General features: G+C 48.7%; 3 protein-coding genes and 1 non-coding gene across 8 annotated transcripts; 2 read left to right on the top strand and 2 right to left on the bottom strand.

Annotated features, from left to right (window-relative positions):
- Window positions 1-4,385: 4,385 nt before the first annotated feature.
- On the bottom strand, window positions 4,386-24,435 carry SNUPN (snurportin 1). 4 transcript variants are annotated; one of them, XM_060095150.1, is made up of 10 exons: window positions 24,292-24,435; window positions 22,594-22,719; window positions 20,623-20,785; window positions 18,537-18,684; window positions 13,378-13,482; window positions 13,043-13,139; window positions 11,836-11,933; window positions 8,678-8,755; window positions 6,841-6,921; window positions 4,386-5,367 (listed from the first exon to the last, which is right to left on the bottom strand). In XM_060095150.1, exons 3-10 carry the CDS (start codon window positions 20,778-20,780, stop codon window positions 5,044-5,046), a joined length of 1,089 nt encoding a protein of 362 aa, XP_059951133.1. In that variant the 5' UTR covers window positions 20,781-20,785; window positions 22,594-22,719; window positions 24,292-24,435; the 3' UTR covers window positions 4,386-5,043. The 4 variants fall into 4 exon arrangements, with proteins under 4 accessions (XP_059951133.1, XP_059951131.1, XP_059951132.1 ...); XM_060095148.1 differs by lacking the exon at window positions 22,594-22,719 and having other exon boundaries at window positions 24,292-24,432; XM_060095149.1 differs by lacking the exons at window positions 22,594-22,719; window positions 24,292-24,435 and adding an exon at window positions 23,709-23,792.
- On the top strand, window positions 19,291-19,363 carry TRNAE-UUC (transfer RNA glutamic acid (anticodon UUC)). The gene has a single exon. It is a non-coding gene; the product is annotated as a tRNA-Glu (tRNA).
- A 20,270-nt stretch (window positions 24,436-44,705) lies between the features above and the next one.
- Window positions 44,706-45,934, bottom strand: IMP3 (IMP U3 small nucleolar ribonucleoprotein 3). The gene has a single exon (XM_060095146.1). The coding sequence runs from the start codon at window positions 45,792-45,794 to the stop codon at window positions 45,240-45,242; it is 555 nt and encodes a 184-aa protein (XP_059951129.1). The 5' UTR covers window positions 45,795-45,934; the 3' UTR covers window positions 44,706-45,239.
- Window positions 45,935-53,400: 7,466 nt separating this feature from the next.
- On the top strand, window positions 53,401-64,517 carry SNX33 (sorting nexin 33). Of its 2 annotated transcripts, XM_060096970.1 has the most exons (3): window positions 53,401-53,848; window positions 54,438-56,283; window positions 62,400-64,517. In XM_060096970.1, exons 2-3 carry the CDS (start codon window positions 54,816-54,818, stop codon window positions 62,651-62,653), a joined length of 1,722 nt encoding a protein of 573 aa, XP_059952953.1. In that variant the 5' UTR covers window positions 53,401-53,848; window positions 54,438-54,815; the 3' UTR covers window positions 62,654-64,517. The 2 variants fall into 2 exon arrangements, with proteins under 2 accessions (XP_059952953.1, XP_059952952.1); XM_060096969.1 differs by having other exon boundaries at window positions 53,401-56,283.
- Window positions 64,518-65,465: the final 948 nt, after the last annotated feature.

The raw sequence follows: 65,465 nt of genomic DNA, 5'->3' as shown, positions 1-65,465 counted from the left end.
CATGGGAAAACATTCAATACAGGAGAAAGGTACCAACTGAGTTACTTTACTCTCACTCTCCTTGACTTACCTGTGTTAATGGGGAGGCCAGAGCAGAATGGATAAATTAAGTCCACAGATTAATCTGGTTCTTCTTTGATGTAAATATTGGGTATAATAATAGAATCCTAACATAACATGGGACTCAAAAATCAGCTCATTTTACCAAAGCAACCAGTCATACTCTGGCTAAAACCTCAAGGCTTTTGTCAACTTTTCCTGCCCTACATATCTGAAGGTGTAAAACAAAAGACCGCATTTGCTTAAAAAATACATACTATGTGTTTTTTACTCATTTCTTTATTAGAAAGGAAGTCTATAGCTAGGAAGATCATTTCTTTCCCTCTTCCAATATATGTAGTGAGAAGGTTTTTGGCTATCCTTTTAATCACATTCACAGAATTAAATATAGTTCTTGTTCTTAGAAGTCTGAAACGTATCCAAACAACTTTTAGCAGCATGCCACACACCTCCACTCACTCTTCTCTCCAGGGTCACTAACCTGGGCAGCAGAGAGTGGAGGGGCTCCCCTCCAGACTGCATTCTCATTCCAGTTCATTATTTCATTCACTCAGCAAACATTTATTGGTACAACAAGTAGCAGGCATGATGCCAGGCACCAGCGACCTAAAGATAAATAAGACAAGGTCCCTGACCTCAAAGTGCTTACAATCTAATAGAGGAAGTGTACAATAAAGAATTTAACCTTGGGGCTTCCCTGGTGGCGCAGTGGTTGAGAGTCCGCCTGCCGATGCAGGGGACACGGGTTCGTGCCGGGGTCCGGGAAGATCCCACATGCCGCGGAGCGGCAAGGCCCATGAGCCATGACCGCTGAGCTTGCGCGTCCAGAGCCTGTGCTCCGCAACAGGAGAGGCCACAACAGTCAGAGGCCTGCGTACCGCAAAAAAAAAAAAAAAAAAAAAAAAAAGAATTTAACCTTGCCCAAAGAGAGGCTGACCTTTGCCCTTGGTTCCTGGTAAGGAACCTCTAAGCCCTTGGAATGTCCTGCCTAGTAAAGGTGTCTTTGTTTGCATGGGGGTCTTTTGCCACACTAGATAATCCAGTAATGTGACTAGGGGGGAGGGGGACTTTGGGCCACATGTTATCAGCTAGACCCCAGGAAGGGCTGGAGATTGAGGTTGGCCAACCAGGTCTGTGTGACCAAGTCCAATAAAAAACTTTGGACACCAAGACTCAGGTGAGATTCTCTGGTTGGCAATACTCCATGAGTTTTGTCACACAGTTAGTAGGAAGTTTAAAGCTGTCCATGACTCCACTGGGAGAAGACAACTGGAAGATCCATGTTTGAAACTTTCCTGGACTCTGCTCCATGCATTTCTTCCCTTGGCTGACTTAAATCTGTTTCATTTCACTGTGATAAACTGTAACTATGAGTAAAACAGCTTTCAGTGAATGTGTGAGTCCTTCTGGTGAATTATCAAACCAAAGAGCAGTCTTGGGGACTCTACATAACTTTGGGAAACAGATGTGTAGTGGGATGGGGAGGGCACAAAGATGAGAATGGCTAATTCTACCTGCAGAGGTAAAGTTTCAAACAGGTATCTGTTTATTCAACAGATGGGTAGGTATATTAACCAGGTGGATGAAATCAGAGTGAGAAGGGATGGTTTTGGGGGGAAAAAATATGAAACACGTGTGTTTGTACTGCAAACTATAAAGCAGCATCACTAGAAAGGAGGCAGAAAAGGAAGCAAGGTATTTTATGAGACTAGACAGATACACTAAGGCCAGGTCATGAAGAAACTTGCATAGCAGGCCAAGAAGCTTCACATGTACCCTGTAGGCGAAGGGAAGTCCTTGAAGTAACATGATCAGATGTGCATTTTTAGAAAGGATCACTCTGCCAATTGTGACAGGGATGGATTTGAGCTGTGGGGGAGGGGGGAAGACTGGTGGCAGGGAAACTGGTGGCAGAGTAAGAGACTGGCAGTGCCGCAGAAAAGAAATGATGAAGACTTGAATTAAGGCCTAACTACTTACCAGTCAGCCTCCCAGTCACTTCAAACTCAGCATGTCCCAAACTGAACTCATCTTTTCCCCCAGTCCCCCTCAATTATGTTCTTCCTGGGATTCTTGTCCTTGTTAATAGCATTTAGTCACCCAAGTTAGGAACCTAGGAATCATTCTGATGATTCCTGTCCATTTCTTACCTTTCACAGCTAGTGAGTCACCATGTCCTTACGTCCCACCTCTTTCTTCTCCATTTCCTCTACAATCTAAGTTATGAGTTAACATTAAAATAACCAATATCCGGGCTTCCCTGGTGGCGCAGTGGTTGAGAGTCCACCTGCCGATGCAAGGGACATGGGTTCGTGCCCCAGTCCGGGAAGATCCCACATGCCGTGGAGCGGCTGGGCCCGTGAGCCATGGCCACTGAGCCTGCGTGTCCGGAGCCTGTGCTCCGCAATGGGAGAGGCCACAACGGTGAGAGGCCCACGTGCCGCAAAAAACAAAACAAAAAACCAATATCCAATCCCAGAAACCTATAACGCAACCATCTTTGAAACAGGTGGCAGGAGGTGATTTTATAATTTGCAGAGAAATATGACCAAGAGACATATTCTATTCAGTGATGATAAATAATACTGGCTCCTCAGTTAAAAATATAAGGGCACTCCCCTGAGATACATCCTTCAAGCTACCACTCAGCAGTATCAAGTTGTGCGTGGTGATAAGTTTGGCTAATATGTTCTTTGGTTCATGCATCTGTCCCCAGAGAGCATTCTTTGGGTAAGTAGTCCTTCCAGACCGATTATTTCTGGGCAGAGCCCGGACAAGTTTCTACTGATACTAGCATGCACAGCTCCTGAAATGATACAGTTGGCTGCTGAGAGAAGACTAGAGCATTCAGAAGAGACTAAACCTCTAAGCAGCCTACAACAAGCTTTTTGGCAAGAGGAACACAATGTTCCTATTGCAGAGTTGACCTAAATTCAGGAAAGAGCTTATTGGTATAGGCACGCTTAAATCTGCAGCCAGCTGGGTCATCATTGGGTAGGGGAGGAAGGGGTTTCTTCCTTCACCAATTTTACGGAGTCAGCCCGAGCAGCTTTTTAAGAGCCCAACACTGAGGCTAGTTCCAATGGTGTTCTGATTTGTGTAATGAGGCTCTGCTTAACCACAACTTCTGCCCGGATCTGTTCCCAGAACTAATCAACACAAAGAAACAACGGCGTGTCAGACAAGATCTGACCTGGATCCCTCTGAAATTTTGTCCACAGGATACTAGTACTGCTGGAGTGGAACAGTGAAGTCCTTTTGTCTTGTAAGAGAAGTCCTAGAAAAGTGGAAAGTAGTATGGGGAGCAGATTGAGGCCACGGGAAATGGGACATTTCCTGAACACAGAGCAGAAACTGGTTGGTGTTAGATGCCATCTTCCACTCCCACAGCTGCCAAAGAGCTCTAGTTCACACATCTGAATGGATCCTGCCTGCTCAAAGCACTTCATCAGCTCCCTTTCATCCACACATAAAACCCCAAACCTCTGCATAACACACAGGCCATTTATGATCAGCCCCATCTCTTTCCAGCCTCCTTTCCCATAGCTTTCCAGCCCTACTTGACAACTGAGCCATGCTGAACCGACTTCAGGTCCCAGAGCAAGTCCTGCCCAGCTCTGGAGGGGTGCATCTGCATACCCTCCTGCCTCATTGAGAAACTCCTGCCCTCCTTGTCTGCAGAGCACATTTCTGTCCCTCCTCTGAGCCTCAGCCCAGCTCTGACCTCCTCTGTGAAACCTCCCTCTGCTCTTCCCGGCATCCCCCCACACCCCATGCTCTATGCACCTTTCTGCACTAAAGCAATCATCCCACCATCTGGACCCACTCTAGATGCTGGTGGGTTTATTTTCTCACTGGATCGTGAGCTCCTCAAGGGCAGCTCCTCAAGGGCAGGGATGAAGTATGGTCCCTCACCATAACCCACTCTACATAAGCACAAGGCTTATCTTCTGGAAGGTGCTCAAATGTTGGCAGAAGTAGTGAATGAACTCCATTTGCATTTTATCTCTGGCTGTGTCTAAACCAAAGAAGATCACACTTGTCTTCTCAGAAGAGGGAACATATTCAAATACCAAGAACTGCAGTTCCTGGTAAGACCTTTGAGAAAATGACGTTATCCACAGCAGCAACTGGAAACTCAGCAGAATGCTTAAGTGCTAAAAACAGAGTGAAATGGGCCAAGACTTGAACAGTCACGGTTTAGGGGGCCTGAAGGGGTAGAGGTGGGTGAGGTTCCTGACTGTCTAAAGTTTAAGAATCACACACGCACAAAAATAAAATAAATAAAGTTTAAGAATCACAAACAACTTCTTTCGTAAGAATTACATACATTTGTAAGGTCGGATCTTAACAAACGGCATCGCGAAACAGAGGAAAGCTTCAAGTGAGCTTTATTAGGGGGCGCTCCCCGGCGAGGTTCACTGGTCCAAGAGAAAGCAGACAGAGAAGTCACACCCGGGCGAGGGGTGGGCAAGATTTTATAGGGGAAGAAGGGAAAGGGGTGTGGTGAATCTGGGAGGGCGCAGGGTACTCCTTATTTGGTGGTCTCTTCAGGTGGCAATATACATCAGTCTTGGGACTGCTAGTCCCACCCCTCGAAAGGCGGGAAGGCTGGGCCGGGTGGAAGGTCCCCAGGTCAGTTCCTGGAACTGGGTGGTCCGGAAAGTTTCGGTCTGATGCAACCTGTGAATCTGACTGCGTTCCCCTGCCTTGGGCCAGTTGGCCTTACAATATTTACATTGTGGATCTCAAATACATTTTCACAGGAGTTGCTGCTCAAATCCAAAGACTACCCAATCTGGAAACCTCCCCCAACTGTTAAAGCCAGCACACTTCAGATAGGAGATAAGCTGTTTCCAGCTGGAGTGGCTTTGGAAAGTCTGCTGTAAAATGAAGTCATCTTGTTCTCGTCACTGTCCTCCTCCCCAGCCTTCCTTCTGGGACCAACCCCCATCCTGTGACTCCCAAAGGAGGCTGCCCTCTCTAGTTATCCATGAGGCTCTCTGGGTGCTTGGGGCTATGGGAAGGGCTCTTCAGCTTGGGGGTAGACAGGTGCTCCAACTCATAGTATCCACTCTCAGAGGGCTTGTGTGTGAGCATCTTCTTTATTACCTCCTCCTGGCTCCTCTTGTACTCAATAATCTGCTGGAGCTGGTACCCAGCATATTCTGGCTTGGCAGTCAGCGGGCCAGCTGGCACAGCTATGCCAAGAACATCTGACACCATGTAGGGGCGCAGCCAGCCCACCAGAGGAGTGCTTCCAGGGCTATAGTGTGTCTGCTTGTGGTAGAAGAGAAGCCCATCTACCTACAAGAAAGAAAACCAGGGATCAGAATGACTTCTGGGGCCACATGTTTGTAGGAGACCTATATGCACTGGGGTAGCTCTTGTGGTCCAGCTCTTTTTTTCTGGGTCATTGCCAGAAGAAAAAGAGTCTTTGTTTCTCACACATGAATTTCTCTAAATGAAGAAATGGCCTAGAAAACTAAATTTTAGAAAATAAAAACATAAAAAGTACTTTCCCATTTACAGGATGCTTTCCTACCTACTATTTCACCCTCTTACCCACCATGGAAGTGTCTGGGAGATGGGGCTGCTCAGACTCAGGGAGTTCTGGAGCCTCCCTCAAACACACAGTGAGTACGAAGCAGAAATTCAGCTTGAACCCAGGTCTTCTCTCCTCATATCCCATGCACTTTCTACCACCCGGAGGTCTCTGTAGTGGGGGATGTGCTCCACACAGGGAACAAAGCAGGGGGACTGGACAAGCCCCTCCAAGATGCTGGACTGCTGAGTGCAGGGGAAACAGCCTGTCAAGAAGCTCTGCTCCCCAGCCATCGCTGGCTGCCGAAACCTCCCCCTAAATTGTCTGTGAGCTATGTTCTGGGAAACTCAGTTTTTCTCAACGGGAAGACCTCCCACAGTCCCATATGTTCTTTTCTGTGATTCAGTGACTCATCTCTAAAAAGCATTTATTGTCACTGGGGCATAAGGGTTATAAACAAAGATGGTGTTCTTACCACCTTCTGAACTGACTCCCAGAAATGAAGGCAACTCAGCCTTTGCCATTTCATCATTTGGGAAGCTGTGATCCTTTTAGCAAAATTATATCCAGTTCAAGCAAATACTTGCAGGTGACCAGGCAGAATTTTAAAGGGTATCATGGGCAAAGGAAGTCTGCTTGTAGGGTAACTGCAGGTTCTGAGGATGACAAAAGACTGCCCAGGACTGAGGAGATTCTGGGGACATGAGACTTTCAGCACTAAAACCAGGGAAGTCCTGGGCAACCTTGGACAAGTTGGTCGCCCCACTGCCATGCCACTGCTCAGCAAGCACTGCCATCCCTGGGGACCATTTGCTCTTCGGAGGAAGGAAGGATTAGGAATTCACAGTCCTGCAGTCTGTCAGTCACAGAAGCCCCAGCTGTGGCAGTCAAACAAGGGGCCTCGTTCTCTGGCTTGTAGCAGAAAGAGGCACACAAGAAGGACCTAGGAATGGAAGCCTCACCCCTCTCTGGGCCTCAGTTTCTCCATCTGTAAAATGAGGGAGTTAGATGAGCTGTCCTTTCAAGGGCTCTTCCAGCTGTGGCATTCTGACTTATCTGGCAGGGTGGCACGGAGGCTATGAAGGGCCACGAGCACATCCTTTCCCAAGAGTCAGCTTTTAGCCCTTTTCTGATGCTTTGACACAGCAAAGTCAGAGGCTCTCTTAAGACTGTATAACCAAGTTTCCTTGTGTCTTACAATCAGATTAGAGCGATAAAGACAATGGTTTTGTTACCTCAAAAGGGAAGTCCATAGACAGCACCTTACACAGGCTCTCAGCAGTACAAGGGAAATTCTTTAGCCCCACAAATTTAAACTAAAACATAAATTAGAACAAAGAATTAGTACATGTTACAAACAATATTGGTTCCAGCAACTGAAGAGCTATATCAAAGAAGTTTTTTTTTTTTTTTTTGCAGTATGCGAGCCTCTCGCGGGTGTGGCCTCTCCCGTTGCGGAGCACAGGCTCCGGACACGCAGGCTCAGTGGCCATGGCTCATGGGCCCAGCCGCTCCGTGGCATGTGGGATCCTCCCGGACCGGGGCACGGACCCGTGTCCCCCACATCGGCAGGTGGACTCTCAACCACTGCGCCACCAGGGAAGCCCAGAAGAAAAGTTTTCAGTCTCATCCTCCCCTACCCACTCCCCTCTACTTATCCTCTGAATTACTAGGTCAGGAGTTCTCAACCTTGCTTTATACAGGAGAACCATCTGGGAAACTCTTAAAAATTACTCATGCCCAAGCACCACCCCGAGATTCTGACTGAACTGCTCTGGGGTGGGATCCAGTCTTTTTTTTTTTAAGCTCTCCAGTTGATTCATGTAGTCAGGACTGAGAACCACTGCCCTGTGCTAGGTTTAGGGATTCTATGTTATTCTCCCAGCTCTATGACAGTTGCCCCTAATGAAGGACTTGTGAAGCCCGTTTCACACCAGCAAAAGTTTTTACACTGAAGCAGTATACCAAAGTGATTAGGACTATGACAACCTCTGAGTCAGATTGCCTAGGTTTGAATCCCAGCTCTGTCAATCATTTAATCTCCATATGCCTCCATTTTCCCATCTGTAAAAAGGGATAATAAAATATCTACTTCATAGGATTGTTATGCAGATACAATGAGATAGTACATGTAGCGCACATAGAACAGCATCTCAGAGAAAGTAGCACCCATGTTCCCTCTCCTCAGTGCATGTTCTTCTAGGACCTTATTGATAACATCACTGGAAGTACTGGTCCCATTTATTGTCCTGTAACTGGTTATCCAGTTGCTTTTAAAAATGCTGTAAGCAACCCAAGCAAATGCCAGTCTACAGGGCTTAACTAATAAAATGCAATGAAAATAACTGTCCCATATTTAATCATTGAGCAAATAGCGAAGACATTTGGGCTATCATCCTGGACTGTGGGAGCTTGGGGAAGGCAGTCCCTTCTCTGAGCCTATATACTCATCTATAAAAAGAGGGGACTGACTAGATGAGGTCACTCTTAGCTCAGATACAAAGGCAGAGGTTCTCAAAGTGTGGTCCATGGACCAGCAGTATCAGTTTCACTGGAGAACTTGTTAGAAATGCAAATTCTCAGGCTTTACCCCAGACCTACTGAATCAGAAATTCTGGGGGTGAGGCCCAGGAGCCTACATTTTACCAAGCCTCCAGAGGCTGCTGATGCATGCTACAGTTGGATAATTCTAAATAGTGTTATTAATAAAAGCAGTTATTAGCATTTTATATCAACCACTGTTTACTGAGTGCTCACCATAAGTATTATGATAGAAAGACTTGTATATTTATATAATTTGGTTCTTAGAACAACCCTGTAAAGTAGGTATTATTAACCCTATTAAACAGATGAAGAAATTAAGGCCAAGTAAAGATATTAACTTAAGCTGGTAATTGTTAAAGCGAAAACTGGAATCTGGATAACTGTTAAGTCCATACTTTTCCCACTACGCCATGCTGCCTCAAAAAGAAAAAAAAAAGATAATTTCATTCATAATGATTATATTTAGATAACAGACCAATCCAAACCAATCCCCATAAAGAACTCTGCAATCCTAACACCAGGCCTTACGGGATTGAGCTTGGTTTTCTCTCCCAGTCCTTCTTCTTCTGGTAACTTTGAATGCATCCAGTAGAATCGGAAATCAGTCTGCCAGAGAAGAGAAAGAGAAAGATTAAAAACTGCTCACCTCAAACTCTAATACGAACAAAAACACCCCATTCTAAAAAGCTACCTGATGGTCAAAAGGTACAAACTTCCAGTTATAAGATAAATAAGTACTAGGGGTGGAAAGTACAACACAATGACAATAGTTAACTCTGTTGTCTGGTCTATACATGACAGCTGTTGAGAATAGATCCTAAGAATTCTCATGGCAAGGGAAAAAAAACATTTATTTTTTTCTTTTCTTTTATTTTTGGTATCTATATGAGATGATGGGTGTTAACTAAACTTACTCAAGTAACTATTGCAAAATAAATGTAAGTCAAATCATTGTGCTATACACCTTAAACTTACACAGTGCTGCATGTCAGTTAAATTTCAATGAAACTGGGAAAAAAATAGCCACCTGATTTATGAAGACCTAAGCCCTTCTCTCACCCTCATTTCCCTTAAAACACTGCCGTAAGGTCAGGAAGATGTTCACAAAATCTTTAAATATTTTTTCCTTAAAATCCAATAGAATTATTAATAGTAGTAATGCCAACATTTATCACTGAAGGCCTACTATGTCTCAGGCTCCATGCTAAGGACCTTACATACATAATCGTATTAATCCTCAACCATCCTCTGAGAATTGTATTATTATTATCTCCATTTTACTGGTGAGGACTCTGAGGCTCAGAGAAATTACATCACTCACCCAGGTGCACACAGAAATACTATGGGACCAGGACTCACCAACTCCAAAGCACATTATGTTAACCTGTTTTATTTTACCTGAGGATTAGAAACTACTTTATAGCTGTAACTTCATATAAACTACTTTATTCCGAATTACTATTGATCTAAATTACTGATACATATGCTTCTGTTGTTATTTAGGGACTTTTCTTTCTTTTTTTTAATTTCCAAAACCAAAAATAAAAAACCCACAATCTTTTCTTTATATTGTCAAAACATAGGTGGCTTTAGTTATCAAATTTGTAGGTTGTAAATGCATGTTATGAAACATCCTTCAACAGAATTAAAGGAAAATATGTTCCTGATTGAATTTTTATTTTCAAAATTTTTTTAAATTAGTTAATTAATTTTTGGCCACATTGGGTCTTCATTGCTGCGCAGTCTTTCTCTCTTTTTTTTTAAAGATAAATTTATTTATTTATTTATTTTTGGTTGCACTGGGTCTTCGTTGCTGCCCGTGGGTTTTTGCTAGTTACAGCGAGCGGGGGCTACTCTTTGCTGTGGTGCACGGGCTTCTCATTGCAGTGGCTTCTCTTGTTGCAGAGCACAGGCTCTAGGCGTGTGGGCTTCAGTAGTTTTGGCTCCCAGGCTCAGTAGTTGTGGCTCGTGGGCTCTAGAGCACAGGCTCAGTAGTTGTGGTGCACGGGCTTAGTTGCTCTGCGGCATGTGGGATCTTCCCGGACCAGGGCTTGAACCTGTGTCCCCTGCACTGGAGGGCAGATTCTTAACACTGCGCCACCAGGGAAGTCCCTCGATTGAATTTTTTTTTTTTTTTTTTTTTTCTTTTTGCGGTATGTGGGCCTCTCACCGTTGTGGCCTCTCCCGTTGTGGAGCACAGGCTCCGGATGCGCAGGCCCAGCGGCCATGGCTCACGGGCCCAGCCGCTCCGCGGCATATGGGATCCCCCCAGACCGGGGCACGAACCCGTATCCCCTGCATCGGCAGGCGGACTCTTAACCACTTGCGCCACCAGGGAGGCCCCCTCGATTGAATTTTTGAGTTCTGAGTTTTAGGCTTGGCTCTGCATTTGGGCAAGATACTTAACATCTGTGGCTCTCAGCTTTCATATCTAAATGATGAGGAGTAATAACGATAGTACATACTTACTTTTTAGAGTTGTTGTAAGGGATTCAATGAGATCATGCTCACAAAGTGCTTAGCAATGCAGGTCTTGGCTATTTTTTTGTTGTTGTTTTTGTTTTTTTATCTTTTGGCCACGCCGTGCGGCATGTGTGAACTTAGTTCCCTGACTGGGGATTGAACCCATGCCCCCTGCATTGGAAGTGCAGAGTCTTAAATTGGACTGCCAGGGAAGTCCCTTGGCTATTATTTTTTGAATGAGATGCATGCTAGAATTCTGAAGTACCAGCACCCAGCATAATTTGGAAACCTAGCTTGGGGTAATGGCTACAGAAAGAAGCAGCCTGTGGTGATAACCTGTGATTCAGACACTTGGGCCTGCATGAGGATCGCCTGGAGGTTTATTAAAACAAAAGTCCCATCCCCAGAGTTTCTGATTCAGTAGGTCTAAGAATATGCATTACTAACAACTTTCTGAGGCCACACATTCAACATTCTGAGAACCACTATGATAAACTAATTGACAGGGAGTATAAAAAACCCACCACTTTAAAACTGGGACAACGATGGGGAGCATAGGAGCAGAGATGGATCCTGTGGGGTGACCTAGCCTCTCTCTGATGACTGCGCCTGTCACTCGAAAGAATCACCAATCTGAGAAAAATGTTGTGGGAAGGTGAAACCTAAGGGGAGAATATTGGGTGGTGGGGCCTCTCCTCATTTGGAAAGTCTCCTTCCAGAGCCAGCCCCTCAGAGATTCGAGGCCTTACGGTCATACCAAGGAGGCCCTGACATTTTCAGGGTCAAGATGTGGCTGGTGAAGGAGTGGAGGTGACAGAAGTCTATTTGATGGTGCTTAACATTCCACCTTGTCTTCCTTGTGCCCCCTGCACAAGGCAGCATCCCCTTCACCTGCAAACTTCCCTGCCAGCAAGCCTCCCACACTCTGGAGAGAGGGGAGGGGGCGGTTACAGCTTCTACAAAGTCCCAGCCTACCCTACACTCTGTTTCTCCTTCCTCCCCTCAAGAATTGCTATGCTTCCCTTAGTTCCTCCTACCTCTTTTTATAAATGAAGCTAATTTAAACACACCCAAAGATGCAAGGAACATTAGACAATGTTCTTGATATACCACATCCTGTACACACCAAGAAGTTGGTCACGTACTAAACACACATGCTGAGCCACTTTCCTGGGAGGAGAGGAGAAAACAGGAGAAGACATCAGGGGAGTATCAGTCCTTACCTGGCAGTCATAAAAAGGGTGTCCCCGCCAGCACATCACGTCCAGAACGTAGTAGGTCTGGTTCACCTCACTGTAAATGCAGTCCAGAATGGTGTAGTCTGGAGACACAAAGTAGAAAGTCAGTACAGGGTACCCCTTCCCATCAGGGTTCCCTCCACCACAATCTGGGGAGCCCCATCTTGGGGGCTTGGGAACTGAATCCAACAATCCTCAGTGCTCACAGCAAGCACCAGCACTACAGGACAAAGTTCTTCACAGCCTTTTCTGGCTACCTGGCACAGTCTAGGGGTAACCTGAGGTATGACAGCACAAGAAGGATCAAGGCAATGCCAAGGGTGAACTCTGAACCTTAAGAAAAACTGGGACATTTACTTACCTTAGAGAAGCTCAAGTTTGAAGGGAAGTAATCTTCCATTTTAGTTTACAATTACTTTTTGAGTTCCTAACACAGGCACTGTGTTCTGTGGGGAATATTAACTATAAGTAATCCCTGCCTTTAAGGAAGTTACAGTCCAGTTAAGGAGATAAGATGATTACAGAGGAAAGAACCAAGACCTGAATTATACAGCACAAACTAAGAAAAACGAGAGTTCCAGGAAATGCTTCATGGAAGAGATGGGATATGAACGGTCTTTTGGGATCAGAGGAGTATAAAATAACAGGGTAGAGGGGAGGTGGAAGCGCATACCAGACTCGAGTAAAAAAAGCCAGTAGAGGGCTTAGAACAGAGGACAGGACTAACCACCAGCAGGGCCTGGGCGGCAGAGGTGAGAGAACAGCTGTGCCAGCTCTGCCAACTCCTCACTGAATGACCCCGGGCAAACCTTCGGGACCTTAGTCTCCTTGGCTGGGCCCAGGTGCGAGGAATAAGCTAAGATTAGGACACTGAGAAAGGAGAAAAGGGAATTCGGCAGGAAGCCCCAGCAACAGCTTCCTGTACATTACACTTGGCCTTCTGGGGGTCCTTTCCCCAGAAAACTGCACCTGTCATCTTGTGATGCAAGTCCATGGGAAAGGTGCATTGACTTTAATTTAGGGGTTTATTGCCCAGCAGTCCTCACAAGTTGCAACTATTCTGCTACTGAGGAGCCCTGACCTTGAGGGAGAGCCCAGTGGGCAGGATATTACCTGTGTGCAGTTTCAAAGGTAAGCAACTAGCCAAGCACTGATTATAAAAGTTAATAAACAGACAATTGTATGTAGGTACCTTTTGTGGTTGCTGAGTTTCGCTTGTTGCCTCCTGGCAGAAGGGAAGAAAACCTGTTGACGCAGTAGCCACTCTTGGTGTAGGCACTGGTAGAACCCTGTGTGGACAATTACCATTCTTGTCAGGCGTCAAGGTCTCCTCACCCTCTTGCTTCCACATTCTGCAGGGGTGCCATCAGCCCAAAGATGGCTCTCATCAAAACCCTCCTGCAGGAAAGCGTTTCAATCCCATGGCAGGGACAGCTGCTGTGGCAGATAAGGAACACAGAGTGTGCAGAGAACCCCTCCCGCTACAGGCCAGGCATGCTGGCGCCGGGGGCAGGAGCAGCTACTCACCCTGGAGGCCACAATAAGGGCTCTTTTTCCAACAGGGCACACGACCACAATCCATTCCTGACCCAAATCTGAAGGGACGTCAATTAACCACTCTGAGAGCATTAACTGGGAACACAAAAAATGGTGTTAAAAGTCAACAGGGCTGTGCTGCTCCCATGTTTACAATGACAAAGAATTCACGTCCTGTATATATAATAAAAATACATGTAAAAGCATGAGAACAGAAAAGGGTGACAGTGGGACCTCGACCCCACTAGCTCCTAGTAGTCAGCTCGTCTCCTGCTCACTGTGAACTTCAGCTTCTCACCTTCATTATCTGCATCCATACTCATTCTTACTACTTCACCTCCTCTATGGGGGGATAGGACCCTCTATCTTTCCTTACTTTGTCCACCCACCTACCATTATCACAACCATTATGTTCCAGGGGCTATACCTCAGAGATGAATCAAGTCCCTGACCTTGAGATGCTCTAAACTAGATCATTTCCCAAACTAGTGACCCAAATACTATACTAAAGGATGTTAGGAAATCTACCTTAAATTAAAAAAAAAAAAAGGGCTGTGGTGAAATGAATTTGAAAAAATTTACTCTTCCATTCATCACTAGTCCCTCCCATCTATACAAGACTTTGGCCTATCAATTAATACTTCCCACTGAATCTCTCATCTCTCCCATCTCTCCTTCCCCTTAGGCCACAAAATACTCAACCCCTAATCCTCAAAACCAAGGCAAAAATGAAAACCTTTTATCACTCTACATTTCTATTAAGATATTCCACGTTCTCTCTTTTTTTAACTACTTCGTATTGCTTGCTGCTGCCTTCCCACCCACTCTGACACCCACAGTCCAGATTTGCTACCTCACAGCCCCACTTGACCTCCTTGCAGCCAAGTACCTCTATTCCCTCACCTCCCCCTCCTTCCTCTACTCCTGGTGTAATGCTGCCAGTCACATCCTCCTCCTTGACACATGCTTCCTTGGTCCCATGACAGTACTTTTCTGTTTTTCCTCCAAACATTCCTCCACATACTCCCCCAAAACATGTAGATAATCTTTAGGGGGCTGTTTTAGGTCCCCCTTTTCTTTTCTCTTAGATGCTGTCCCCCTGTGGGGGTGGAACTCATCTACTTCACTTGTCATTTCTAAGATGATGCCTCCTAATTCTCTCTCTTTTTTTTTTTTTTTTGGTTGCGTTGGGTCTTTGTTGCTTTGTGCGGGCTTTCTCTAGTTGTGGCGAGTGGGGGCCGCTCTTCATTGCGGTGCACGGGCTTCTCATTGCAGTGGCTTCTCTTGTTGCGGAGCACAGGCTCTAGGCGCACGGGCTTCAGTAGTTGTGGCACACGGGCTCAGTAGTTGTGGCTCGCGGGCTCTAGAATGCAAGCTCAGTAGTTGTGGCGCATGGGCTTAGTTGCTCCACGGCATGTGGGATCTTCCTTGACCAGGGCTCGAACCCGTGTCCCCTGCATTGGCAGGCAGGTTCTTAGCCACTGCGCCACCAGGGAAGTCCCCTAATTCTCTTTTTTCATCTCCAGACTTCTTTCCTTTCCTCCAAACCTATATTTCCAGCTGTCCATTTGCTATCTATTTCTCTGTACCTTAAACTTAGCATAGCCGAAACAGAATTCACTGGCTTCTGTTGCCCAAGTACTTCCCATTCCTGAAACACCCACCCTTCCCCTTCTGCATTCTGTGCCCTGTTAATATCATCACCTTCCTCTCTGTTATTCAATCTTAAATCCAAGGCATAATCAACACTCCCTTAAAGAATAATAGTAATACAACACCAAAAGCACAAATGACGAAACAAAAGATAGATAAATTAGACTACATCAAAATGTAAAACTTCTGTGCTGCCAAAAACATCATCAAGAAAGTGAAAAGACAACCCACAGAATGAGAAATATTTGCAAATCATGTATCTCATAAGGAACTTGTATCTAGAATATATAAAGAACTCTTATAACTCAATAATAAAAGACAAATAGCCCAATTTTTAAACGGGCAAAGGATTTGAATAGACATTTCTCCAAAGATATACGAATGGTTAATAAACACATGAAAAGAAGCTCAATATCATTAGTTACTAGGGAAATGCAAATCAAAACCATGAAACACCACTTCACACCCCCTAGGATGGTTATATTCAAAAGGACGGACAATAACGAGTATTGGCAAAGATGTGGAGAAATGAACTCTCAAACATTGCTGGTGGGAGTGTAAAATGGTGTAGTCACTCTGAAAAATAGTCTGATAGTTCCAGAGTTATCATATGGCCTAGTACTCCACTCCCAGGTATACCCAAGAGAAATGAAAACATATGTCCATGCAAAAACATGTAAATAAATGTTCATGGCAGCAATATTCATAATAGCCCCAAAGTGGAAACAACTCAAAAGGCCATCAACTGATGAATGGATAAACAAAATGTGGTGTATCTATACAACAGAATATTATTTGAGAAGAAATGAAAAGGAATGAAGTTCTAACACATGCTACAACATAAATGAATCTTGAAAACCTTCTGCTAAGTGAAAGAAGCCAGAAGCAAAAGGATGTATCTCATATGATTCCATTTATGCGAAGTGTCCAAAATAGGCAAATCCATAGACAGAAAGTAGATCAGTGATTACTAGGGCCTGGAGGGAAGAGGAAATGGGGAGTGACTGCTAATGGGTGTGAAAATATTCTAGAATTAGATAGTGGTGATGGTTGCACAGCTCTGTGAATTACTAAAAAAATACTGAATTATACACTGTAAATGGGTGAATTGTATGTTATGTGAATTATATCTCAATATGGCTGTTTAAAAAAATAACAGTAGCAGCTAATACTGTGGGGCATTCATTATGGGCTCTGGGCTAGGTATTTAAGGTACACTATTTCATTTAATCCTTCTAACAATCCTATGAGATAGGTACTATTACGATGTCCCATTTTACGGATAAGAAACTAGAGACTTAGACTGGTTAAGTAACTTGCCCATGGTCAACACAGAGCCTGACTTTGAGGTCAGTCTATGCGACCTGAGCTTAAACCCTTATCCGCTTCTCATACTGCCTCTCCTAGCCATAAATTCTGTTCATTCCACCTGGCAACATCTCTCATACTCATGACCTCCTTTCCTTCCCACTTCTACTGCCCTTAGCACTCATCAGATCTTTTAGCAAACCTAAGCCCCCTACCACAGTCTCTCTCTTCCAGGCCTTTCTACACTGATGTGGTAGTCATCACATGAAGTCCCACCTCTGCCCCTGGCTCAAAAAGTCTCAGTGGTTCCTCACAATCTAGACCCAGAGTCTAAAACCTTGTACGTATTTCCGCTATACTCCTCCCCCTACCCTATGCTGCTCCATCCTCACGCACCCTCTGCACACCCCTCCTGAACACATCATATATTCTTCTCGCACCTCTGGGCTCTTGCTCAGCCTGATCCTGCTGCCTGGAATGCCCTGAAATGCTCTGTACCTCCACCTGTCCTACCCATGTTTCCAAACTGCCTCCTCTTTCATTAACCTTTTCCTGCTTTCACAACCCTGCTTCCTTCTCTGTTGGAAGTTAATTTCACTTTCTTATTGCAAAAACCATAATCTACACTTATTAGAGGAGTGCATGGGCTATTTCTTTTTTTTTTTTTTTTTTTCTTTTTGCGGTATGCGGGCCTCTCACCGTTGTGGCCTCTCCCGTTGCGGAGCACAGGCTCCGGATGCGCAGGCCCAGCGGCCATGGCTCACGGGCCCAGCCGCTCCGCGGCATATGGGATCCTCCCAGACCGGGGCACGAACCCGTATCCCCTGCATCGGCAGGCGGACTCTTTAACCACTGCGCCACCAGGGAGGCCCATGCATGGGCTATTTCTGGCCCATGTCTATCTTCCCCTGAAAATAGCCTAGCTTAACATAGAACAGGGCCTTCAACAATGCTTGCTCGGGGGGCGGGGACTTTTCTGGTGATCCAGTGGCTAAGACTCCGCACTCCCAATGCAGGGGGTCCGGGGTTCGATCCCTGGTCAGGGAACTAAAGATCCCACATGCAGCAACAAAGATCCTGCGTACCGCAACTGAGACCTGGCGCAAATAGATAGTTAGATAAATAAATAAATAATTTTTAAAAAGCCAACATTCTGTTTTAAACAAAAACAAAACAAAACAATGCTTGCTCAGGACTTCCCTAGTGGTGCAGTAGTTAAGACTCTGTGCTTCCACTGCAGAGGGCATTGGTTCGATCCCTGGTCAGGGAACTAAGATACTGCATGCTGCACAGCATGGCCAAAAAATTAAAAAAAAAAACAACGTTTGCTCAACAGAATCAAATTGTACTTTGTCATAGAAGATGTCTGTGTTATATTTGAGGCAGAGAAAGAGGATGGGAGTGTGTGCACCCAGGAACCATATTCTTAAGGTGGGAGAGGATTCTGAAGTGACGAGACACTTGGGTTATAGAGAGAAGTATACAATAGCAGGGTAGACCCCTAGCCCCACTCAGATACATGCCCTGCCTTCTGGAGAATAACTGGATTGCCTAGAGCACTGGACAGTCTCCATGCCTGCTTCACCTATGGCGCCACAAGCCACACTGGTTTCCTCTCTGGAATCAACAGGGCACTTAGTCAAGTTTGTTATAGTGATCTGTTGTTTCATGGCCTCAACCTCACCTAGGCCAACTGGCTGGCCTGGGGTGGCTGGGCAGGCTCCCAGTATTCAAGGACCTCCAAGCTCCTACCACCTGAGTGTGAAGACCCAAGGCTGGCATGTTAGTCCACCACTTGGGAAAGACTACCAGCTTGGGAGGTGGGGTGGGGGACAGTGCTGGGCTGGGCAGGCCTGATCCAAAACAGCTGTATAATGACTAGTAAAGAATGGCGTCCACTAGCAAAGCAGTAGCTCAGGGGCTTTTTGCAGTAGGCCGGAAGCCTTTGCTAACAGCATGGGGTAATGACTGCCAAACCCACTACCCAGACTCTATCAGTGACCCCTGTCAGCACACAAAACTGTAAGTCACCTCTTTTCATCTCATAACTTTTATGTACATCAGCACTTTCGTTGCAGATCCTATTCCTTCTTCCTGCCTCATCCTCCTCTTTAGGGCAAGTAAAGAGCTTTGACTGCACAGTAAAGGGAGCAGGACCAGCTGCGCCTAATCTTCTCTGGAGCACTCACTTGATTAGCATAGCGTTTTGGTAACTTCTTGCCAGTGTCAACGTCCACTTCCTCATCATCTTTCTTTTCTTCTTCTTCCTCACTCTCCATCCCTGTCCAGTCATCTTCAGCCAGTCTTCTGGCATGGTTCACATAATCCAGCCGCTTTCTGAGGAAAGAAAAGGCATAAGGACAGGTCTTTACGTCTTATAGGAAGACACCCTGCAATGCGACAGATGTAATTCAAAGTCTCCAAATTCAAGAGCAACTTGGGAATTGTGGTGGGGTAAGAGATGACAAAATTTCCTTTGTAAGCCTTAACTAGTGACCACCTCCTCACAGATCCTAAATAGGAAACCCCCTCTGAACACACTCGGCTTTCCTCAGTTTCCTAAGAATAGGCAAGGTACAGTATTTAAAGGAATTCTCAGGGTTCATTAGTGGCTGATCCTACTCCCACGCACCCCACCCTAGACTCCCATCTCTACCCCAGGTGAGAGCTGACACTTCCCTGCCTGGCAGATATACCGTCTGAAGGCTCCCAGGGATTGCAGAGAGGAAACACCGAGATGCAGTGAGAAGTTTGAGAAAGGACAGCTTCTGGGACTTTCTGAGGAACAGCCAGACCTTTCTGCAGTTCCTAACTTTCAAAAAAGGCCACTTAGAAAAAACTAAGGAAATCTGAGTAAAGAAGTATGCATTTTAGTTAATAATATTGTATCAATATTTGTTCATTAGTTGTAACAAGTGTACTATAATATAAGATGTTGGGAATTCCCTAGTGGTCCAGTGGTTAGGACTCGGCACTTTCACTGCCGTGGGCCCAGGTTCAATCCCTGGTTGAGGAACTAAGATCCTGCAAGCTGCTCAGTGTGGCAAAAAAAAAAAAAAGAGAGAGAGGAACTTGACATTTGAGAGGGAGATTTTTCACCACATACTCTTTTTTAAAAACATACATACATACGTTTGTTTGTTTGTTTGTTTGTTTGTTTGTTTATGGCTGCGTTGGGTCTTCGTTGCTGCATGCGGGCTTTCTCTGGTTGTGGCGAGCGGGGGCTACTCTTCGTTGTGGTGCGTGGGCTTCTCATCGTGGTGGCTTTTTTTGTTGCGGAACACAGGCTCTAGGCACAAGGGCTTCAGTAGCTGTGGCGCACAGGCTTAGCTGCTCCGCGGCATGTGGGATCTTCCCGGATCAGGGCTCAAACCCATGTCCCCTGCATTGGCAGGCGTATTCTTAACCACTGCACCACCAGGGAAGTCCCTTCTCCATATACTCTTTTATGTATTGTGAATTTTGAACCATATGAACATATTACCTATTCCAAATTAATCACAATTTTTAAAAACTGGGGGTTGGGGGAATGGGTGACCTGAGAATGTAATCTGCAAGCAACCCAGAGGCCACAGGGAACCATCTCTGCTAAACACATCTAGTGATGAAGCAGTGGGCAAAATGCAGCTGTCGATACTTCCTCCTAATCCTTAATTCCTTAACCAGAAGAGGCCTGTGTTGCACTGAGAATAAAAGGATAGGCCCTGCCTTCAGAGCAGCCCATCCTCAAACACTCCTATCCTACAATCAATCTCTCTTTCCCTGTTTGCTCATCTTGGTATTGAGACCGAAGTGTATGGAAGACATTTCCTCAGATTCCCTGTGGAATTATTTGTCTTGAATTCCCAAGGGCTCCACAGAAACATCTGGGCTGAAGGAAGACAGGAAGCCCACACCAAAGCCAGCAGTCAGACTGCAGGAGAAGCCACACAGGGAATGTGGGAGGAGTGGAAGTATGGGAGTGGCTTTCACAAGTCCCTAAACTACAAAGCTCAGTACTGCTGCCAGGAAAAAAGAAAAGAAAATTTTAACCAGAGAGTTGAGCTTTTGCTTTCAAACTTCAGTCTCTCCCTCCTCCCTCATTTTTCCCAAGCTCTGGGTGTAAAGGATGTCTACCTCTGCCAGGATTTACCCCTTCCAACCTTGTGGGCAAGAAGAACAACCTACAAAGGGTCCACTTTGAAAGTGGCTCTGTAGAGACAAGCCTGGAGCCTCCTGAATGGTTCACAGCTCCCAGCCTACAGAGAAAAGCCAAGGAGTTAAAGTATTCCTTACGATTTCTGCAGTTCCAGTAACCGGCGGCGCCGCTCACTCTGCTCCAAGGAACTGTACTTGGACTTGTACTGGGACAGGCGGGGGTGTGGGGCAGCTGTGCTGTTCAGATCTTGAGACACAGAAAAGCTACTAGCCAGGGCTTGACTCAGCTCTTCCATCTTCCCTACAAAGGAAAACATCAGAAAATTGTTCAATCGTTTCGTATCACCCTTCGGGTACAGGCAGTTATGGTGTAACATGATGGCTACATTCCTAAAAAACCTCACTTAATCCAAAATCACAATTATTTCTATGGGAAAAAAAAGAAGTTAAAGGGTAAGTGAGTTACATATGAGCAGTAATGTTTTTCTCAAATATTTTAATAATGAGCATTTTGATAGCTCTGAGTGTATAAACTTCAACATCAATCAAATTCACCTTGTGATTAAATCTAACTTTTGCTCTTTGTCATCATTCACCAGGGACCCTGTCATTAATTCCTTCTTACGATCATTGACATGCAGTGATGTGATCAAGTATCTAATTTTTTCCTGAATAGTTCTAAAAAGCTGTTTGTTACTCAATAACTAATGTAATTTTCTTTTTTAACATTTTTTTTTTTAAATGTAGGGCTTCCCTGGTGGCACAGTGGTTAAGAATCCATCTGCCAATGCAGGGGACACGGGTTTGAGCCCTGGTCCGGGAAGATCCCATGTGCCACGGAGCAACTAAGCCCGTGCACCACAACTACTGAGCCTGCGCTCTATAGCCCACGAGCCACAACTACTGAAGCCCGCGCGCCTGGAGCCTGTGCTCCGCAACAAGAGAAGCCACTGCAATGAGAAGCCCATGCACCACAAGGAAGAGTAGCCCCCCCTCACCCCAACTAGAGAAAGCCCGCACACAGCAACGAAGACCCAAGGCAGCCAAAAATAAACAAATAAATACATTTAAATAAATAAATAAAATATGTAATTTTCTGATGCAAGTTTTATCTGATTGGCTGTTTAGTTCTCCAATAAATGCCAACTCATATCAAGAAAATTTGGGCTTCCCTGGTGGCACAGTGGTTGAGAGTCCGCCTGCCGATGCAGGGGACACGGGTTCGTGCCCCGGTCCGGGAAGATCCCACATGCCGTGGAGCGGCTAGGCCCGTGAGCCATGGCCGCTGGGCCTGCGCATCCAGAGCCTGTGCTCCGCAATGGGAGAGGCCATAGCAGTGAGAGGCCCGTGTAATGCAAAAAAAAAAAAAAAAAAAAAAAAAATTGCTTTTGGGCTTCCCTGGTGGCGCAGTAGTTGAGAATCTGCCTGCCAATGCAGGGGACACGGGTTCGAGCCCTGGTCTGGGAAGATCCCACATGCCGCGGAGCAGCTGGGCCCGTGAGCCACAACTACTAAGCCTGCGCGTCTGGAGCTTGTGCTCCACCACAAGAGAGGCCGCGACAGTGAGAGGCCCGTGCACTGCGATGAAGAGTGGCCCCCGCTCGCCGCAACTAGAGAAAGCCCTCGCACAGAAACGAAGACCCAACACAGCCAAAAATAAATAAATAAATAAATAATGTAAACTGACATGTCATTTAAAAAAAAAAAAAAAAAAAAAGAAAATTTAGTTCCAGGAGAAGTACTGGTTCTGGAGCCCAGGGAGGAAGACAAGAGGAGCCAAAAACCCAAACCTGGCAGTTACTTTCTTGTTTTGTAGTTTGTTTTGTTTATTTGCTTGTTTGGGGTGGGCAGAAGGAAGGTTTCAGGGCTACCTATGCAGGACTCATTTCGAAAAGAGCTGAAATATGGAAGGCTGCCTCCCAGTTAACACCAGCTGCTCTAGAAGATGTGAAGGACAGACATGTAGTACATTTGGGAGACGGAGAGTAAATCATATTGGAGACAGACTACCAAGGGCCACCCTAAAGAATGGGAGTGGAGAGAAAGATGTGAATTCACACTTCACTCACCCTTCCATGAATGAAGGTATGAGGTAGCACAGGAGCTTACCCAAAGATTAAATGTGCACCTCAAGGAATTCCCTGGCAGTCCACTGATTAGGACTCTGTACTTTCACTGCCAAGGGCCCAGGTTCAATCCCTGGTGGGGGAACTAAGATCCCACAAACCGCCTCGGCTGGAAGAAAAAAAAAAAAAAGTGTGCCTCAGACTGCAAGAAAAGAGGAACATTTGGGAGAAATTTTACTCACACACCTGGGCTGGCCCAACCCTTCAAGTTCTAGTATAAACCAGAGGGCACCACCAGTGCTTAAACTCCACCCCAGTCCCGGTCCCAATGTTCTGAGCCTCAAAACCAACAGGTTCATTGCAGAGCCTCCACAGTTAAAAATACAACTCTATGGGCCTCTACTTGGTAAAGAGTTATTTTCCATTGCACATTTGAATTCAGATTTTCTTTCTTAATTTACAGCATTAGATTTTTTTTTTTTTTTTAATGCCCACACCATATGGCTTTCGGGATATTAGTTCCCAGACCAGGGATCAAGCCCCCAAGTGAAAGCGCCGAGTCCTAACCACTGGACCACCAGGGAATTCCCTAGATTTCTTTCTTCTAACTTGAAAGGAACTTTTTTGTGTGTATGATTAAAAACGCATGACATAAAATTTGCCAACCATTTTTAAATGTACAGTCCAGTTGTTAATTACATTCACATTATTGTGCAAGCAATTTCCAGAACTCTATTATTCTTGCAAAATGGAACCTTTATACCCATTAAACACGAAAAAAACAGAAACAAAAACAAAAAACCCACCTTTTTAAAACTTAAGATTAACATATTATGTGTGGATTTGAGGCGTGTCTTAACATGTATGTTGTGCAACCGGGGTGGCCACTCATAGTTGAGGCTGGGTGATGAGTACTTAGGATCCTAAATGGTATGCTATTTTCTGTATTTTTCTATACTTCTGTGTAAGTCTGAACACTTCCATAATAAAATTTTTAAAAAATTCATTATGTCTTCGGCTTACCAAAGTAATGACCCAATCTAAAATACATTTATTAGGCCTCATCGTGCTTTATCTCGGTGTGGGCTCATGCTCTGCCAAGAAGCATAAAATCCTTCTTAAAATTGATGCCTTGGATACTGGGGCGGCTGACTGTACCTCCCTTTATGGCTGTCCTTGGCTGGCTCCTGCTCTTTCAACCCATTCTTCGGAGGATGATGACTCCAAGGGTTCTGACCTGGCGGTCTCAAACTCCACCAGTATCCAATTTCCGACCCACCCAGGCCCCTCCCCCGAGCTCCAGACCCCAATCGTTGCCCGCTAGTGCCTCTTCCTCCTCTCCCTCCTCCTCCCACTCCGGGTGCGCCCCGCCTCGAATCCTCCAGCCAGGATCTAGGCCTCCTCGGCGTCTCCGACCGGGCTTCAGTTCGGCCGGGGGAACTGAACTCCACTCCGCCACCCTCTCCGCCACAGGCGCGCACAGCTTTTCTCTATGGATGGGGTCATCCAGGCCTTGCATGATTCGCCCCTCCCCCACAAAGAAAATCCCTGAGGGGTCCTGGCCCGACAGCCTGGAACTGAAGAGTGGAAGCGCGCCCAAAGAGAGGCCCCGGCCTCGCTGTGCCCCTCTAGGTCATGTCTCGGGAAGCCGGGAGTGTGCAGCCGGCCACAGAGAGTTACAGCCGGGAGCCCGGGGGCAGTTCGGGAGCCGGCTGGGCCCAAAATAGAACTGAGGACTCACCAGGCCGAGGTGACAATTCCACGCGCAGCCGCCAACGCCGCCGCCGGGGGCCGACCAGTCAGCTGCCTTTAGAGAGCCGGCCCCACCCACTTGGCCGCAACCGTGCCGACGGGCTCACCCACCTAGCGCGGGGAGTTTCCGGCTCCTCCGGAAGTGGGGAACGCCGGGAGTTCTTCCGCTGTTTTGTCACGGGCCTGTGGTTACTTCCGCCCTCAACTACCGGGGTTTTTCCAGTCAGCCCGGGCGGGGGTCCTCCTTCTGCTTTTGTGTTGCTACCCTCCTTCAAGGTGACTTGGCTGGGCCGAAGCTTCACTCCTGGGCAGAAGCTTCTCCGGGTTACTTTCGCCAATAGCTGGAACCCCGGTCTCGTGGCCGGGCGTTCAAGGCCCTCCAGGCCCTGGATCCTGCCGCCTCCCCCAGATACGCACAGTCCTTAGGAGTGCACCAACAGTCGGCTCCCTCTCCCGTGCCCATGCTTTTTACGGGAAAGCGTTGCCTGAATGACTCCCTCCCCCGCCCACACACACACCCACCCCTAAGTCTCAGACAATTAGTCGTCCCCTACCCATTCGCCCCTTAGAACACTGGAAAGAAACCTCGATTACAGCCATTTGCTCGCTTTAGGAGTTTCTCTTTCCTTCTCGGCTGTGGGCTTGGCAATGATAGGGACCTGGTTTGATTCCTGCATCCGGCACAAGGCACGGCTCTGGTGAAGGAATGACTGAATTGGTGCAAAGGGTGGAGGGAAGCAGCTGAGATTTAGGAACTTAATAAAACTGGAGAGCAGCCTTTGTGGGCTAAGATTGAAGAGATGCAAAATAAAAATGTGAATAGCCATTTATTGAATACTTACATCGAGGCAGACCCCATGCTTTGCATGAATTATCTTATTTAATCTTAAAATAACACAAGGAAGTAGAGACTAAATCTCAGAGAGGTTAAGCAACTTGGCCAAAGTTACACGGCTTTTGAGCCAAATATTTTAAGTTTGCTGCATGTTTGACTTACAGAGAAGTTGGATATAACTATACCACACTACAGAAACAACGTACACAAAGTTGGCACATTTTGAGTCCAAGGTGTGGACTTGTTGCATATTTTATGTACATGACTCCGTCCATTTGGAGGTCAGACTGACAGGGAGGGTAGAGGGTGCTTGGGGCTCCGGAAGACCAATTTTTCTTTTCTTTTTTTTTACTTCAGAATTTACATAGGTGAGCTCTAACTTTCAATGGTCAGGCTGTGCACTAGGTTATTTGGTGCATCGACAAATAAAAGCTGATTTATGAGATTGACAAAGAAGACCAGGGCCTGACTTCACTAGGAAACTTTGACACCAGGATATTAAGTATTTTGTGTCTCAGAACCACCATTCTCTACCCACGACCACAGAAGTCACAGAAAAGAACAAAGGCCCTAAGTTGGAGGAAAATAGACTGAGATGGACAAATTCATGCACTAAGGTCCAGGAGAAAGGCTCCAGTCCCTCATTCACACCAGCTGAATAACTTCCCATATCACTAAAACCAACTAAATGGCACTCAGCCCAGGGGCTCATTTGGGGCCAGTTAGTGTTCCATAAAGGGCTGCTCTACCTGGAACAGTGATTCTCCAACTGTAGCCATTGGCACTCCACCTTCACAACCTTGGCCACATACACATACACCTATATTTGATGTCTTTAAACCAATATACTTTTTTAAAAAGCCTAATACATTTATTTGAAAGAGGAACACCATAACATTACCTTAAATCACTTCCCACTTTAATAGAAAACATCTATGAACTCTATAGTGAAAGTAGTGTAATGTTATAATCTAGCTAGATACTGATGTCTGTAGAAAACTGTAAGACTGTGGACTTTGTAAAAATCAGAGATTGGCAAGTGTTGGAAAAGTGATAAGGAGTAACACTAACAGAATTTTTCTTTTATGTAATCGAAAAATTCACAGAGAACAGAAGATCCACTTTCTCATGCTATGATTTAATGTTATTTAAGGTGGAATTTGGGGACTTCCCTGGCGGTCCACTGGTTAAGACTCTGGTTTAATCCCTGCTTGGGGAACAAAGATCTTGCATGCTGTGCTGCACGGCCAAAAAAAAAAATTAATAAGTAAGGTGGAATTTGTGTACCCCCCAAAATCTTGTAAGAACCTACAGGCAGGGGACTCTCTATCTAGGAAACAGGACATTGAGGGCAGGAAGGTGTCCACCCTTCTCTCAAGAGGAGGCTGTTGCCAGAAGCCCTGAGTGTCACTCTCAGTCAATTAACAAATGTGTGTTTAGGGCCTCCCTGGTGGTGCAGTGGTTGAGAGTCCGCCTGCCGGTGGAGGGGATACGGGTTCGTGCCCCGGTCCGGGAGGATCCCATATGCCGCGGAGCGGCTGGGCCCGTGGGCCATGGCCGCTGGGCCTGTGCGTCCAGAGCCTGTGCTCCACGACGGGAGAGGCCACAGCAGTGAGAGGCCCGCATGCCACAAAAAAAAAAAAAAAAAAATGTGTGTTTAACGCCTGCCGTTGGTCAGGTACTGTGCCAGGCCCAGGAGATACCAAAATGACCAAAACTGAGTTGGTCCCTGCCCTTCAGGAGCTTTCAGCCCAACTGTGGTAGGAAAGACAAAAGATAGATGCCGTAGCTGAGTGCAGACCAGTACCAGGGAGCTCAGGTGGCTGGGCAGAGAATGAGTCAGCTGGAGCTGCTGAAGTTACAGTGTTGGGGAACTCCTCTCCCAGGAGGTGACATTTGAATCTAGACCTAAATGATGAGAAGGAGCCAGTTACAAGGACGGGGGGACCAACCATTTCTAGTGGGTGCAAAGAGAGGCTTTGTGTGAGTGGTAGACAGAAGGCCAGGAGGAGGGGGAACAGAGAGAGATGGTGTCACTGAGGCAGGTGGGATACAGAGGCCTGTAGGCCAAAATGAGTAGTTTGGATTTTACCTCCATTACAGATGAAGGTGTGTTTTTTTGTTTGTTTTTTGTTTGTTTGTTTGTTTTTGCGGTACGTGGGCCTCTCACTGTTGTGGCCTCTCCCATTGCGGAGCACAGGCTCCGGACACACAGACTCAGTGGCCATGGCTCACGGGCCCAGCCGCTCCACGGCATGTGGGATCTTCCTGGACCGGGGCACGAACCCGTGTCCCCCGCATCGGCAGGTGGACTCACAACCACTGCGCCACCAGGGAAGGCCCCAGATGAAGGTTTTTAAACAGTTGTGACATAACTGAATTTGAGCTGTAGTGAGAGCACACTGGCTACTGGGTAGAGAACTGAATTTAGCCAAGCAAGCATGGAGGTCAGGAGGCCAGTAAGCAGCACTTGCACTCAAGTTGTGGCAGTGGACGTGGTAGGAAGGGCTGGATTTGGGATACAGTCTGGAAAGAAAACCAAGAGGACTTATTGTTCTTAAAAGGCGGAAGTCAGCAAGAATTATACACATGTGCAAGTCTAACCCCCAGCGAAGACTTTCCCCTTGAGGTTATTGGAACTGAAAAGGGAATAGCTTTCTCCCATGTAATTTGATATTATTTAAGGCCTAGAGGGGGAAACTGAGATTATGGTGGTGAAATAACTCACCCAGGCCACCATCTAAGTCATCTTGAGGACCAGTGCTTCTCACCCCCCACTTGGAGACACCTGTAGGAGAGGGCTTCTTCAGCCATTTGTGGCAGGAAGGAGAAGCTGACCTGAGAGGGTGACAAAGTCGTGTATCAGTGGGACTCACATGTGCCAGGAGGCAGAAACTGCAGTCACAGGAGACTCTAAAGCTCTGGGAGGTGGCAAACCTCTTCTCCATCACTACAAGGTCCCTGGGGCTCAGCTCTGGGTTGCAGGAAGCACATCAGAGTGATTAGGGTTTTAGGCTCTGGAGCTAGATGGCTTGGGTCTAAATCCTGACTCAGCTACATGCTGGCTCTGTGGCCTGGGTGGAGTTATTTCACCTCCATATGCCTCAGTTTCCCCCTCTGTAAAATGTGGCTAATAATAGTATCTACCTCATAAGATTGTTATAGTTAGTTAAGGGAGTCAATCCACGTCAGATGATTAGAATAATACCTGGCACAGACCAAGTCCTCAAAAATGTTGTTTTGTGGGCTTCCCTGGTGGCGTAGTGGTTGAGAGTCCGCCTGCCGATGCAGGCGACACGGGTTCATGCCCCGGTCCGGGAAGATCCCACATGCCGCGGAGCGGCTGGGCCCGTGAGCCATGGCCACTGAGCCTGTGCGTCCAGAGCCTGTGCTCCGCAACGGGAGAGGCCACAACAGTGAGAGGCCTGCATACCGCAAAAAAAAAAAAAAAAAAAAAAAAAATGTTGTTTTGTTAGTATTTAATCTCTTATTACAAGACAACTTTTCCTGGACTTCCCTGGTGGTCCGGTGGTTAAGACTCCGCGCTTCCACTATGGAGGGCACAAGTTCCATCCCTGATCAGGGAAGTTCCACATGCCACGTGGTGCAGCCAAAAAAACAAACAAACATAAAACCAAGATAACCTTTCCCTTACTGATTTACTTACATCATAAATAAATCAATAAATCAACCTCTAGGTGAGCCCAAGAGAATCTTCCCTGCAGATAAAACTGCTTGCCCAGATTAAAGGGCCTGAAGCAGCTCATCCAGGTTGTGTACATCCAGAAGGCGATGGGGCCAGGATTTTAATCCAGGCCCTATTGATTCCAAAGTCCTAATCTTTACCCTGTTGGACATTGCCTGTTCTATATTTTAAGAGGTCTAGTTTCACTTCTGATTTTCAGCTGGTGAGCTGAATCGGTGACCTGGCTTATCTCTACCTTGCCCCTCTGTGCTGGGAAGAGGCACCGCCCCAGATGGGGGTGGGAGGAGGGCTATCCTCTGGAAACTTCCCCGGGGCCAGGTAGTTGGAGCTCATTCTCATAAGTCAAGACAAAACTTGCACAGCTTCCATCCTGAGTCAGGGGTGGGGATGCTGGGCCAGGCAAATCACCTCTAATTTCTTCTCTGTCTCTTTGTAAGTGCAGACTGCACTTTTTTATTTCCTGTCCTCCAAATCAGAAACTTTCAGGGCAGAAATTAGAGGCCATCTGATTCAGCCTCCTCTTATTACAGAGAGGAGAAGGAGTGAGGCCCAGAGCAGGAGAGGGATGTGCCCCAAGTCACAGGGCCAGTCATGTGCAGAGCTAAGACTCCACTTCACTTTCTTTTCGCCCACCCTTCCCTGAAGCTGGTCCAACCTCTGCCCCTCAGCTGTTGGCAGATGATCTAACATTTCAGTAGTGGTTGCTCTGTGCCAAGGCCTGGGCTATAGGCACAAGGCTCATGCTTCTCATAGTGTGACACCCTGACCAGCAGCAACAACATCACCTGGGACCTTGTTCGAAATGCAAATTCTGGATTCGAAATGCAAATTCTGGAATTCCCTTGCAGTCCAGTGGTTAAGACTCCAAGCTTTCACTGCCGATGATCCCACAAGGTGCGCAGCGTGGCCAAAAAAAAAGCAAATTCTCAGGCCCACTCCAGACCTCTTGAATCAGAAACTGAGAGGGGATGGGCAGCATCTGTTTTCACAACCTCTCCTGGTGATTCTGATGTCTGCTCAAGTTGGAGAATCACTGCTCTAAGCCATAGGTGTGTGGAACTTGGAGACAGAGGGACCTAGGTTCAAACTGCCTCCATCACTTACTAACTCTGTGACTTGGGCAAGTTATTGTCCCTGAACTTCAGTTTCCTCATCTATAAAATGGCCGTAATAATAGTACCCACAGAGGTTATTATGAGGACTCCATGAGATAGCACGAAGCATGGTGTGTAGAAGCACCCAGTCAGGGACAGCCTATCTCGGGTTTAGTGCTTTCAGCCAGCAACTGTAGCCAGCTAATAATGAATAACACTATTGTTTCCTTTGTGTTTATTTTTACCTGTTTGCTCCAAATGCAACTGCTTTTCCATTTACGGTAGTGATACAAAAAGTTTTGTGGAAAGAGAAAATGAAAAAATCCACATTCTTCAATTCAGCCCTAGCTACAGATTAAAGCAGAGCCAGAGCTGTGAGCTTCAGCTAGGAGCTCCAATGAAAAACCTTCAGCGGGACTTCCCTGGCGGTCCAGTGGTTAAGACACTGTGCTTCCACTGCAGGGGACATGGGTTCGATCCCTGGTCGGGGAACTAAGATCCCACATGCCACACAGTGTGGCCAAAAAATAGAAAAAGAAAAAAAGAAAGGGAAAGAAAAGAAAAACCTTGAGAGAACAAGCAGTATAAACACAGATACACCTAGGAGGCAGGGCCCTGACCTCAGATAAGGATGAAAACCCACAAAATGCCCAAGTCCAATTGAAGCGCAATGTTCAAAATGCCTGAAACTATCAACTCCTCAAAACTATCAACTTCATCAAAATCAAGGCAAGTTTGGACTTCCTTGGTGGCACAGTGGTTAAGAATCTGCCTGCCAATGCTGGGGACACGGGTTCAAGCCCTGGTCCGGGAAGATCCCACATGCCGTGGAGCAACTAAGCCCGTGTGCCACAGCTACTGAGACTGTGCTCTAAAGCCCGCAGGTCACAACTACTGAGCCCGTGTGCCACAACTACTGAAGCCCACGCACCTAGAGCCCATGCTCTGCAACAAGAGAAGCCACTGCAATGAGAAACCTGCTCACCACAACGAAGAGTAACCCTCGCTTGCTGCAACTAGAGAAAGCCTGCATGCAGCAACGAAGACCCAACGCAGACAAAAATAAATAAATTAAATAAATAAATTTATTTTAAAAATAAAATAAAGGCAAGTTTGAGAAACTGTTAAAGCTAAGAAAAGCCTAAGGAGATATGGCAGCTAAATATAATGTATCCTGGATAGGATCCCAGAACAGAAAAAAGATATTGGGTAAAAAATGAGGAAATCTGAATAAATAAAGTATGGACTTTAGTTTATAATAGTGTATCACTACTGGTTCATTAACTGTGACAAATGTACCATACTGACCCGAGATGATAATAATAAAGGAAACTGGATGTGGGATACATGGGAACACTGTACTATCATCCCAGTTTTTCTGTAAATCTAAAACTATTCTCAAATAAAAGTTATATTAAGAAATAACTAGAGCTTCCCTGGTGGTGCAGTGGTTAAGAATCCACCTGCCAATGCAGGGGACACGGGTTCGAGCCCTGGTCCGGGAAGATCCCACATACCACGGAGCAACTAAGCCCATGCTCCACACCTACTGAGCCTGTGCTCTAGAGCCCATAGGCCCAGCTACTGAAGCCTGTGAGCCACAACTACTGAAGCCTGCACACCTAGAGCCTGTGCTCTGAAACAAGAGAAGCCACTGCAGTGAGAAGCCCGTGCACTGCAATGAGGTGTAGCTTCCGCTAGCTGCAACTAGAGAAAGCCTGCATGCAGCAACAAAGACTCAATGCAGCCATAAATAAATAAATAAATAAAAATTTATAAAAAATTAAAAAAAATAAAAGGACTTGGATAGACTTTTTAAATTTTTTTTTTTTTTTTTTTTTTGCAGTATGCGGGCCTCTCACTGTTGTGGCCTCCCCCGTTGTGGAGCACAGGCTCCGGACGCGCAGGCTCCGGACGCGCAGGCTCAGCGGCCATGGCTCACGGGCCCAGCCGCTCCGCGGCATATGGGATCCTCCCAGACCGGGGCACGAACCCGTATCCCCTGCATTGGCAGGCGGACTCTCAACCACTTGCGCCACCAGGGAGGCCCTAATTTTTTGATTTTAATTTTTTATTTGGATAGACATTTAAATTTTTATTTATTTATTTATTTGGCTGCGTCAGGTCCTTGTTGTGGCAGGCAGGATGTTTAGTTTCGGCATGTGGGATCCTGACCAGGGCTGAACCCCAGCTCTCTGCACTGGGAGCACAGAGTCTTAGCCATTGGACCACCAGGGAAGTCCCTTGAATAGACATTTCTCCAAAGAAGATATACAAATGGCCAATAGCTCATAAAAAGATGCTCATCACTAATCATTAGGGAAAAACAAATCAAAACTACAGTAAGATACCACTTCACACCCAGCAGGATGGCTATTACTAAAAAACAAACAAACAGGGCTTCCCTGGTGGTGCAGTGGTTGAGAGTCCGCCTGCCGATGCAGGGGACACGGGTTCGTGCCCCGGTCTGGGAAGATCCCACATGCCGCGGAGCGGCTGGGCCCGTGAGCCACAGCCACTGAGCCTGCGCGTCCAGAGCCTGTGCTCCGCATCGGGAGAGGCCACAACAGTGAGAGGCCCGCGTACCGCAAAAAAAAAAAAAACAACTCAGTATTGGTGAGGATGTGGAGAAACTGGAACCCATATGCATTGCTGGTGGGAATATAAAATGGTGTAGCCACTATGGAAAACAGTATAGTGGTTCCTCAAAAAATTAAGCATAAAATTACCATGTGATCCAAAAATTCCACTTCTGGGCACATACCCCAAGTAATTCAAAGCAGAGACTCAAAAAGATATTTGTACACACAGGTTCATAGCAACATTATTCACAATAGCCGAAAGATAAAAGCAATTCAAGTGTCCATAGAGAGATAAATGGATAAACAAAATGTGGTGTATGCATACTACATACTATGGAATAGTATTCAGCCTTAAAAAGGAAGAAAATTCTGAGACATCCTACAATATGGATTGAGAACGTTTGGCTAAATAAGCCAGTCACAAAAGACAAATACTGTATGATTCCACTTATATGAGGTAATTTGTTATACTGTGATTTCTAATAAGAAATATGCATTTGGTTTTATTCCTGTTTCTGGCACAGAGCTCCTAAAACCCTCGGGATTTCCTATATGAGTAGAGTGATAAAAATGTCTTTTGTTATTTGTAGCAAGCTGCCTTTCAGCCACACCTGAATTTAAGTTAGTGAGGTAATTTTTAGAAAGCCCCTAAGGATGGGCTGGTTGCCAGGGGAACCAATGTGAGATTGGAAGGTTTTATTTTTTATTTTTTATTTTTTTGGCAGCACGTGGGATCTTAGTCTCTGACCAGGGATCAAACCCACGCCCCCTGCATTTGAAGGGGAGTCAACCACTGGACCGCCAGGGAAGTCCCAGAGGGTTTTAACTTTTAGTCTAATGCTCTCCCCTCACCTCCAGGGAGGGGAGAGGAGCTGGAGGTTGACTCAATCATAATCCTCAATTATGCCTATGTAATGAAGCCTCCATAAAAATCTTAAAACTACCAACCAGGTTTGGAAAGCACCTGAGCTACTGAAAATGTGGAGGTGCTGAGAGGGTGGCATACCTAAAGAGGGCATGGAAGCTCAGTGCCCCTGCCCCCATACCTTGCCCTATGCTTCTCTTCTGTTTGGCTGTTCCTGAGTTATATCCTTATATTTATTTATTTAAAAAATTCTATTTATTGATTGATTGATTTTTGGCTGCATTTGGTTTTCGTTGCTGTACGCGGGCTTTCTCTAGTTGCGGCGGGGGCTACTCATCCTTGTGGCCCGTGGGCTTCTTATTGTTGTGGCTTCTCTTGTTGCGGAGCACGGGATCTAGGTGCGCAGGCTTCAGTAGTTGCAGCATGCCGGCTCAGTAGTTGTGGCTCACGGGCTCTAGAGCGCAGGCTCAGTATTTGTGGCACACGGGCTTAGTTGCTCCGCGGCATGTGGGATCTTCCCAGGCCAGGGATTGAACCTGTGTCCCCTGCATTGGCAGGCGGATTCTTAACCACTGTGCCACCAGGGAAGTCCCATATCCTTTTATAATAAACTTGCAATCTAATAAGTAGTCCGTTTTCCTGAGTTCTGTGAGTGGCTCTAGCAAATTAGCCAGGAAGGGGGGGTCATGGGAACCTCTGATTTATAGCCAGCCCATCCAAAGGCATGCATAATAACCTAGATTTTTAATTGGCATCTGAAATTATGATGGGGCAGAGTAAAGGGACAAAGTAGATAATTAAATAGTTAACTCCACTAGGGATTGTAAGTAAAGAAAAAAGCTTGGGAGACCCCTGGAAGTTAATGATCATTCAAAAAAGCAGGTTTGCTTAACCACAAAACCAGGTAGGCTTGCTTAGCAACAAACCATGCAACAGAAGCATGAGACATGCCCCCAAACAATAAAACAGTGGTGGCATGAGACCCATATCCTGCCAAGTGAGTTCAGTAAGTTAATGACCCCTAAGACATGCTCTCTGCACACATATAAAACAATAATTTATGGAAAGGTGACATTTCAAAGTGAAAGACCCTCATAGTACTGAGACTTGAAATAATTTTTCCATAGTGCCATGACAGTCCTAGCCTGACCATGTAGGGTCAAGAAAACTCCCCTGCCCAACCTGGAGGAGGAGCTGATAATGGAAGTTTGATGTCTACTCACGAATGAGGAAGAAAATGGTCTTTTCCCCCTCCCCACTTTTCCTTTGATTATAAAACTGTAGCTCACTACGTTCTCAGGGCATGGCACCCACCCACCCGCTTGTAAGCTTCACAAGCATCCTATTCTAATAAATCACTTCTTATCCATCACTTTGTCTCTTGCTGAATTCTTTCTGCGCTGAGACATAAAGGACCGGAGCTCTTCGGAGTCCCCCCAAAACAACATTTAGCGGTTTCAGTTGGGGAGGGGAGATGCAGTCCTGTGGGACTGAACCCTAAACCTGTGGGATCTGACATTATCTCTAGATAGATAGTGTCAGAACTGAATTGAATTGTAGACACGCAGTTGTGTTGCAGAACCTCTTGATGTGTGAAAACCGCCACACACATTTGGTGACCGGAAGTGTCAGAAGTGACGTAAGTATTCTGTGAGTAGCGTTGTAGTAGAGTAGAGGAGAGACACAGAAGAGTTTTTCTTTACATACCTAGAGTAGTAATGTTCATAGTAGATGTTCACCCTTCAAGCAGAAGGGTGATTGCCAGGGGCTGCGGGGAGGGGAAATGGAGAGTTATTGTGTAATGGGTACAGAGTTTCAGTTGGGGATAATGAAAAAGTTCTGGAGATGGATGGTGGTGACGGTTACACAACAGTGTGAGTGTCCTTAATGCCACTGAACTGTACACTTAAACGGTTAAAATGGTAAAATTTTATGTATGTGTTACCTCAGTAAAAAAAGAAATGGAAAATGCTTGAAATGTATTTTTCTTTGATTATAATAAAAAAAAAATCAATGTTACCTTGAAGTTGCTTTCTTATTCGATATATGCTTATTCATTTTCCTATTTTCATGAAAATGGCCTGGCTAGTTTGTCAGGAAGTTCTCTGGAGACATTTTAACATTAAAAGCTTATTGAAATTAACACAACATTGTAAATCAACTATATTTGAATTTAGAAAAAAGCTTATAGTTATCTCCTGTGGAACGTATCCTTCATTTAGAGCAGGTATTAGTAGGTGTTTGTTAATGGGGAAATATTGATATGTTAACCCACGTTGACTGAAATAAAAATGTACAACGTGAGAGCTGAGTTTGTTTTAATTTGGACTGTAGCCAAGCAGACAGCCTCTCAGATAACTCCAAGGAATTGCTCCTAAAAGGTAGTGGCAGGGGTGGGCAGCACATATGTGATTTTGGAGAAGGGGTACATGCAGTTAAGCACACATCTTGGTAGAAGGCTACTGCTACTCACAAGGAACAAATACCTTAGTTAATGCTTTTAGTGTTTTTCTAAATGAGGGAAGGTGCAAGAAATTAGTTTCATAAAATTTTCTCCTGAAAATATCTAACTATCTGAAGGCCTGTTCTGCCAGTTTTCCCAGAGCACGGAGTGCCTCATGCCTCATCGTCACTCTGAACTCCTTTTAGGGTGTGTTGAAGGTCAGCGACTGCAGTGACTAATGACTCAATCCTTGTAGAGCCAGATGGTGAGCGACATTCTTTAGTTGACATCCACCTGCTAGGACTTCAGTGCTTTTATTCTCTAATTTCTCTGGTGTAGAATATATCTTCGATTCACTTTTAAGTCCAAAGGCATCAAGGTGATTTGTCTTGCCTTCTCTCTTAGACCTGAATGTGCGATTCTAGAAGATTAACATCCTTAAAGCTTTTCCCTGGGCAGTTTCCTTTTAAAATAAACTTAAGTTGAAAGAAAAGAAAGATAACATAAAGAAAATGATTGAGAAAATAATAGTTGTGAGAGTTAGCCAAATGCAAAGTTGGGGGGTGGGGTTCAGTCCACATAAGATTGTCCTCATTTCTGACAGCACTTGCAAATTCACAGGGTTCCCCAAACCACCCTCAGCTTTGATAACTCACTAGAAAGACTCACTGAAAGTTGTTATTCTCAGTTATGGGAAAGGGAAAAGATATGATTAAAGTTACCCAAGGGAAGAAGCCCAGACTGAAGAGCTTCCATTGTCCTCTCCCTGTGGGGTCAGGACAGCATTCCTCTGCCAGCGTCCATGGATGACAATATGCATGGAGTGCTGCCACCCAGAGAAGATCACTGGGCCAGAGTCTTCATTGGGGCTCCATTACACAGAAATGGTTAAGTGTCCACCTGGGGGCAGTTTTCAGCCCCCTCAAGAAGCCCAGCTGCTGCCCCAAAGTTCCCACCCTGCATCACAATGTGAGTGTGGCTGAGAGCCCTACCCTTAGTCACATTGTCGTTATCTGACTGCTCCAAGGACCTCAGGCAAACAAAGACACTCCTAACAGACATGACATTCCAAAGGTTTAGGGATTACCTCCCAGAAGAAAGGGGGATGACCTTTTGGGGCAAAGTTAAATTCTTTACTATACTGTAATACTAGTGGGAAGTGGCTATGGCAAATGGTGTGATAATGGTTCAGAATGACCAGACCTTGGGAAACACAGCATGAGGCCTGGCTGGGCTGGCCGAGCCCAGAGCTGAACCCAGAGATGTAAGTAGCCAGCTTACTGTAGCCTCTGTCCTCTCAGGATAGGGACCATGCCTCCTTTGTGCTCATTTCTCCCTTGCTTTGAGAGCACCATGCCTATCACCAGGGCTGGAGCTAAGGAGAGGCAAATGGAGTGAAACAGGAGGGAAGCGGGCAGGGCACAACCTTTGAAAGAATGACATAGCCCGAGGACATGACATAAACTGATTAGAACCAAATGGGTCCAAGATGGCAGACAAGTCGACCTGCACTAGACCTTGAGCCTCAGTATATGCTCACTGTAACACATCAGCAAGCTAAATGGCACCCCACAGGTGCTGTGACATTCCCAAGACCCACCATAAGGATCAAAAAGTGGCGGTGGGGCCTCCCTGGTGGTGCAGTGGTTGAGAGTCCGCCTGCCGATGCAGGGGACACGGGTTCGTGCCCCGGTCCAGGAGGATCCCACATGCCGCGGAGCGGCTGGGCCAGTGAGCCATGGCCGCTGAGCCTGCGCGTCCGGAGCCTGTGCTCCGCAACGGGAGAGGCCACAACAGTGAGAGGCCCGCATACCGCAAAAAAAAAAAAAAAAAAAAAGTGGCGGTGGCCCAATTCCTGGAAATCCCCGCCCCTTCCTGAGATAGTTGGAATACTCCTCCCACTCATTAGCCTATGAAATTACCCACGCCTATGAAAGTGGCGGGGGAGTGGGGTGGTGGTGGTGGTGGTATGAATTGGGAGATTGGGATTGACATGTACACACTAATATGTATAAAATGGATAACTAATAAGAACCTGCTGTATAAAAAAATTAAATTAAATTAAAAAAAAAAAGAAATTACCCACCCCTATAAAAACTGACAACCCATACCTTGGTGCCTTTTCTCACCTTCTGAGATGGCCCACACTCTGTCTGTGGAGTGTGTTTCTCTCTAAATAAATCCACTTCTTACCTACCACTTTGTCTCTCACTGAATTCTTTCTGCGATGAGACATCAAGAGCCTGAGCTTCATTAAGTCCTGAAACCAGGTGTGTGATCTCAGTTGGAAGACTGGGGGTTTTGGCCGGCTTCGAGTCCCGGCCCCTTGGGTTCAAGTTCCAATCAGAATTTTGTCTGGGATTGAGTCCCAGCACATGGGTTCAAGTCCCAGCACATGGGTTCAAGTCCCAATCTGAAGTGTACAGTTTTAGGACCTAGGGTGCAAAATTTAAGGAGGTGCTCATTCTTGGGGTCTGACAAGTGCCCTAGGTGCCTCCCTTGCTGGTCACAACAAAGAGGCTGAATTTGAAGCAGTTATTAATTACCTACTGTATGCAGGGCTTCATCCTGAGGGCCATGGTGGTGACATAGCTAGTTTTCCATTGTGCCTGAGCCACTCTCTTGGGTAGTCATACCCACCACAGGCAACTTGAGAGTAATATTAAAATGTCATGCAGGTTAATTGCTGCTGCTGAAGGATGAGACAAATGCATCCCAGCCAGGTTGCCATAGTTACCCCAGCCAAGGCATCCTAGACCGGCTGACAGCCAGCCAGCCTACACCCAGACTTAAGGGCAAGCACAGTCAAGGTCAGCAGAGTCATTAATCCAGCACACATTCAATCACAAACTCTAAGTGAGCCCAGCAAAGATCTGAAGTGCCCAGCTGACCTGCAAATTCATGAGCTAAATAAACGCTTATTGTTTTAGCTCTTGAGTTTTGGGTTGGGTTTGTTACACACCATTATTTATTTATTTATTTATTTATTTATTTATTTATTTATTGCGGTACGCTGGCCTCTCATTATTGTGGCCTCTCCCGTTGTGGAGCACAGGCACTGGACGCGCAGGCTCAGCGGCCATGGCTCACGGGCCCAGCCGCTCTGCGGCATGTGGGATCTTCCCGGACTGGGGCACGAACCCGTGTCCCCTGCATCGGCAGGCGAACCCTCAACCACTGCGCTACCAGGGAAGCCCATGTTACACACCATTATTGAGGCAATAGATAACTGATACAGAAATTGGTAAGACCAGAGGTACGTGTGATTAAGTTGGCACGGAATTGGGCACTGCCAAAAGCTCTGACCTAATTCCTTATAGACTGAGGCCTGAGCTCTCCTCTTCCCTTCTGTTGGCTACTCCTCTGGGTTGCTCAGCCCCAAACCCTCAGCTGCTGGTGACTACTGTGGTCAGAGACATTTTTACCTTGACATAGTTCACATGCAAAATCCCGTGGAGGTCAGGGAGGGAGGCAGCAGGCCTCAGGGGGATGGCAGCCTGGGACCTGCTTTCACCCACAGTGCTCCCAGATCTGCTTGGTCCTATAATTGTGATTCTCCAGATCCAGCCAGAGTCTCCTGGACATCACTTGACAATGAGGCCTGCCCAGGAGTCCATCTGGGCATACAAGCTCATTAGAGGGCTTTGTGATATCTTCACATTATCTCCATTTCACAGATAAGGAAATAGGCTCTGAGGTGAGAGGTAGCTTATTTGTAATCAAATAGTTAATAAGGGACTTCCTTGGTGGTCCAGTGGCTAAGACTCTGCACTCCCAATGCAGGGGGCCTGGGTTTGATACCTGGTCAGGGAACTAGATCCCACGTGCCGCAACTAGAGATCTTTCATGCTGCAACTAAAGACACCGTATGCCACAATTAAAAGATCCCACATGCTGCAACTAAAACCTGGCACAGCCAAATAAATAAATAAATATTAAAAAAAATAATCAAAGATGGAGCCAATGTTCTGACTCAATAGCTGGAAACAGCAATTTCTTTTTTTTTTTAATTTAACTTAATTTACTTTTGGCTGCATTGGGTCTTCATTGCTGCACTCGGGGTTTCTCTAGTTGTGGCAAGTGGGGGCTACTCTTTGTTGTGGTGCACGGGCTTCTCATTGTGGTGGCTTCTCTTGTTGTGGAGCTCGGGCTCTGGGTGCACGGGCTTCAGTAGTTGCAGCACGTGGGCTCAGTAGTTGTGGGGTATGGGCTTAGTTGCTTCGCAGCATGTGGGATCTTCCTGGACCAGGGCTTGAACCTGTGTCCCCTGCATTGGCAGGCAGATTCTTAACCATTGTGCCACCAGGGGAGTCCAGCAATTTCTTAAATATTCCAAGTTAAAGTATCACTGTAATTTGGAAAATGTTGAGGTGTCATCAAACTTCAATAAAAGGTTTTGACTCATCAGTGGCTCATCAGTGGATTGTGAAATAATTTAGTAGGTTGGGACCCGCAATAAAAAATTAATTAATAATAATAATAAAAGGAATAGGAAAGATCAGAGGGCATCACAGAGTTTCATAAAACGTTTGTTTCTGTTATCTATATACTTAATCCCTCTAGGAAGCTGGCCTAAGTTGTGATGGCACACCAGGCTCCCAGAGGCTGAGGAAAGCTGACCTTTCTTTTTTTTTTCCTCATGATGAGAAACTTTGAGGATCTACTTTTTTTTTTTTTTAAGGATCTACTTTTAAAATTACTTATTTATTTATTTATTTTATTTGGCTGTACCACATGGCTTGTGGGATCTTAGCTCCCCAACCATCCTGTGTCCTGGCAGTGAAAGCGCTGAGTCCTAACCACTGGACTGCCAGGGAATTCCCAAGTTGACCTTTCTTTGACTCACTGGATTTGGGGGAGAACTGATTCTCAGCTCAGTAGGCTCTTTGTCCAAGCCTCTTTCTGAGGGCAGCCAGGTTAGTGTCACTCCTCTCTTTTAATGAGACCATTTCAGTTGCTCTTTGATTAAGGACACTGCTTTTTGTGTGTGTGTGTGTGTGTGTGTGTGTGTGTGTGTGTGTGTGTGTGTGTGTGTGATACGCGGGCCTCTCACTGTTGTGGCCTCTCCCGTTGCGGAGCACAGGCTCCAGACGTGCAGGCCCAGTGGCCATGGCTCACGGGCCCAGCCGCTCCGCGGCATGTGGGATCTTCCCAGACCGGGGCACGAACCCGTGTCCCCTGCATCAGCAGGCGGACTCTCAACCACTGCGCCACCAGGGAGTCCCCAAGGACACTGCTTTTTAAAGCTAAATGTTTCTTTTCCCAGAACCTGCCACAGCTATATAAACTTCAGACTGAGATCACACAAAACGGTAATATTTATCTTAGTGTAATACACAGTCTTCATAGAAGAGTTGGAAAATACTGAAAAGCACAAAGAAAAAGATTAAAATCACCAGTAATACTACTACCCAGAGAGACAATATTATATCCATTATTTTGTCTGTGCTTATATTTGTCTTCAGAACAATGGGGATTCTATTGGTACTGTTTTATGTTTTATTTAACTGTTAACTTTTTGAGTCCTTAACTATCTTGCTACAATAATTTTTAATAGTTGAGCTTCATCATAAGGCAATCTAGTAATTTAATCAGTCCCTTGTGGATACATTTTCAATTTTTCTCTGTTATATTCTATTATAAACACAGTGATGAAGATCCTTGTAGTTAATTTTTTGCAAATATCCGTAATTTATTTAAGCTGAATTCTTGCAAGTGGCAGTTCTAGGTCAAAGGGTATATAATGTATGTTTCTAAGGTTCTTGATACACGTTGTAAAACTGCTCTCCTGAAAGGTACCAATTTGCCCTGCTGCCCACCGTGTTTACATTTTTTTAGTTCATTAGGCTTTTTTGTTGTAAAATGTTTAGCTCCCTGTACTTCTTCTGGGGCCTGGGGAGAGATAGCAGGTGGGGAGCTCAGCTTTGGGGTTTTACCACGTGCAAGGAGCTTCTCTAAGGGCTTTGTAGGAATTATGCCATTTACTTCTCTCTATAATTTTTAATTGATTAATTAATTTATTTTTGGCTGCGTTGGGTCTTTTGTTGCTGTGTGCACGCTTTCTCTAGTTGCAGCAAGCGGGGGCTACTCTTCGTTGCAGTGCACGGGCTTCTCATTGCGGTGGCTTCTCTTGCTGCAGAGCACAGCCTCTAGGCGCGCAGGCTTCAGTAGTTGTGGCATGTGGGCTCAGTAGTTGTGGCACACGGGCTTGGTGGCTCCACGGCATGTGGGATCTTCCTGGACCAGGTACTGAACGGATTTTTAACCACTGTACCACAAGGGAGTCCCTCTCTATAATTTTTAATGTCAGTACTATTATTACCCACCCCTCTTTTTTTCACTTTTTAAAAACTGTGGTAAATATATATATATATATAAAACATAAAATTTGTCATTTTAGCCATTTTAAGTGTACAATTCAGTGGTATTAATTATATTCACAATGTTGTGCAATCACCACCACTATTTCCAAATTTTTTTCATTGCCCCAAATAGAAACTCTGGACCCATTAAACAATAATCTTGCATTCTTTCCTCCCACCCTGTATTACCATATATTTGTGACAAGGAAAATGGAGGCACAGAGAGGCTAAGTAAAATAATCAATGTTACACAGCTAGTTAGGCACAGAAGCCCCAATCCAGACCTGGCAGTCTGGCTTTAGCCTCCTTCTGAATCGCTTGTCTTGCAGTTTTATTTTTTATTCTTTTTGGTTGCCCTGTGCGGCATGCGGGATCTTAGTTCCCCAACCAGGGATTGAACCTGTGCCCCCTGCATTGGGAGCATAGAGTCTTAACCACTGGACCACCAGGGAAGTCCTTTTTTTTTTTTTTTTTTTTGCGGTATGTGGGCCTCTCACTGTTGTGGCCTCTCCCGTTGCAGAGCACAGGCTCCGGACGTGCAGGCCCAGCAGCCATGGCTCACGGGCCCAGCCGCTTTGCGGCATGTGGGATCCTCCCGGACCGGGGCACGAACCCGTGTCCCCTGCATCGGCAGGCGGACTCTCAACCACTGTGCCACCAGGGAAGCCCCCCCATTTTTTTTTTTAATAAAAAAAAAAAATTTTTTTGGCCACGCCACGCAGCATGTGGGATCTTAGTTCCCTGACCAGGGATCAAACCCACACCCCCTGCATTGGAAGTGCAGAGTCTTAACCACTGGACCGTCAGGAATGTCCCCAATTTTTTTTTTTTAAAGCCCAAAGTTTCTGGTTATAGGTTCTGGTAAGTCATTTCTTTATCATTTTCCCCCAAAGGAGAAAAGGAATAGCTTTTCTGAAGAATCTTGAATTTTAATCCTAAATTCCTAAACCCAGTTTCCTTCAAGGGAACTTTGAAGTTGTATCTGCTTGGGTAAGGGCAGGATTCAACTACACCAAAGGGACCAGTTTACCTGTCTTGCCCTGTGGGGCCTGGTGAGAGCTGGAGGGCCGCAGGGGGTTCCTGCTTTCTAGAGCCACCAAACTCTCCCCTGATGAGATCCCTAATCCTGGGATCCCTGAGGACACTCCTCAAATGGGCAAAGATTATGCCCAGCCACCAGAGCTGATGAATGGGATTCTCTCCCTTTTCTAAAGGAATGGCACTGAAAAAAAACATGGCCTTTGGAGTTGCATGAGCCTGGACTTGAACCACAGTCTTGGACAAGTTCTTGCTCCAAATCTGTTTGCCAAACTGAAAAGGTCAGGGTTGTTGGGAAGAGCAAATGGCAGCCTAGCACAGGCAGGGCCTCAATGAATGTTAGCCAAGGCTTAGCAGCTCAGTGCCTGCTCCTTGTTCAAACCTTTACACAGCACCCTGTTGGGGACCAACAACGTTGGCTAGTGCTGCTGCTTCTCTGCTGGCTTGGAAACTCAGATTCAGGGACTCTCTCTAAATCCTGATGTATCCCTTGGGCCGGCTGTGCCAATGTTCACACGACTCTTAAAGGAGCATTCCAGCTCCACCACTTCTTGGCTATACAATCTGGGGCAGTTTGACCCATCTCTGCCTCTGTTCCCTCATCTGAAAAGTAGAGAATTAGGTTCCCCACGACATTGGATTGTTGGATTAAATGGATTAAGATATGTAATGCATTTAGTGCCTGACATACAGTAGAAGCATTTGCTATTACTGTCATCCCCAGTGTCACCTTCCCTTGTTTCTTCACCAAATGCTGCCTTACACCTGGGGAAATGGAGAAGGCACACATAAAAGCAATCCATTGGTCTTGGCATTCTATTATTCTCCTTGAAGAAGTCTTGGATAAATGAGGTAGTCTCCCTACTCTCCCTTCCAGTGAGGGGGGTGGATGAGAGCAGATCTTCTTGCTTCACATTCCTCTACTGTCATCAGGCTAGGCTCCCTGACTCCCAACCCATCCTTTGCTTCTTTCAGTAAAACCCATTCCAATTGGGGAATTAGAATTAATCTCTGTCTAAATTAAAGGCTGGGCAGGGAGCCATGGCAGGCTGTGATGGGCAGAGGCTGTGCAGGTGCTGCTCCGGGAAGGCAGCCCTGGGGCCTCCTGAGGGCTCCACTCATAAGTTTCCAGGAACCTCCTGGGCCACTTCTAACCGCTAGATGGCCAAGCTACAGGGTGATTATTTCCTTAGGCAAGCAAACACTTCAGCTCTCTAATATGGTATTTCCTGGGGCTGGAATATCAACAGGAAGTCCTGTGGGAAAGAGCTCTGCCAAAACACTCATTCCGAGGAAGGGATTGGTAAACTGACAAAATTGCCCAGCCCTGTACAACATTCTGCAACCTCCACACGCAGGCTCTGCTGCAGGCTTCACCCACAGGCAGATCGCTGCTGTCTCTAGTCTTCTCTGGATTCCTGAGCCAGGGAGACTTATAGATGTGACCCTATGTGAGAAACCCAGACAGAAATTTGCACTTAAAGAGCAGTTAGGCCATTTATTGGCATTAGGAGAGCATTCCTTTAAACAAGAGAAAGGACTCTGAACACTAAAATCTCATCCATTTTATGAAAACTTGAGACCAAACTCTCCGACATCTGTACACAGCTTAATCACGAACAAGCGCAAGAATTCGGGTTAAATATAAATTAAACTAAACTGTCCTGCTACAAAGAAATGAAAGGAAAGCTGGGGACGGGGGTAGCCCCCCCCCCCGCCAAAAGTCATTACTTTCACACTACAATGTTTCAGGTACAAGAATGTAACAATTCCCCAGGGCAGCGCAAAACTGCTTCCCATTGTCTCTTAAGGCAGTCATTTAATTACCAATTGTCCAAAGGCTAAGAAAATTTTGTGGAAAAAGGGCGTACCCTTTGGCTCTGTGAGGGCCTGTAGCTGAGAGGCCAAGTTCTTGGCTGACACACTCTTGGGGAGGGCGCCTTCATAGAATCTCAGGCATCAGGTCTCAGCTTCCCCATCAATAAAATGCAGTCCTGGTGAGGGAAGACCCGCTAGGCTTCCAGATCGAAGTCATCACGCTCCTCATTGTACTCCAGCACGTGCCGCTTGATCTTGGACGAGTCAACCCAGGTGACGAAGTCCTCCATGCTGCGTGTGACAAGGAAGGCGGGGTCGGTGACCACGTCGGGGCCCACGCGCACGTGACCCTGCTCCACAAATGCCACGGCGGCCTGGAGGTGCTGCGCCATGCGCAGCTTAAGGAGCACGGTGGGCAGGCGGCGGCGGCAGAAGGACGAGGCCGTGACGAAATCGCAGAGCTCCAGAGACCCGCGCGTGGGGATTAGGCCGAGAGCATACAGTTTGTCCAGCAGCGCGGCCGAGGAGCGCACGCGAAACGGGTCGCGCTCCGGCAGGTCCCGCAGGCGCCGCGCCAGCTCGCGCACAGCACGGCTCAGCTGGTTGTAGCGCGTGTAGTCCTCGCGCCGTTGCAGCCGATAACGCCGCAACACGCGCAGCTCGTGCAAGTTATGATCGGTGACCTCCCAGTTCAGGAAGTCCACCTGCTTCAGCAGCTTCTGCTCGTGAAACTTAAGCTTCCGCACCATGTCCGCGGCTTGGATACGGCAGGACCCGAGGCTCAGCGCGCGTTCCGGCACCCGCGCGACTTCCGCCTCAGCACTGCTAGAGCGGGCCTGGGGACCCTGGGCCAATAAAAGAAAGGCTCAGTACCACGCCCTCTGTTTCCACTGGTCAGGGTGGGGCCCCGCCCCGCGCCGGTATCTCGCGATTCTTCTCTTCTTCGCGTTCTCTGAGGGAGGCGGGGAAAAAGCGCTGGGAGACACCGGGGACTAGATCCCAAAGACGAGTCTGCGCAGTTTTAAGTTGCCTAGACTTAATCACCTAGTGCCGTAATTATTGCCTCTCATTTAGATTTCTGCCATTCAGGGCCTCTCTGAAACTGGCTTAAGAGGCCAGTTCCGGGAAATGGGGGTGACTGTCGCGCTAGTTTGGTTGAATTTACTGTGCTGACCGTGGGGGGTGGGGGGTCCTCCCACCTCGTGGTGGGCTTCCCCGAGCCGGCCGGGGCTGATCGGGTATGCCCACCGCCCACTAGCGCCAGGTCCATTAGCAGACGGGCGGAACGGGTTCTCCTTGTCAAGTGGGGCTAGGCGCCACCGAACCTATGAAATACCGATTCCCAGGCTGCTTCCTACACCCACAGAATCGGGATGTACACCGGAGTCACCTGGAAATCTGTATTGTTAACAAGAATGCCAGGTGATTCATAAAACCCAGTAAGTTTGAAAAGCTTGGATAGTACAAGTGCTGACCCTTTAATCGGGGCTCAAACGAATTAGCTTGACAGGGTGCATTTCTGGTGCCGAGTATTTAGTTAACAAACTTAACACTTTTTCTGCTAGTTATATCTGTTTTAGCTTAGTGTAGGGCTACAGGACTAACTTCTTTATTTGCTCAAGACTTTGACGCCACCTAGCTTCTTTGCCTATCATTTTATTTTATTTTTGTACGCTTCTCATTGTTTTTTTAAAAAATATAATATTTGATATATGGAAAATACTATATGTAAGATACAAAGTATAATGAATACTTGTGGACCCAAGAGCCAGTTTAAGAAAGCATCACCAGGACCATTTCATCTACATATTCCAGCCACTCCCCCAGTGAGAGGTAAAGGTATCTACTCTCCTGAATTTAGTGTTTATTTTTACCTTTCGTTTAAAAAGAAAAAAAATTTTTAATTTAAAAAAATTTAAAAAGGAAAAGTTTTATCATTGTAAATGCATCCCTAAATACTGAGAACCTTGTTACTCAAAGTGTAGTCCATGGATCAGCAGAGAGCTGTTGGAAATGCAGAATTTCAGGCCCCATTTCTGACCTACAGAATCAGAATCTGCATTTAACCAGACCCCCAGGTAATTTGTATGCACACTGACATTTGAGAAGTGTTGCTTAGAAGACATCACATCATGTGGAGTTTTTAATCTGTAGCTGCAGTTTTTTTTTAAACTGTTGCATTATATTCTATTGTTTGGTTCTATCTAATTTATTAATCCATCTCCTGTTGGATTTTTTGGAGGGAAAAAATTTTTAGCAGTGCTACTATTAAAATTCTTATAGGTTTCCTGTTGCACATATGTAGTAGCTTCTGTTGAATAGTATACATCTTGAAGTTGAATTGCCCAGTTGTAAAGTATGCATGTAAAGTATGCATGAACATGTAAAGTGCATGTTGAGCTTTACTAGATATTGCCAAATTGTTTTCCAAAGGGGCTGTACCAATTTATATTCCTTTGACAGTGCATGGGAGTTCCCTTTGCTCCTCATTCTTGACAACACTTGGTTGTTAGATTTTTTAAATATTTGCCAATCTGATGAGTGTGTGATGGTATTTAACTGTGATTTTAATTTGCATTTCCTGATGAATAACGGTTTCATATGTGTTTCCTCCTCTACGGAATGCCTCTTTGTGTCTTTTGTGTATTTTTCTATTGGATTATGGGGTAAGTAGAATAATGGTCCCCCAAAGATGTTCACCCAGAACCTGTAAATGTTACCTTACATGAAAAAAGGGATTTTGCAGATGTGATAAAATTAAGTATCTTGAGACCATGACATTGTCCTGGATTAACTGAGTCTCATGTAATCACAAGTGTCCTTATAAGTGAAAAAGGGAGGCAGAAGAGTCAGAGAGATGTGATGATACATACAGAAGTCTGAGGTGTGATTGCTGGCTTTGAAGTTGAATGGGGGCCATGAGCAAAAGAGTGTGGGCAACCTCTAGAAGCTGGAAAAGGCAAGGAAATGGAATTTTACTTAGAGCCTCCAGAAGGAACACAGCCCTTGCTGACACCTTGATTTGAGCCCAGTGAGATCCAGTTTGGATTTCTGGTCTCCAGTACTGTAAGATAATAAATTTGTGTTTTTTTTTTTTTTTTTTTTTTTTTTTTTTGCGGTATGCGGGCCTCTCACTGTTGTGGCCTCCCCCGTCGCGGAGCACAGGCTCCGGACGCGCAGGCTCCGGACGCGCAGGCTCAGCGGCCATGGCTCACGGGCCCAGCCGCTCCGCGGCATATGGGATCCTCCCAGACCGGGGCACGAACCCGTATCCCCTGCATCGGCAGGCGGACTCTCAACCACTTGCGCCACCAGGGAGGCCCAATTTGTGTTGTTTTAAGCCACTAAGTTTGTGGTAATTTGTTACAGCTGCAATAGGAAACTAATACAGATTGTTTGCTTTTTTCTAATTGATTTGAATGTGTACTTTGTATGTTCTGGATATTAATCCTTAATCAGCTATCTATGGTGCAAATACCTTTTCCTAGTTTGCACTTTATCCCCACCCTTCATATTCCCCCAGCCTCACTCCCTTCTATCTTCAGCCCTTGCTCAATGTGTCTGCAGGAGGACTCTTGGTTAACTTCCTTCTCCCCAGACAATAAACATAATAAATAAGTAAACTATATATGTTAGCAGGTGATAAGTGTCATGAGACAAAACTGAGCAGGATATAGGAGAGCTTGGAATGAGGATGGGCTGTAATTTTAAGTAGGGCATGTCAGGGTAGGTTTTACTGAGAAGGTGATATTTCATAGGGGGTTAGCCATGTGGATATCTAGGGGAAGAACATTTCAGGAAGAGGAAACAGTGAGTGCAAATGCCTTAAGACAGGAATGTGCCTGGCATATCAGAAGAAGAATAACGAAGCCATCTTGGTTGGAGCAGAGTGTTCTAGGGGGTGAGGAAAGGGGGCTCAGATAACAGAGGCTCCATAGGCTCTTTTAAGGACTTTGGTTTTTAGGTTAAGTGAGATGAGGACACTGAAGGGTCTTGAGCCAAGAATTGACATCTAACATGTTTTTGTTTTGTTTTGTTTTGTTTTGTTTTTTTGCGGTACGCGGACCTCTCACTGTTGTGGCCTCTCCCATTGCGGAGCACAGGCTCCGGACGCGCAGGCTCAGTGGCCATGGCTCACGGGCCCAGCTGCTCCGTGGCATGTGGGATCTTCCTGGATGGGGGCACGAACCCGTGTCCCCTGCATTGGCAGGCGGACTCTCAACCACTGCGCCACCAGGGAAGCCCTAACATGTTTTAAAAGGATCACTCCGACTGCTGTGTTGAGAGTAGACATATTCTCAGGAGGCAGGGCTGGAAACATAGAGGCCATTAGGAAGCTGCTGTGGTGGTGCACGCAAGAAAGGTGGTAGCTGGGACCAGGAAAGCAGTTGTGAGATGCCAGTGAGATAGGAGTCTCAGAATAAGGAGAGGGTCAAAGGATGGCTCCACTTTTGGACCTAAGCAAGTGGAAGAAAGTACTCATTACCTGAGATGGGGAAGGCTGCTAAATAGGACAGATGTGGGGGGCAAGATTAGGAATTCAATCTTGGACATGTTGGGTTGAAGATATCTATTAGACATTCAAAGGGGGATGTCAAGGAGAAAGATATGTGAGTCTGGTATTTTATTTTTTATTCTTTATTTTTGGCCAAACCTTGTGGCATGCAGGATCTTAGTTCCCCGACCAGGGACTGAACCCGTGCCCCCTGCAATGGAAGTGCGGAGTCCTAACCACTGGACCACCAGGGAATTCCCTGAGTCTGGTATTTTAGAGAAAGGCCTGGGCTGGTGATTTAAAATTTGGGGTATTATTGGTAGAGAGATGGTGTTGGATGCCATGAGCCTGGGTGAGATCGTCAAAGAAGTGAATATAGAGAGAAAAAGACAAGAGGACCACTCAATTAGTAGTCACTCTAGTGTTAAGAATTATTGGAGAGGGGCTGCCCTGGTAGTGCAGTGGTTAAGAATCCACCTGCCAATGCAGGGGACAGGGGTTCGAGGCCTGGTCTGGGATGATCCCACATGCCACGGAGCAACTAAGCGCATGCGCCGCAACTACTGAGCCTGCGCTCTAGAGCCCGTGAGCCACAATTACTGAAGTCTGCGTGCCTAGAGCCCATGCTCCGCAACAAGAGAAGCCACCGCAATGAGAAGTCCGTGCACTGCAACGAAGAGTAGCCCCCTGCTCGCCACAATTAGAGAAAGCCTGCGTGCAGCAACGAAGACCCAAAAAGCATCCAATAAATAAATCTTAAAAAAAGAAAACAATTATTGGCGAGAAGCGAATGAACCAGTGTAGTAGAAGGGAAACCGGGAGAGTATGGTCTCCCCAGTGCAAGTGAAGACAGTGTATCCAGGGGGAAGTAGTGATCAACCTGGTCAAATGCTACTGAGAGGCTAAGAGGGCTGAGAATAGCCATTAGGTCACTGATGACTTTGATAAGCATCGTTTCAGTGGAGTGTGAGGGTGAAAGAATGGCTAGAGGGGTTTAAGAAGAGAAAGGGAGGAAAGACGTTGCAGGCAGCTAGTAGAGATGTCTATTTTGAGGAATTTGCTGCAAAGATGAGCACAGAAATGGGGAAATAGCTGGTGGGGAAAGTGGAGTTGAGAATCTATGTTCTAAAGATGTGGGTTGACTTTTCCCTCAATACCTACATCTTGTTGGTTGTCATTCCAGTCTGTTCTACCCCCATAGAATCTCAAATTTACTTCTCCCCAGCCCATTACCCCTGCCCTACCTCAGGCCCTCATCATCTCTTGTCTGCATCACTATAGTAATAGTCCAGTGTGTCCACCACGCTGCCACCAGTGGAGTCAGCCTGGAAACCACTGGCCACAGTTCTCCCTTGCTGATTCCTTTCCTAAAGGAGGAAAGTTAGCTATCTGGATGGGGGATGGATGCTGTTTCCTGTGCCTAAATCAGCGTCCCATCAGGAAAGAGAGAACACACTCCAATTAGAGTAATGTGAGGAGAATTTAATAAAGGGACTTTTTCCAAAGGCATGGGCAGGGTATAGGGAACCACAAAGGTTAGTGCAGTTGCCTAAGATTAGTAACTGTGGGCCCTGTTACCCAGAGGTTTGAAGAGGGTTGGAAATAGAAGATATAGGTTCTGGAAATCTCTTTGAAGCTGCAGAATGAGTTTCCCCCCAAGAACCTGGAAATAAGGTGGCCACTGTGAGATAGAAACCACCCTCCCTCCGCCCCTGAACAGATATGAGAGTAAATCCAAGGTGTAAATGTGCATAAATATGTGACTGAAGCATTTGGGAACCAACTAAAGACCATCAGGGTGGTGGCTGGGGGCCCCTCAGTGTGGTGGGGCTACACTAGGCCCCTAGCTGGGTGAGCAGAGATCCCATCAATTGTATTAAGTGAGCTAATAAAGGTAAAGTGTTTACAGGAGTCTAGCACTCAGCAAGCACTAAGGAAGTAGCTGCTACTCTTTTTTTTTTTTTTTTTTTGGCGTTATGCGGGCCTCTCACTGTTGTGGCCTCTCCCGTTGCGGAGCACAGGCTCCGGACGCGCAGGCCCAGCGGCCATGGCTCACGGGCCCAGCCGCTCCGCGGCATGTGGGATCTTCCCGGACCGGGGCACGAACCCGTGTTCCCTGCACTGGCAGGCGGACTCTCAACCACTGCGCCACCAGGGAAGCCCAGTAGCTGCTACTCTTAAATCCAGCTTGGAGAGAGGCTCTTCGAACAGAAGATCAAAGAAAAGGGCCTCCCCCAAAGCAGCTGGGGAAACATATTCAGGCTCTGGTCCTGAAGATACTAGGCTGAACTGAGTCCTTAGAATCAAGACTGCCCCTATGGCGGGGGACAAGATCTCAAGGCTTCTTGGCTGAGAGACTTAAACCATCCTTTCTTCCCCTCCTGGGGTTTCCAGGTTCACTGCGCTAAACTTCTGGTAACTGGGCTTCCTAAGAAGCAGCCCAAACTGCCTTGATCTATTGATACAAATATTTGGGTCTGCCTGACAGTCGAATTTCTCTTTGTAAGTTAATACCTGGGCTTCTGGGGTTTGGACATAAGCCTGTATCCTGGCCAAATGCCAGCTCTCCATAGGGAATTGGATCTACTTACCACACCAGTGAAATTGGTTTTTGGAGCCAGAGGCCTGCAAATTACACCCCTCAAAACAGCCTAAGGTGCCCACCTTTACAGCGCTACCTTGTGCCAGTTAATCTGCAACAAGTGGGAGGAATGAGAATGAGGGGGAAGGAAGTTCTAGTTAGAGTGGTAGACAAGGCTCCAGGGCTTAGCCAGGAAGGGGAGTAGGGCCCAAAGCCTTTGCTTCACCTTAGGTACCTCCTCCTCCAGAAAGCCTTCCTTGATCCTTGCTCAACCCAGGCTGGAATAGGTGCCCTCCCATTCCCATTTCATGGCACTGGTCTCACTGGGCAGGGAACATCTCTTTACTTGTCCTGACACATCTGAGCTTCTGGTAGGTAAGGACAATGCCTTATTCGTCTTTGTAAACCAAGGGGCCTGGTACAGAATACTCAGTTAATGTTTCCTTGAGTGCAAGATTGAATGAATGAGAGACAGAATGAATGAATGAAGGACAAGAGGGTGGACTTCTCATTTGACAAGAGGGTGTCAAACTCTCCGACTGCCTTGTTGTACTGTAATCTCCAGTGCCCAGCACAGTGCCTGGCAGAATCAATGCCCAGGGTCAAGTCCCCTTTACCTCTTTCCAGAACCCTACCCCGACCACTCCTCTCTCCTGGGTGCTGCTGGCAAAGACAGGACATCCAGTCTCCGCCGGCCGCCGCACGAAGCAACACGGAACCCGATCCTGCCTGGTCTTGTTACCCTCGCTACAGATGTAGAGTCTTGTCTTCCCCCGCCCCGAAGGAAGCCGCCCAGGACAGGGGTGCTCCTGGCCTTGTCTGGCTAGGGTACTAGGACCCACAGCAGCCCGTATCCAAACTATCCAGACCTTCTCAGGCTTCTTCCATGAGGGCGCCGCTGGCTCTGGGGCCCCCTCCAGAGAGCAATCCCCGGGCGGCGCCACGGCCCCGTCCCCCCCGCCCCGAGCTGGGGTGGGGGGCAGGGGAACGAGAGGGGGGCGTCTGCGGGTCTCCACGCACTTCCTCAACCCTCTCTCCGAGGTCCCGGCTCTGACCCCCTCCTTGTAGCACCGCACTTCACAAACTTTAGGAGTTTGCCTCACTTGCGTCGCGGAAAAGGCAGGAGGGTGACGGAGCCCAGGAGGCGAGGCGGCGGCCGCAAAGCTCCGTCGCGCGGCGCTTAAGCCCCTCGGGGTGAGAGGTGTCTCCCAGCCAGGGCGGACGGGTTGGCCCTATTCCCCGACCGTCTCCTTTCTCTCTCGCATCCAGATCTCGGCGCAAGTGAGTGAGAGCGACTGCCAGAAGGAAAAGCGAGGAGTAGGCGGGAGCCCGGCTCCTGCGCCCCAGGCCAGTGGGAGGGCGGAGCCGGGCAGTCCGCGGCCAGCCAGGACGCACGGAAGTGCTGTGGAGTTCGCCCAATTCCCCAGCCTGCTTTTCCTTCTCCCTCCCTCTCCCCACCCCTCACCTCCCCCCCGCCACTCACCTCCCCCCCGTCGGCTATTCCCTCCTTCCTCGGGACGCCACCTCCCGGAATCGCCTTTTTTGTTGTTGTTTTGGAGCTGGCTTCTCACTGGAGGCGCAGAGGGGCTGCGAACGCTGGAGAGGAAGGCGGGCTGGGGGCGCAGCCCGCCGCCCACCGGCGGGACCCCGCGGGGCAGAGCGGAGGACGGACAGTCGGCCGGGCCATCTGCTCTCCAGAGCTCACTCTCCAAACTCCTGTTGAGTGTGTGCGTGCACGCGAAGGGTGGGGGTCCACGTCCCGCGTGCGGGGACCGTTTACCGCGGGGTTACCTTTGGCCGGGGGTCCTTGGACTCAGATCTGGGTCAGCTTCAGGCTCAGAAACTGCTGAGGAATTAGGCAAACAAAAGAGGTCACTCAGCTAGTGGCCAGAAGTCGCCCGAGCGCCTCGTCGCGTCCCCTCCTTTCCCCGGGGCGGGGGCCGGTCACTTGGGGGCGGGGAGAGGGCGCCCCAGCCGGCTGGGGGCTGGGGGCCGGGCCGGGCCGCCGGGGTCGAAGCGTTGGCGGCCTGTTGTGTAAGCCTCAGTCCTTGTTTTCCCGGCCTGGCTCGTTGTGAAGCCGGACACATCCACCCTTGGATTCGATTCAGGAGGCTGCTGCTTTTCTCCTTGCCCCTCTTGGATTTTCTGGATTTTTGAAAACCCAGTGGCCCAGGAAGAGGAGGAGGAAGGAGGAAGGAGCAGATCTACAGAGGAATGTGAGAGCCTCCCAAGGCCTGTGGAGCCAGAAGGAGCTGGGAGCCAGAGCTGCCGGGGTTTCTGGGATGGTGGTTTCTGAGTGATTCTCTTCTATTTTAGAACATCGTTCCAGTGGAGAGTGTCGAATTCTTGCCCTCTCAGAGCTGACTTCTCCGAGTCACTTGACTCTTCTTCTGGGAGTGGGAGGAGGAGAGACTCTCCCTTTTAGGGGCTGAGGAAGGAAGGGAGGAAGACCATGGACATGAGCTCTCCCTGCTCACAGGCGTGTGCAGGGAGACCTGTTTCTGGGCCGTGGACATTGCTTTGAAGAGAGGGAGGCTGGACACCATCTGTGGGTGCTGAGACCCCACCGTAGGGGCTGAGAGACTGAGGGCTGTGGCAGACCTTGAGCTGCTAGTGCATTCTTGGAAAACCTAGCAAGTGTCCCCAGTTCTGGGCAGGACTCTGTCCTCATCTTTCTCTACCACTGGCCCAGACATGGCACTAAAAGGCCGAGCCCTCTATGACTTCCGCAGCGAGAACAAGGAGGAAATCAGCATCCAGCAGGATGAGGACCTGGTTGTTTTCAGCGAGACCTCGCTGGATGGATGGCTGCAGGGCCAGAACAGCCGTGGTGAGACAGGGCTCTTCCCTGCCTCTTACGTGGAGATCATCCGCTCTGGCACCAGCTCCAACCATGCCGACTACTCCAGCAGTCCTGCAGGCTCTCTGGGGACTCGGGTGAGCTTATACGACAGCTCCAGAGTGGCAGACCCTTCCTGGAGTGGTGGGGGCAGTGGCTTCCTCTCAAACCAGGGTAGTTTCGAGGAGGACGATGATGATGACTGGGATGACTGGGATGATGGATGCACAGTGGTGGAGGAGCCACGGGCTGGTGGGCTGGGCACCAACGGGCACCCCCCACTCAACTTCTACCCTGGTGCCTACCCCAGCCAACACATGGCCTTCCGGCCCAAACCACCCCTGGAGCGGCAGGACAGCCTGGCATCTGCCAAGCGAGGCAGCGTGGTGGGACGCAACCTCAACCGCTTCTCGTGCTTTGTGCGCTCTGGCGTGGAGGCCTTCATCCTGGGTGATGTGCCCATGATGGCCAAGATCGCTGAGACATACTCCATTGAAATGGGCCCTCGCGGCCCCCAGTGGAAGGCCAACCCCCACCCATTTGCCTGCTCCGTGGAGGACCCCACCAAACAGACCAAATTCAAGGGCATCAAAAGCTACATCTCCTACAAGCTCACACCCACACACGCTGGCTCACCTGTCTACAGGCGCTACAAACACTTCGACTGGCTCTACAACCGCCTGCTGCACAAGTTCACTGTCATCTCGGTGCCCCACCTGCCAGAGAAGCAGGCCACAGGCCGCTTCGAGGAGGACTTCATTGAGAAGCGGAAGCGGCGGCTCATCCTCTGGATGGACCACATGACTAGCCACCCCGTGCTGTCCCAGTACGAGGGCTTCCAACATTTCCTTAGCTGCCTGGATGACAAGCAGTGGAAGATGGGCAAACGCCGGGCCGAGAAGGACGAGATGGTGGGCGCCAGCTTCCTGCTCACCTTCCAGATCCCCACGGAGCACCAGGACCTGCAGGATGTGGAGGACCGTGTGGACACCTTCAAAGCCTTCAGCAAGAAGATGGACGACAGTGTCCTGCAGCTCAGCACCATAGCATCGGAGCTGGTGCGCAAGCATTTGGGGGGCTTCCGCAAGGAATTCCAGAAGCTGGGCAATGCCTTCCAGGCCATCAGTCATGCCTTCCAGATGGACCCCCCCTTCAGCTCCGAAGCCCTCAACAGCGCCATTTCTCACACGGGCCGTACCTATGAAGCCGTGGGTGAGATGTTTGCCGAGCAGCCCAAGAACGATCTCTTCCAGATGCTCGACACGCTATCTCTCTACCAGGGCCTGCTCTCCAACTTCCCCGACATCATCCACCTGCAGAAAGGTAAGAACCAGTGTGGGCTGGAGACCCTTACAGCATCTGCACTCTGCTGGGCACTGGGGGTATGAGGATGGCCTAGACTGAGCAGAACAGGGCAGCTAGTCTTTCTGTCTCTGTCTCATTCATATGTTCAACAAGTGTGTCCAGCACCTACCAGGTGGCAGGTGCTATTCTAGGTGCAGGGATATTATTATGGGCAGGTCTGATCCCTGTCCTCATGGAGTTCACTGCTTACCTTCTTGTTGTCTGTTCGTTCGTTCATTCATTCATTCATTTTCTCTGTTTCTGTTTCATTTACCCATCATGCTTTGAGCCCTTCAAGATATCAGGCTGGGGTCTGGGAACACGGAGCTGACTGAGGCCCAGGACTTTCCCTTGAGGAGCCCACAGGCTCATGGGGGACACGGACACAGACCCAGATAACAAGAGCACAGAGTGTAGCCTGTCTTCCCACTTGTCACAAGCTTGCCTCCCTGCCTTTGCAGCTGCAGAGCCTGTTCTCACCGCTGCATATCCTATCAGTGAGCTCCCTCACTATCTGTGTTCGGGAGGGTGGTTGTCCCTATTTTGCAGATGAAAAAGCTGCGTCCACAGAATGGTGGCTGCACAAGGAGTCCATGGCCCAGCTGGGACTGTCCCTTCCTCCTGCACCTCCCCAAGGACACATCCATCTTGGCCACCTCCCAAGCCCAGCCATGTGTTCAGTTCTCACGGCCCCCTCCCTACGGGAGGGACAGGATGGGTCCTTGTTACTGTGGGGCTGTCAAGGAATTTCCAGGGAAGTGACTCATAGCCGGGTCACCTAGGGGGACCCGGGCTGGGCTGGGGGAGGAAGTGGGGGTCCAGGGCACTACCCCCATGGTCCGTCCAATTCCCCCTTCCCCGCCTGGCTTCTCTTCTTGCCTGAGCAGTGAGTCAGGAGCTGACCCGGCAGGTGGCTGAGTCTTGGGGACTACAGGCAGGTCAGGAGAGAGGTGTGGTCCTCCCCAGGGCTGCTTGGTAACTAAGGAAGAACGTCTGCAGGGCGTGGGGCTGGCTCCCAGGCCCCTAGGCCCTGAGGTCAGGCCTGGCTTAGTGGGGAGTTTTCCTCTGGGTGAGGCCAGAGGCAGGCATCTGGACTGAGCCTGGGGGACAGCAAACACCACCACACTACCTGGTCCCCAGGAGAGTCTGGAGTAAACCCGCCTTGTTCTCCTTTACCAGGAGGTTAACTTCTAGAACTTCTCCAGCTCCCAGCCTCCTTTCTCCCCTCACTTTCTCTTCCTCCTTCTCCTCTCTGCTCTTTTTTTCTCTTCTCCACATTCCTCTCTTCCTCCTTCCCTTCTTTCATCTTCAGGAAACATGAGGCCTGAGTTCTGGTCTTGGCTCTGCCCCTAGTTTGCTATGTGTCCCTGGGAAGCGCTTTCCCCTCTCTGAGAGTTAGTTTCCCGATCTGTAAGACAAGGGAGGGTGGACACAGTGAGCTCTTAGGCCTTCAAAGGGGTGGGTAGGGGAGAGACTCCTGGGGAGGGTCTGGTTGAGGACAGAGTGATGCCTTAGATCTGGCTCTGAGCTCTGGGCAGGGATTGGGCAGGGCTGGTGGCTGGGGCCCACTGGGGCAGGTGTCACCCTGTGCGGAAGTGGAGCCACGCTCACTGCAGTGCTACGGGAAAACCTGGGAAAGCTGGTTCAACCAGCTCCTTGGATGGCATGTTCCCGTGTGGGCAGCAGGATGGGGGGAAGCAGGGACATAATGATTAAACAGCTGCCCCCATGCAGTGTCCGGGGACCCTCACCCAGGGCAGAGCAGGGGGCAGGAAGGCAACCCCATACGCATACTCCCAGGCTCCCACTGAAGCAGGAGGGAGTAAAGCCAGACTGGCCTTTCTCACCCTGGGGCAGGGAAGACAGAGCTGAGAGAGGCCGTTTCTGAGTTTCCACTGGAGGTGTTTCTAAGGTGAGGGGCCTGGGGTGATGTGTTCAACCTCAGGCAGAGACTGCCCCACCTTCCCGGACCTGGAGGACCCCTCCCCATTCAGCCAAGTTCTTTTGGGCTTACTCTTCCCCCTTCTGGGCTCTGCACTGCCACTCCTAGGCCCGTGGTGGGGCAAGTTAGGGAGGGGGCCTTGGAATCTGGCTGAGACAGAATTGGGGGAACCACAGCCTGATGGGGGGAGGGGGGATCCCATGTTGGCCCTGTGGATGGAGCCCTTTCACAGAGGAAGGAGCAGGAAAATTGGGCCCTGGGTCCCCAGGATTCTGTCCAGCCTGTTCATACATCTGAAAGATGGCAAGCATGTGGGAGAGGCCTTGGAAGGAAGGAGATGGGAGGCCTAGGAGGGGTCAGGAGACCAGGATTTGGACAAATGTTGCCTCTGAGGTGACCCTGAAAGAGTTTCCTCGCCTAAGAAAACTTAGGAAAATGGGCCATGGAACCTGGTTGGCACTGAGGTGCCAGCCTGTCTGCCCACTGGCCCAGCCCCTGGAGCTCAGTTTAGGGGTCTCCTAAGAGAAGGGCAACCATGTAATTTACCATCCAAACCAGGGCAATCTTGGGGGTGAAAGAGAGCCTTAGTAATAGTTACCCTGGGACAACAAGGGGCAACAGTGACTGTCCAGGGCCATTGCCTGGGAGCCAGCCAGGGCAGGGCTCGGTCCTAAGACTCATCACAAGCCACGGAGACTGGTGTGGTTCCCTCCATTTTCAGATGAGGGGCAGTGAGGAGGAATGATAATCAGAGCAGGAATTGGAGCCCAGGTGTCTCTGACTCTACAGGCAGGCTGTTTCTACTGTGCCAGACAGATAGGGGAGGGAGCTCCCTAAGGGATGGGTGCCTGGGGTAGACAAGCCAGAAGGGGAGGGAGCAGGGAGGGGGTTGGGTGTTCCAGAACCAACTGAGCTGGCATCCTTGGCAGGCTGGAGGCAGGCCCTGGACCACAGAGCATGCGTGGAGGGGCCATGGGTTGGCCAAGGCAAAGTGGCCCTTTTGCAGGACCAAGTTCTTGCCTGGGGGAATAGGTGGGTCCAGCCTCTATGCTCTGGGCCATCATCTAGCTCTCCCTCTCCCTCCCCTCCTAGGCTCGGATGAACAAAGAATTGTATCACCAGGAGCCACCACAAGCTGGGTTTCGGCTGGGACTGAAAAGCAGTTTGCACATAGTTGCGAGGGGAGCTTTTACTCAGTCAGGTGCCATCCTAAGTACTTTAAACATATTAGTTCAATTAAACTCAGCTATAACTATAGGGGTGGGTACTATTATCATCCCATTTTACTGATGTGGAAACTCTAAAGCGCTATTCCGCTGTGAGCAATTGTCAGCAGCATCACATCTAGTCCAGTCTGTTCAATTTGACAGTGGGGAGACCTGTAGCCCTTGTTGGAGGTGACCCAGTGGGACTAGGACTCAGACCTCCTGCCCTCAACCTAGGGTGGGTGATAACTACCTCCAAGAGGTAGGGACAAGATAGATTAAGGTGGCAGTTTAGGGGATATGCCTGGGACCCTGGGGCCCTGAAGCTCCAACCTTCCTTTCCTTGTTCCTGGGACCCAGCCTACAGGACAACTGCTGGGTTAGGAGGTGCCCCTGAGTCCTCAGCTCTCAGGTTGAGTCCTAGGTGGAATGTGTGGGGTGACGGGGACAGGCCTGAGCCCTGAGTCCCAGTCTGTCTCTGGGATGCATTAGTGTTAGCTGGTCCCAGTCCCACATCGGAGTCACAGGGTGGAGGGGTGACAGAGAGCAGGGTAGGGCCTCCCCCTTCCCGCACAGCCTTTGCCTCGCATCTCTGGCTCCCTGCCTGTCTGCGGATACCTAGCAATTGCAATAGATTCATTCCTATTATCTGGGCCTCAGTTTCCTTCCTCTAAGGCCATGGGCAAGAAAAGCTTTCTTAAATGCAAGTCCACCCCCAACGCACCCAGACTTTCTCAGGAAGGTGGAATCCAGGCTAGTAGGTGCCCTTTGCTGAAGCCTGGCTCTAGCTTCTTTGTCCTGCTCTTTTCTACTTTGCTTCTTATGGTTCTTTTTACCCCTTGGGACCTTCTCAAATTCCTGAGTCCATTGTCTGGATGCCCCACACATATGCCTGGGGGACCTGGCCTGGGCTCCTTGTAGTAGAAGTGGTATCTACCCCTAGCTGTGCAGGGATACCTCTGGGCCAGGCATCCCCCACTTTTGGAGCAGGAAAGAGGCTGCGAGCCCCTCGGCAAGTACCCTCCTGCCAGGCCCTGAGTTTCCTCTGCACAGTGTGGGGGTGGAGAGTGAGGGGTGGATGTGGGTGTTGGACAGCTAGTCTCTAGGGCCACTCCAGCTCCGAAGCCTCTCCTGGGGTCCTCATCTTGGGCCTTCGGGTGATCCCTCTCCTGCTGCCCAGACCTGGGCAGTCAGTATGGAACAGGAGGTGAGAAGTGGTTCAAGGAAGGTGGCAAAAGGACTGAGTGGGCTGGGAGCTGGGGACTGCAGAGTTCTTTTAGTTGCTGTGTGAGCAGCCCTGGAAATGCTCCAAATTTGAGTTTGTCCGCCTGAAATGCCACTCTTTGCCAATTAGCCACACACTTGCCATCTAATATAGGTACTACTCCTTCTAAAGGCATTCAGAGTTATTTCCAGCATGTAGTAGATGCTCCATAAATGCAGCCTGAATGCATTTGAACAACTTGGAGTAAAAGGAATACGTTTCAAAGGTCCACGGGAGACCTCCTTAAGGGAGAGGTGGGAAACATGAAAAACGAGTGTGTTACTTGTGTGCAGTGGATGCTTTCGAAGCGCTCGGGGAGTGTGCTGTCCTCCGTGCCAACCCCTCCCACCTCCTTAATCTTCTTCACACAGTGGATTCCCTACAGCCCTGCAAGGAGTACCTGCCAGGCGCAGGCAGACTGCCTCACCACCTCAGCACCTGCCCCCACCGGCTTCAGCGCAGAATCAGTCAAGTGCTGTTAATTCAGAACTGAAATTCTTTCACCAAGTGCTTGTTGATTCATTCACGTTCTTCCAAGTTGGGTCCCTTCCCCAGGTTCATCCCCTGACCCCCCATCTGTCACCTGGTTATTATAATGGCTTCCTCTAGTCCCCTGGGGGCTGGGGTGAAGCGGGAGCAGGGCCTATATGTGGGGAGACACACAAAAAGGAAAACTCCAGGTGGCTTTTGAGACTCTGTTTTAGAATCAGCTGGGTGATGGGGGTGGGGAGAGCCCTGGTGAGCTGAGATGGGGAGGCGGTCTGCCTGGGGGATGCTCCGTGTAGAAGCAGCACCCCATCAGAGCCTTGAATTATGCATAGGGATCCAGGGGGCAGAGATAGGAAGGTAGGAAAGAAAGCTGAATTTGATGAACGTGGGGTCAGCGTGGAATGGGTGCAGGGGTCAACTCCCAGAGGGCCTCACAGGCCAGGAGAATGGGGGACCTAGCTCTGCAGGCAGAAGGAAGCCAGGGGAGGCTTGGAGCTATGGGTGCCCAGCTTGGCTGCTCTTCAGGTGCTATGGAGAACCTCTCAGAGGCTGAGACTGAGATGGGGAGACCCATGAGGGGCCTATGGTAGCAGTCCAGTGAGGTTGAATCAGCTTAGCAGACACATATCAGGATCTGCTGTGGGCTAGGCTTTGTTCTGGATACTAGAGACATTGAGCTCACAGCCCAGAAGGAAGTGGTCAGAGAAACCACAGGGTGGTAAGAGCTGTGGCAGAGGGAAGCCCAGGGCACCTGAGAGCATTGAGAGGCACCTCATGTACTGGGGCTGCAGGGAAGGCTTCCTGGAGGAGGTGATGTTGGAGGTGAATGGGGCGCCAGCGTGAGGGGTGACGAGGCCTGTGGTGGGTGGGGATGGCCTGGTCCTAGAAATCAATCAGCAGGCAGGGCAGGGCTGTGACTGGTCAGGTGTGGGCTGCTGGCGTCGCCACAGGTTTGCAGGGAAGATGGTGCATCTGGTTTAGGATGTGCTGAAGGTGAGGGTTTGGGGGACATCCTGGTTGAGACACCCAGGTGGCTGGACCATGGGTCTGGACTCCGTGGAGTCCAAGAGCGAGGCCTGAGTTGAGCCGATGAGGGTATTGTCTGCCTGGACCCAGGTCTCACCGTGGGGTTAGGGAGCGAACTGGGGAGACCGGAGCCCTAACTTGTCCTTGTCCTCTGCTCTGCCCGTGCCAGGTGCCTTCGCCAAGGTAAAGGAGAGCCAGCGCATGAGTGACGAGGGCCGCATGGCGCAGGACGAGGCAGATGGCATTCGCAGGCGCTGCCGCGTGGTGGGCTTCGCCCTGCAGGCTGAGATGAACCACTTCCACCAGCGCCGCGAGCTCGACTTCAAGCACATGATGCAGAACTACCTGCGCCAGCAGATCCTCTTCTACCAGCGGGTAGGCCGGCAGCTGGAGAAGACGCTGCACATGTATGACAGCCTCTGACCACGTGTCCCTGGTCCTCTTCCTGCCCCTGGGGCCTGTTGGCTGCGGTGCATGCTGCCCTCCGGACCTTCCCACACCAGCAGTGCCTGGCTGGTCAGGGGTGGGCTTTGGAGGAGTCATGGATATCCCTGGGGAAGTCCCCCACCCCTTAGAGATAGGGGCACAGCAGGGGTGAGGATGGGGCCAGGAGCCCTCCAGGCCAAGGCCTGGGCTGCTGGTCAGTCACTTGAGGTCAGGCCAGGGTCTTAGCCTCCCCTAGAGCCTATAGCGCTCGCTCACCTGGCCACCATCCCCTCGTTCATTCAGCAGATGCGCAGGCCTGCTGCGGCTCCGGGTCAGACACTGGGCATCCAGGGCTGTGACACGCCTGCTCTTGGGGAGTCCCCAGCTGAGGTGGGGGTCAGACCCAGCAACAGGCAGGGGCAATACAGAAGGATTGATGGTAAATAGCTCGCAGAAGGGACCACTCGTTCTGCGAGTCAGGGATGACTCCATGGAGTAGTGTCTTGAAGAATGACAAGGACCTGCCAGACAGTAAGTGGGGACACTAGATGGGGAGGGCATTCAGAGGAGAAGAACAGCATGGGCAAGGCTGTGGAGGCATGGAAAGACCCCGTCTTCTCTCCTTTACCTTTCCCAAGCAAGTTTGGTGCACCCCTCGGTGGTGTCCCTTGTGTGACAGAGGGGGGGGATCTGCCTTGCTCCCATGCCCCTGTCCCCGCCCCCCCCCACAGGAGGGGCTGCAGGCCAGCTCCCTCCTGACTCCCCTTCACCAGCTGAGCCCCCTCACCCCTTGGTTAGGGGACCATGCAGCATCTTTGCCCTGGGCTCAAGGTGCTAAGATAAGTCTCGGATCCCAGGACCCTGGTGGCACCTTCCTGGAGGGGACACCCAAAAGTTACTGGGTATTTGAGTTCACCAGCAATAGCTCCCACACTCCAAGCAGGCTTGGGCCTCAGGCTCCCAGGGGCCAGCTTACCCACCACCCCAGGGATCCTCGGCCCACCTGCCCACAGCCAGCCTCACTGTGATGCCAGTTCAGGTCCTGGTGGGATTGTGCTGTCTTCTATCCATGTTTACATCCTCAAGGGGGCTCCCCCCATACCCCCAGGCCAGCGCGTGGTCCAGCAGTGGGTTGGGGGAACTGACAGGTGCCGCTGCTGCACCCCCTCCAGGAGGTCATGGCTGTTCCTGGCTGCTGCTGCTTCAGTCTTCTTTCTTTCTTGTTTTCTTGATAAACCTTTTACAGTTAAGATAACAAAAATATGACTCCTTATTTGGATCCCAGGGGGTGTGAGGGTGGGGGAAAGGATACAGCCCTAATTGTCCCTGGGAGCGATTGGACTAGATTCTGAGGTTGTGATGGGCACAACATTTACCCCAGAACCTCAGAAGTTGGGGGGAGGACGGTGCTGGAGGCAGGGGCTAGTTGGGGACCTCTGGGTGGCCCTGGACCCCAGCTGGATGCATACCCTTCCCAGACCTCACTCTCCTCATCTCTCAAATGGGTGGAGTCTTGCCAGGGGTTTGGCTTTGCTGCTCTGTGATCTAGGACTGAAGGTCACGTGAGGAAGGGACAGTCTAATCGATAGGGGGGGTTCCTCTCCCCAGGAGGGCATATCCCAGCCTTGCCCCCAGGAAAGCCCCAGTCCAGGGGAGGGGGTGGGTCTCAGAACCTGTGTCCTTCCCCAAGCCGTCCAGTCCAGGCTGCCCAGCCCTGCAGTGGCTGCCCAGTTGGAAACTGAGGTGGACCCCCCAGCTATGCCCTTGGGGGTGTCCCAGGCAGGATGAACAGGAATCTGTTTGCACACGGGAAGGAGGAGGGCTGGGGGGCCGCGATTCTCTTGGGGCAATGGGGACTTGGTGGAGGGAGGGCTGCTGGGGTCTGGACATCAGGGGAGGCTTTGTCTGGGCTGGGGGCGGGGGAGCTCATGGCAGTGAGATAGAGTAAGGGGTGGCAGGTGCAGTGGGGAAGGGGCAGCAGAGGCTCCCTGTTCAGGGCAGAGCATCCTCAGAGGAACTTTTGGAATGGGCCCCTGGCCCTGGGTCAAAATTAGGTCAGATTTGGGACTTTCTGTGGAATTTTCCCTTCTCTCCTTCCTGCCCTCCTTCCTTCATTTTCCAACCCATCCGAGGACCTTCCCACCCTTAAACTCTTCCCTGTTCCAGCCTCCAGGCGGCCTTCTGCAGTGAGCGCTCTGACCATGGGCAGGGCGGTGGGGGACTCCTTCCCAGGCCCAGTCAGCGCTGGGGCAGTGGGAATGCTCTTCTCAACACACAGTGCCTGGAAAGTCCCCTGTTCACGCTTCTTGCCCTGGGAATAGTATTGCCCTCTTGTGTCTCTTTCTTGAGCGGAGGGCCACCTCCCATGCCTTCCATCCTCCAGGTGAGGGGTTGTTCTGACGCTTTTCTCAGGAGGGGCTTGCACCTAGGAAAAGCATCAGAACGTGAAGTCTTGGGATGGGCCAGGCCTGCTCCAGGCATCCTGAGGGCTCTAGGCAGGGACAGACTTCCATGTGATGGGAAGTGAGGATGTCCCAGCCCTCCTCTCTGGTTTCTTTCTATCTCTGTGTGGGTTTGAGTGTTGGGGGAATTTGAGATTTGTCTGGGCTGGCCGGAGCCTCTTTCGGCAGGGGACTGGGGACCGGTGTGTGTTGGGGGGTATCTTGGTGGTGGCTGGGCCTGTGGGCTGGCCTCAGTCTCATGCCAGGCAGATGTTCCAGACTGAGCTGAGCCCAGCTGCCTCCAGTTTCCTCCCTGAGGCGGGTGGAAAACAAGGCTTCTCTTTCTGCCCTGGGCAACTACCAGGACC

Source organism: Mesoplodon densirostris, chromosome 4 (assembly GCF_025265405.1).
Source record: "Mesoplodon densirostris isolate mMesDen1 chromosome 4, mMesDen1 primary haplotype, whole genome shotgun sequence".
In the NCBI taxonomy this organism is placed as follows: domain Eukaryota; kingdom Metazoa; phylum Chordata; class Mammalia; order Artiodactyla; family Ziphiidae; genus Mesoplodon; species Mesoplodon densirostris.
Note: the sequence above shows the minus strand (reverse complement) of the source record. Positions and strands in the feature narration are given on the sequence as shown.

Bases quoted from the DNA above. Each gene is read 5' to 3' on its own strand.
- SNX33 (XM_060096970.1), top strand. From the start codon at position 54,816: ATGGCACTAAAAGGCCGAGCCCTCTATGACTTCCGCAGCGAGAACAAG. The intron at 56,284-62,399 runs GTAAGAACCAGT...TGCCCGTGCCAG, and splicing joins CATCATCCACCTGCAGAAAG to GTGCCTTCGCCAAGGTAAAG.
- IMP3 (XM_060095146.1), bottom strand. From the start codon at position 45,794: ATGGTGCGGAAGCTTAAGTTTCACGAGCAGAAGCTGCTGAAGCAGGTG.
- SNUPN (XM_060095147.1), bottom strand. From the start codon at position 23,601: ATGTATTTTAGATTGGGTCATTACTTTG. The intron at 20,786-23,573 runs GTAAGCCGAAGA...TTTCCTTTGTAG, and splicing joins TAGATTGGGTCATTACTTTG to GGAAGATGGAAGAGCTGAGT. The intron at 11,934-13,042 runs GTACCTACATAC...TTGTGTCTCCAG, and splicing joins AAACTCAGCAACCACAAAAG to ACTACACCATTCTGGACTGC.